General features: G+C 38.1%; 6 protein-coding genes across 10 annotated transcripts in view; 3 read left to right on the plus strand and 3 right to left on the minus strand.

Moving 5' to 3' along the window:
• LOC130719569 (protein FAR-RED IMPAIRED RESPONSE 1-like) overlaps positions 1 to 1,126 on the plus strand; it is a 5,793-nt gene extending 4,667 nt beyond the window's left edge. The window contains exons 4-6 of the mRNA XM_057570188.1: positions 6 to 343; positions 638 to 902; positions 1,115 to 1,126. Of these exons, the coding sequence (XP_057426171.1) occupies positions 6 to 343; positions 638 to 902; positions 1,115 to 1,126 (615 nt within the window). The remainder of the gene's footprint in view (positions 1 to 5; positions 344 to 637; positions 903 to 1,114) is intronic.
• A 28,253-nt stretch (positions 1,127 to 29,379) lies between these two features.
• On the plus strand, positions 29,380 to 32,619 carry LOC130721282 (polyadenylate-binding protein 1-like). Of its 2 annotated transcripts, none has more exons than XM_057572048.1 (6): positions 29,380 to 29,572; positions 29,666 to 29,768; positions 29,856 to 29,923; positions 31,049 to 31,240; positions 31,326 to 31,447; positions 32,237 to 32,619. In XM_057572048.1, exons 1-6 carry the CDS (start codon positions 29,447 to 29,449, stop codon positions 32,280 to 32,282), a joined length of 657 nt encoding a protein of 218 aa, XP_057428031.1. In that variant the 5' UTR covers positions 29,380 to 29,446; the 3' UTR covers positions 32,283 to 32,619. The 2 variants fall into 2 exon arrangements, with proteins under 2 accessions (XP_057428031.1, XP_057428032.1); XM_057572049.1 differs by having other exon boundaries at positions 32,240 to 32,619.
• A 1,227-nt stretch (positions 32,620 to 33,846) lies between these two features.
• On the minus strand, positions 33,847 to 41,983 carry LOC130721281 (carboxyl-terminal-processing peptidase 2, chloroplastic). Of its 2 annotated transcripts, XM_057572046.1 has the most exons (13): positions 41,840 to 41,983; positions 41,269 to 41,596; positions 40,958 to 41,107; positions 38,222 to 38,304; positions 37,894 to 38,102; positions 37,631 to 37,699; positions 37,222 to 37,340; positions 36,335 to 36,410; positions 36,217 to 36,258; positions 35,749 to 35,857; positions 34,473 to 34,570; positions 34,303 to 34,396; positions 33,847 to 34,230 (listed from the first exon to the last, which is right to left on the minus strand). In XM_057572046.1, exons 1-13 carry the CDS (start codon positions 41,924 to 41,926, stop codon positions 34,105 to 34,107), a joined length of 1,590 nt encoding a protein of 529 aa, XP_057428029.1. In that variant the 5' UTR covers positions 41,927 to 41,983; the 3' UTR covers positions 33,847 to 34,104. The 2 variants fall into 2 exon arrangements, with proteins under 2 accessions (XP_057428029.1, XP_057428030.1); XM_057572047.1 differs by lacking the exon at positions 41,840 to 41,983 and having other exon boundaries at positions 41,265 to 41,403.
• A 4,768-nt stretch (positions 41,984 to 46,751) lies between these two features.
• Positions 46,752 to 50,822, plus strand: LOC130718384 (haloacid dehalogenase-like hydrolase domain-containing protein At2g33255). 2 transcript variants are annotated; one of them, XM_057568969.1, is made up of 4 exons: positions 46,756 to 47,442; positions 47,509 to 47,612; positions 48,342 to 48,476; positions 50,201 to 50,822. In XM_057568969.1, exons 1-4 carry the CDS (start codon positions 47,100 to 47,102, stop codon positions 50,363 to 50,365), a joined length of 747 nt encoding a protein of 248 aa, XP_057424952.1. In that variant the 5' UTR covers positions 46,756 to 47,099; the 3' UTR covers positions 50,366 to 50,822. The 2 variants fall into 2 exon arrangements, with proteins under 2 accessions (XP_057424953.1, XP_057424952.1); XM_057568970.1 differs by lacking the exon at positions 48,342 to 48,476 and having other exon boundaries at positions 46,752 to 47,442.
• An 11,381-nt stretch (positions 50,823 to 62,203) lies between these two features.
• Positions 62,204 to 65,162, minus strand: LOC130721444 (pentatricopeptide repeat-containing protein At3g12770-like). The gene has a single exon (XM_057572241.1). It carries the CDS (start codon positions 65,069 to 65,071, stop codon positions 63,179 to 63,181), a length of 1,893 nt encoding a protein of 630 aa, XP_057428224.1. The 5' UTR covers positions 65,072 to 65,162; the 3' UTR covers positions 62,204 to 63,178.
• Positions 65,163 to 67,314: 2,152 nt separating this feature from the next.
• LOC130718447 (MYB-like transcription factor EOBI) lies at positions 67,315 to 69,040 on the minus strand. 2 transcript variants are annotated; one of them, XM_057569040.1, is made up of 3 exons: positions 68,819 to 69,040; positions 68,240 to 68,357; positions 67,315 to 67,997 (listed from the first exon to the last, which is right to left on the minus strand). In XM_057569040.1, the coding sequence occupies exons 1-3, from the start codon at positions 68,958 to 68,960 to the stop codon at positions 67,559 to 67,561; spliced, it is 699 nt and encodes a 232-aa protein (XP_057425023.1). In that variant the 5' UTR covers positions 68,961 to 69,040; the 3' UTR covers positions 67,315 to 67,558. The 2 variants fall into 2 exon arrangements, with proteins under 2 accessions (XP_057425023.1, XP_057425022.1); XM_057569039.1 differs by having other exon boundaries at positions 68,228 to 68,357.
• Positions 69,041 to 71,105: the final 2,065 nt, after the last annotated feature.

Raw genomic sequence — 71,105 nt, forward strand, 5'->3', positions numbered from 1 at the left:
TATAGGATCTTGAAATTGGAGAGTTTGAGGAAAGATGGATTCAAATGGTCACTGAACGTGGGTGTGAAGAAAATGAGTGGGTCATAGACTTGTATGAGCGGAAGGAAATGTGGGCTGCTGCACATATGCGGGGTCAATTTTTTGCGGGTTTTCGTACGACTTCAAGGGTTGAGGGGCTACATGCCCAAGTGGGGAAGTTTGTGAATTCATGGAACAACTTGTTAGATTTTATGCATAATTTCAATCGGTATCTCAGTTATCAGAGGCATAGGGAGCTTGAAGCTGATTTTGCATCTATGCATGGTGATCATGTTCCTCAAACACAACTTAAGAAGCTTGAATGGTCAGCCTCCAATCATTTCACAAATAACATTTTTAAACTAGTTTCTAAGGGTCTTCATAGGTCTTTGATGCTAATGGTTAATGTATACAAGCATACCTCAACTTGCATCATTTACTTTGTTTCGAGGTATTGTGTGTCCGGTAAGAAATGGATTGTCTCATTGTTTCCTTCAACCATGGTATTCAAATGATGTTGTATGAGAATGTAATCACACGACATTCCATGCGATCATATCCTTGCTGTTTGTGTTTTCCTAGACCTTGTTGAACTGTCGTCATCCCTACTGTTGGTTAGGTGGTCGAAATGTGCAAAAGACGAGATTGAATTACGTGGGGAAGATTCTGGTGCTTGGGACCCTCTAAGTCTTTGTAGACTTTCTGCTTTGAGGGAGAGTTGTAGGCGGTTGAGTAAAGTAGCTTGTAAAACCCCTGAATCATTTCGTGAGACAATTGACTTGGTGCTTGAACAAGCTCGGAAGTTAGAAAAACGTGATGTAGTGCAACAACCTGAAGTCAATATGAACACTTACAATACGGCTGAAAGATACATGCGCAACCCGGTTAGACCCCCCTGAAGAGGGCGCATGAGCAGCACATCACAAGGAAGGGGAGGTGGTCGGCTTACTTCCCACTGCAGTGTTTGCGGCGAATCAAGCCATAATCGTAAAACTTGTTTACGCCATACACAGTGAAGTAAGTCATTGAATTTTGTTATTATAGTACATTCTGTCAATCTTGTACTAAATAATTGTGTATTCAATTATTGTGACAGGTGCATAATTAACTTGGAATGGAAAAGTTAAATATGCTGGAAGCTGCTTCTTGTTGCACTCTTGGAAGGAAAAATGTATTATGCTGGAAGATGTCCGATGGAAGATGCTTGTTGGATTCCCTCTTTGTGTTTTATAGTTATTTGAGTCATGTTGGAGTCATGTGTTGTAATAATATTTGGAGTTTCTGTTGCTTGTTGTTCTTCAAGTAAAAAATTTAGTGATGTGCCTCCCGGATGTAAGGCCCTTGAATTCAACATCGTGGCATGTACTATGACACAAGGTCCTTAATGGTTAGATTATGCTATTAATTATTACATGGGTTCCAGATAAGTCTCTTCAATTCCAAATTCGTTTATATTATGGATGCATGATGGTTAGTTTAGAAAATCAAAATATACCACAAATTAATTTATATTATGGATGCATTCACTATGTGCAATTAGCTAAATGACTTTAATTAAGTAAAGTAACTGAAGTACAATATAATATATTCCATAATATATCTAATAAACTAGTGGAGAAGTAGTCTACTGAACTTTGATGACTTAGTGGTAAAATCATTCCTTGAACTGTCTCAGTACCCGGGCTCGAACCCTGCATGGGTACTTAATTTTTTATTTATAAAAAAATTGATTTTGGTTAAAATGAGGAAAATGAAAAAGCTAGCTTCAGCCAGTATTCGAACGCGGGACATCAAAGGTAGCAGTTAAGTTGCTTACCACTAGGCTGCATCATAATATTAGGTGGGGACTAGGGTGGGGAACAAGTTAAATTAAGTTTCGAGAGACCTAAAAGGAAGCGCTGAAGTGATTCTTTGGACGGAACAAGTGAACTTAAGTTCGGGGAGACCTAAAAGGAAGCGGTGAAGTGATTCTTGAAGGTATGAAAAACGATAGAAATGGGGGTTTGAATAGCGTTTTATAACTAAAAACTTAACCCACTTGAGATTTAAATAAATCTCTTCAATCACCAATGATAAAAGTGCAGAGATAAGAGATAAGGAAAGCACACAGATGATTTTATCCTGGTTCACTAGATAAATCCCTCAAGCTAATCCAGTCCACCCGTTAAGGTGATTTCTTCATTCTTAGAATGAAGGCAATCCACTAATCAGAGTTTTGTTACAACTGCACTTGCTACCTGCAAAGTGACTAACAATACACTGACTTAGCTATCACTAAGATTCACTCTCTTAGTCTTCTCTAGGATCCGATCAACCTTGATCTCCTAAAGGTAAAACAAACAACTGTTTGAAGGTTTTGGGTTTACAAATAAATGCTTCTTGGAAAGCTAATAGTAAACACACTTAGTTCTATTGAAGAAAGATTGCTAAGAAGATTTTTTAAATATTTCTTGCGCGTGAATAAGTTTCTTCGACGTCATCTTTCAATCTTCAGCCTCTTTATATACTCCAAGGATTAGGGTTTGAACGTTGCATGGAAATGCTACCGTTGGAGGGCAGATCTGGGATTTCCAGGTTCTGCTGTGGCTGAATCAGTTAGGTAGGGTCGTTAGGAATGGTACAATTGCTTTTGTACTTTGGATAGCGACACGACCTTTATCCTTGTTGACTTCTGATCAGAGTGACGCTTCATCTTGGAACTTGTGAAGTTTGATGATCAGAGTCAGAGGGAAGCTTGGATCCTCTGACCTTTGTACCTTCTGCTTCTGGACTCAGAGGAGAAGTACTTGGTCTTCAGAGCCAGCTTACTCTTGGACTTTAGAATCTTCACTACTCAGCTTCTGATCCTTCAGAGCTTCTAGTGAACTGAATCCATATCAGAGCTTTATGATCTTCAGATCTTCTGAAGCTTGATCTACTGTACAGATTGAACATAGTACGTGCGAAAGCGTTGCAGAGGTTACTCTTTGAACATTGTGCTTCTGAAATATGTGAAGTAGAACCAAAATCTTGGCCTGTCATTTGAACACTCAGAAAACAAAGTTAGAGTACCATAATTGTTCATACTTAATAGTTAACTTGTAATATCAAAACATAGAGTTGTACTACTAGATCAAAACTTGATCTTACAATCTCCCCCTTTTTGATGATGACAAAACCAAGTATTTTGATGAACAATTCTTAAACAATAAACTTAATTCACTCAGAGTTTAGAGCATAGAGATAAACTTATCCTGAGGTGAATGGTTTTATGTCGCTCATTCTGAATCCAAGTCACAACTTGATTCTGAGCTTAGCTCTCCCTGAATCTAGGACTTAATGAAAATATTAGTAATATCTAGATTCTGAGCTAAATAATACAAGAGTTCAGAGTAAGAATAACATAGATGAGATGAAATAATTAGAGCGCATAAGTATTCAGAGTCATGAGCAGAGTAAAGATATCAGAGTCAACTAATATCACTTCAGAGGAAGTGAAAATGTATTCCTTGTATTTGCCCAGTGACACATCTATGGTCATAAATGTGGAACTCTTAAATTCTCCAAAAGAAAAAGAAATCACATTAGCACAGCTTACACATCAAAAACAGGGTTATACTCCCCCATTTTGTCATAAGCAAAAAGCATGGGGCGTGAAAAACTTAGCTTGAAGTACAAGGTACTCCCCCTTAGAGAAGGTCTAAGTTTAAAAAGATGGAGAAAATAAAATTTAAAGAAAACGTATTTAATTAATGAATGCATATGCAGAAGATTAAATGAAGAGGTTGAACGTTTACCACCGGCCAAGGAGTTAAGGTAAACTTCTGTTACCAATAAATAATCCTCGAGAAACTGCTTCAACATTAACTTCTGTAGACTGAACTTAGCTGATAAATAGCTGTGAAACCATATCAGTCTTCACATCTCATTTTCACTTGAACTTAGAATTGCAATGGCATCCGTCATAGCATGCATCGAGCAGTTGAGGAAGAAAGCCTTTGATGAAGATCTCTTCATCAATGTACGCCATCCAGAGAAACCGAGCGTCTATACCCTGACAAACCGGCTATTAGGCAGGAGCCTAAGTCCAGAAATGGACAGCATCCTCAGACGCTTCCTCGGATTCATGGAAGAAATGCGGTTTTCAATCAAAAGTCCTGCCGGGCTGTAAGTCAGATCGATGGCTCTATACTGTTTAACAAAAGTCCTACCGGGCTGTAAGTCAGATCGATGGCTCTATACTGTTTAACAGCAAGAGGAAGAACAACATTTATAAGATCAGATTATCTGAGTTGGATTCTCAGAATGTGAAGTTCCTTCTTTCTGTTAATGAAGAGCAGTGGGTATGACATAGACGGTTAGGGCATGCCAGTATGAGAAAGATTTCTCAGCTGAGTAAGCTTAACCTTGTTAGGGGCTTACCCACTCTGAAGTTCTCTTCAGATGCTCTTTGTGAAGCATATCAGAACGGCAAATTCACAAAAGTCCCTTTCAAGGCAAAGAATGTTGTCTCAACCTCAAGGCCGTTGGAACTTCTACATATCGACCTGTTTGGACCAGTGAAAACTGAGTCTATAGGTGGCAAGAGATATGGGATAGTCATTGTTGACGACTATAGCCGCTGGACATGGGTAAAATTTCTAACCCGCAAGGATGAATCTCATTCTGTGTTCTCTACCTTCATAGCCCAAGTGCAAAACGAGAAGGCTTGTAGGATTGTGCGTGTCAGTAGTGACCATGGTGGAGAGTTTGAGAATGACAAGTTTGAGAGTCTGTTTGATTCCTATGGAATTGCATATGATTTCTCTTGTCCCAGAACTCCTCAACAAAATGGGGTTGTTGAGAGGAAGAACAGAACTCTTCAGGAGATGGCTAGAACCATGCTCCAAGAAACTGGCATAGCTAAGCACTTTTGGGTAGAGGCAGTAAACACAGCATGTTACATTCAGAACAGAATCTCTGTGAGACCAATTCTGAATAAGACTCCCTATGAATTGTGGAAGAATATAAAACCCAACATTTCTTATTTTCATCCCTTTGGTTGTGTTTGTTATGTTCTTAATACTAAGGATAGATTGCATAAATTTGATGTTAAGTCTTCTAAATGTCTATTACTTGGTTATTCTGATCGTTCTAAAGGTTTCAGATTTTATAATACTGATGCTAAAACAATTGAAGAATCTATTCATGTTAGATTTGACGATAAGCTTGACTCTGACCAGTCAAAGCTAGTTGAGAAATTTGCAGATTTAAGTATAAGTGTTTCTGACCAAGGCAAAGCTCCAGGGGAAGCTGAGCCAGAGGAAGATGAACCAGAAGAAGCTGGTCCCTCTGATTCACAAACTCTGAAGAAAAGCAGAATCACTGCAGCTCATCCTAAGGAATTGATTCTGGGAAACAAAGATGAACCAGTCAGAACCAGATCATCCTTCAGACCCTCTGAAGAGACCTTGCTCAGTCTGAAAGGATTGGTGTCTTTAATTGAACCCAAGTCAATTGATGAAGCTCTTCAGGACAAGGACTGGATTCTGGCTATGGAAGAAGAACTGAATCAATTTTCCAAGAATGATGTTTGGAGCTTAGTGAAGAAACCTCAAAGTGTCCATGTGATTGGAACCAAATGGGTGTTCAGAAACAAGTTGAATGAGAAAGGAGATGTAGTCAGAAACAAGGCAAGGCTAGTTGCTCAAGGTTACAGTCAGCAGGAAGGAATAGACTACACTGAAACATTTGCTCCAGTAGCAAGACTAGAAGCAATCAGACTGCTGATCTCTTTCTCAGTGAATCACAACATAATTCTTCATCAGATGGATGTTAAGAGTGCCTTCCTAAATTGTTACATCTCGGAGGAAGTCTATGTTCATCAACCCCCAGGCTTTGAAGACGAGAAGAATCCAGACCATGTTTTCAAATTGAAGAAATCTCTCTATGGTCTGAAGCAAGCTCCCAAAGCATGGTATGAGAGACTCAGCTCATTCCTTCTGGAAATCTCTCTATGGTCTGAAGCAAGCTCCCAAAGCATGGTATAAGAATCCAGACCATGTTTTCTGAGATGATGCAGGCTGAATTTGAAATGAGTATGATGGGAGAACTCAAATACTTTCTGGGAATACAAGTTGATCAAACACCAGAAGGAACATATATCCATCAGAGCAAATACACTAAAGAACTTCTGAAGAAGTTCAACATGCTGGAATCTACAGTTGCCAAAACTCCAATGCATCCTACATGCATCCTGGAAAAGGAAGATGCAAGTGGTAAAGTTTGTCAGAAGCTCTATCGTGGTATGATAGGATCACTTCTATACCTAACTGCATCTAGGCCAGATATCTTGTTTAGTGTTCATTTATGTGCTCGTTTCCAATCAGATCCGAGGGAAACCTGAAGGTATGAAAAACGGTAGAAAGGGGGGGGTTTGAATAACGTTTTTAAAATAAAACTTCCACCTTGAAGATTTTGACAAATCTTTCGAGAACTAAGTGCTTAAGATAAGAGATAGAAAAGCACACAAGGATTTTTATCCTGGTTCACTTGATAAATCCCTCAAGCTAATCCAGTCCACCCGTTAAGGTGATTTCTTCCTTCTTAGAATGAAGGCAATCCACTAATTAGGTAAGTGTTACAACTGCACTTGAAACCTACAAGTGACTAACAATTACACTGACTTAGCTCACACTAAGATTCACTCTCTTAGTCTTCTCTAGGATCCGATCAAACTTGATCTCCTAAAGGTAACTAAACAAACTGTTTAAGAAGAATGTTTACAAAGAATTTGCTTCTGAAAAGCTAATAGTAAACACAATGAATTCAGATGAAAGAATTCGTAGAAGGTTTGAATATAGCTTGCGCGTGTGTAATTCTTCCAACCGCATCTTTCAATCTTCAGCCTCTATTTATACTCCAAGGATTAGGGTTTGAACGCTGCATGGAAATGCTACCGTTGGAGGGCAGTTCTGGAAATTCCAGCTTCTGCTGTGGCTGAGAATGTTAGGTAGGTCGTCAGGATAGTACATTTGCTTTTGTACTTGGATAGTGACTTGACCTTTAAACCTAGTAGACTTCTGATCAGGGGAATGCTTCATGTTGGAACTTGTGAAGCCAGTTGATCAGAGTCAGAGGGAAAGCACAAATCCTATGACCGTTGTATCTTCTGATTCTGAACTCAGAGGGAAGTACATGGTCTTCAGAGTCATCTTGCTTCTGGACATCAGAGTTTCCACTATTCAGCTTCTGGATCTTCAGAGTCTTCTACACCATCAGAACATCTGAACCTTTAGAGTTTTTTGGTTGTCAGAACTTCTGGATCTTCAGAACTTCAAGTGACTGAGTCCATATCAGAGCTTGTATGACTTCAGATCTTCTGAAGCATTTCTACTATTCAGAGTGAACATAGATGTTGCGAAAGCGTTGCTTGGGTCACTCGTTATGCACAGTGCTTCTGATTTGTGTGAGATTGAATTGAGGTCAGAGCCTGTAAATAGCACACTCAGAAAAACACGTTAGAGTACCATAATTGTTCATACTAAAATGTTAACTTGTAATCATCAAAACATAGAGTTGTACTACTCGATCAAAACTTGATCTTACAATCTCCCCCTTTTTGATGATGACAAAACTAAGTATTTTGATGAACAATTCTTAAACAATAAACTGAATTCACTCAGAGTTTAGAGATAGAGAATAAAACTTATCCTGATGTGAATAGTTTATTTTACTCATTCTGAATCCAAGTCACAGCTTGATTCTGAGCATAGCTCCCCCTGAATCTAAGACTTAATGAAAACGTTAGAAATGTCTAGATTCTGAGCTAAATAATGTAAGAGTTCAGAGTGAAGGCGCATGACATAGATGAAATGAAATAATCAGAGCGCATAAGTATTCAGAGTCAACGATAAGTGGTATCAGAGTCAAATAGAATCACTTCAGAAGAAGTGAAATGTATTCCTTGTATTTGCCCAGTGACACATCTATGGTCATAAAAGTGGAACTCTTAAATTCTCCAAAATAAATCACACATCAAAAACTAGGTGTACTCCCCCTTTTTGTCATAAGCAAAAAGTATGGGGTGTGAAAAACTCAGCTTGAAGTATAAGGTACTCCCCCTCAGAGAAGGTCTGAGTGAAAAGATGGAGAAATAAACGTTGTAGGAATGAGAGTTACGCGAATTAAGGTAGGGAGTTAATGCAAAATAAGAATCGTTTACCACCGGCCACGGGAGTAAAGAGAAGCTTCAGTTACCAAGAACTTAACCTCGAGAAACTGTAGGAGCAATAACTTCCAAGGAGAGAATGAAGCTTATATAAAGCGATTTAGAAGAGGGTAAGCTTCACAAGTCGATCAATACATTAAAAGGAAATGGCATCATACATGGTTGCACTGGAAGAGCTCAGAAGGAAGGCCTTCGAGGAAGACATGTTCCTTAACATCCGGCACCCGGAGGGTACACGAACGATACACGAACTGACGCAGGCACTGCTTGATGAGGACCTTTGTCCAGAGCTGGAGAAGGATCTGAAGGAATTCCTTGCCTTTGTGGAGGAAATTCAGGAACTCAGCCAGCTTGAGCTGAGGTTGCTGGAAGAGAAAGAAGCTATGGAAAAGAGACTCAAGACGACAGAAGATAGTCTGGAGAGGGATGAGCTGAACGTCAACCTCAACAACATCCAGTATTCATTGGATCGTCTGGAGAAAGAGAGGGTAGAGCAGCGCCAAGAATGCAGAAGAATGAGGAAGGATCCTCCATTCTAGATTTTAGGGAAAAAGAAATGTATGATGTAAAAGCATAATTGATATGAATAAAGAAAAGAAAGTTTGCAATCACAAAGTTATGTATGTGCAATGATAAACGACAACTAACAAAGCATAGAAAATAATGCAAATTAAACAAAATAAAGTAGAATTAAAATTAAATTAAGTTAAGAAGGAAAACGAAAGAAATCCTAAGACTAAGGCTTGTCAGAGCGTCGCAGAAGTTCTTGAAGAATTTGCTTCATGTCCATCAGCAGAGTCTCATGAGAGTCGAGACGTTGTTCCATGATATCAAGTCTGGAAGAGCTTGACTGTGTAGAACTAGAAGGAACATTCTGAGCAGATTGATGAGCTAGAGTGGAATCAGAAGCAGCAGGAGTAAAGACCACTGGTGCAAGAGCTTGGAATCTAAGAGCTTCAGCTTCAGCTTCAAGTCTCTCAGCTTCTAATCTTGCATGTTCAGCTTGTGCAGCTGCTTGACATGCAGCTTCCTCTGCTTGCTCTTTCTTTCTTCTAGCCTCTTCAACAGCTTCAAGTAGCTTATTTCTTTGCTGTTGTTCATGCAGAGCCACTCTTCCTGTAAAACGTTGCCTAGCAGCCTCAATCCTCTGATCCCTTTCTGCAGTGAGATGACTCATCATAACAGGAACCTGAGCTACTAACCAAGTACTCAGACGATTCCATTCTTCAGCAACAGAGTCAGCATTCTCACTCAGGTCAGTGTGACCTTGTACATTGCGTAGCATCAATGAAGCTTCATGATTAAAAACACCGATGCACTCAGAGAGAGAGGTTGGCATGAGGTATGTGTAGGGAACAATGAAGAGGTTGGTTTCAGGAAAGGTTGGGTGATTGCTGCTGTTGGCCTCAGAGGCACCTTGGGGAGAGCCAATATCAAAAGTTTGGACATTTGGTTCAGAGGCTCCAAGGTTTGGTTCAGAGGTTTCAACCTGAGGATGTGGTGATCTAACCGAAGAGTGGTTAGACACAGAGTCTTCTGGCTCTGGTTGAATGGGCTCTTGATGAACTGGGTCAGGTTGGACTTGTTGGGCTAAAGGGTCCGCTTCATGCAAAGGGTCAGCCTGGATAGGATCATCTGGGTCAACTAGACGTTCTGGTCTAGGTCCAGGGTATCTCCTAGGGCTTGGTACTGTAAGGTAGTACTCTGGAATGGTTAGACACAGAGTCTTCTGGCTCTGGTTGAATGGGCTCTTGATGAACTGGGTCAGGTTGGACTTGTTGGGCTAAAGGGTCCGCTTCATGCAAAGGGTCAGCCTGGATAGGATCATCTGGGTCAACTAGACGTTCTGGTCTAGGTCCAGGGTATCTCCTAGGGCTTGGTACTGTAAGGTAGTACTCTGGAATGGCAGACACTTTTTCTTTCCTAACTTCCATAAATTTACGAAGTGATTCAGAGTTGTTGGAAGGTGAGGAATCAGCAACATTGATAGGGAATGATACAGGAATATAAGCAGTTGAGGAATCTGTATCAGTGGTTCTAACAACAGGACGTTCTGATGCTCTAGGGACAGAGTGATCAGACGTTCTGGGTTCAGGTTCAGAGGGTTCAAGAATAATGGGTTCTTGTTGAATGGTAATGGGTGAGGTTGGTTTAGAGAGACGTGGAGTCTGAAGCATATTCCACAGAGGGGCTTCTTCTTGGGAAGGTTGGAAAAATGAAGACCTTGGGGAATTAGGTGGAGATGTGGTTTGGGCAGCTGGTTGAGACTCTGGGATAGGGGCGAGTTGGATGGCTGTGCGGTTAAGAAGAGTAGAGATGGGGAGTGCATCAATTGAATTTAAATCATCATCAGATTCAATGACAGCAGACTTACTTGATGTACGCACGGCAGATCGAGTCACTCTGGAAGAAGTCTCCATTCTGATGACTGCAGCAGCAGGTTCCACACGTGTAGGCTTCTCCACAATTCTGACTTGTTTCTTCTTCTTCTTGGGAGGAGAAGGACCATCTTCATTATCACCATCATCACCATCATCAGGCTTGGTGGTTTCATCATGCTTCCTCTTAGGCTTGTCAGCCTTCTTCTTCTTCTTTAGAGGAACATCAGACTCCTCAGAAGATTCCTCCAAGACCATCTTTCTCTGAACTTTCCTCTTGAGAGGAGATTCAAACTCTGGAACTGGTGGCAATCATCTGAAGAACTCATCTACATCAATCTCAAACCCTTGTTGCTTTAGATCATCAAGGTAGCACAAAATAGCTTCTGGGTTGTCTGCTTGGGTCCACAGAGGGAAATCATTCAGAGGCACCCTTCTTTGTCTTACTTCATCAGAAGTATCTTCATGAGCAGGGGCTATCTTCTTCTTGATCAATCCCATCTTCTTCAGGGATGTGGATGTGAAGACATCACTAACAATTGTAGACAGATCCTCTGTGCATCCTGCCTTGATCAGATCTTCTACGAACTTACTCTCAATGAAGAGATCTGAAAGCAGTCTCCCAAAGGGGATGTACTTGATGATAGACTTGATGGAGGCAGTGGTTCTAGACTTCCTAATGCATTCTTTTAGGTAAAAGAACAAGAAGAAGGGAAGGCAGATCTTCCTCTTATCCTGAATAAAGAATAGCATTGCCTTCTGGCAGAAGTTAATGTAATCAGGAGAACTTCCCTTTGGCCTCTGGTTGATGCAGTGAAGCAGAATCTTGTGCCAGATCCTTAGCTTGGGATGAAGATCAACCACCTTGTAGTCGCTCTTGCCAGGTTTGTAGGTGGTGTAAAGAGCCTTGTTGGTTTCATCCTTGGTTCTGGGTTTCAACTTTGATTCTGTCAGTTGGAATCTATACCCAGTTCCAGTGTTTGCACCCAGCAGATTCACAATGGACTTCTCAGTGATGATTATCCTCCTTCCAGCAATGTAGGAGACCACTTGTGTATCATCACAGTCCGCGTGTTTCCAGAATTCCTTGACCAATTTGTCATAAATTGGACCTCTAAGCCTGTTGAAATACTCTTCCCATCCCTGAGCTTGAACTTCAGGACGCAGGTCATACCCATTTGCAGCTATATTATCCAGGTCGAATCACCATTCAGCAAGCACTTGGAGTTCTTCCGGAGCATAAACGCAGTGAACGGCACAGCCCCGTTCTGCAATTGGAATCATCTTCTCTGAAGCTTGACCTTGATTTGGATTTTCAGGACCCAATTGGCCTGTAGCTTGACCTACTACCATATGAGGAAACCTGGTTGCATCTGCAGCTTTGTTTCTGGTTTGTCTCACCATCGTGAAGTCGGTTAAAGGTTTTGGGTTGAAGGAGAAGGATGAATAGAGAGAGAGAGAGATCGTGGGTAGGAGGTTTTGAAAAACTGAAGAGAAAGAAGGTAAAACCGTAAGTGTAGGGGAACGTGTGTGTATAGTGGGTTTTGACAAATAACCGTTGTTGATTCAAAAAGCAATTTAAAATCAACGGTTAAAAATTAAAGATAAGATAGTAACAGTAAATACACCTATCACACGCAGGAGAGAAGCACATCAACATTCATTACAACAGACTGTCAGCACGGGCACAAGGAACTATGTATCAGAGATACTGACACACGTTTGCTGTCTCAGCTTCAGAGTCAGTACCAATGGGTACGTAAACTCTGATAGAGTTACCTTCTGGACTAGACATCTTCTGATGAAGAAGCATCATAGTCAGAGGTTCTGATCCATCTTCATGCTGGACAAAAGTCCATATTCAGATTTTTCAGAATGAAATTAAATCTATCCTCTGCTAAGGGCTTTGTAAAGATATCTGCCCATTGATGGTCAGTATCAACGAACTTCAGAAGAAGTACGCCCTTCTGTACATAATCTCTAATAAAGTGATACTTTACCTCAATGTGCTTTGCCCTTGAATGTAAGATAGGATTCTTACTCAATGAAATTGCAGCAGTGTTGTCACAATAGATTGGGATATTGCTCTCAAGGATTTGATAATCCTCCAGCTGATGTTTCATCCAGAGCATCTGAGTGCTGCATATTGCTGCTGAGATATATTCTGCCTCTGCAGTAGATAGTGCAATGGTTGATTGCCTCTTGCTTGCCTATGAGACTAAGTTGCTTCCCAGAAATTGACAATTTCCAGAAGTGCTTTTTCTCTCTATTCTATCTCCAGCATAATCAGCATCACAATAACCTGAAAGCTTATACTCTGATGTTTTCTTATACATCAAGCCAAGGTTAGTGGTACCTTCCAGATACCTTAGGATCCTCTTAACAGCGGTTAAGTGGGTTTCCCTTGGATCTGATTGGAATCGAGCACATAAATGAACACTAAACAATATATCTGGCCTAGATGCAGTTAAGTATAGAAGTGATCCTATCATACCACGATAGAGCTTCTGACAGACTTTACCACTTGCATCTTCTTTCTCTAGAATGCATGTAGGATGCATTGGAGTCTTGGCTACTGTAGAATCCAGCATATTGAACTTCTTCAGAAGTTCTTTAGTGTACTTGCTCTGATGGATATATGTTCCTTCTGGTGTTTGATTAACTTGTATTCCCAGAAAGTACTTGAGTTCTCCCATCATACTCATCTTAAATTCAGCCTGCATCATCTCAGAAAATTCTTTGCATAGAGATTGATTAGCAGAACCAAATATAATATCATCAACATAAATTTGCGCAATTAAGATATCATCTTTGTAAGTTTTGCAAAAGAGAGTCGTATCTACTTTACCCCTTACAAACTCATTCTCCAGAAGGAATGAGCTGAGTCTCTCATACCATGCTCTGGGAGCTTGCTTCAGACCATAGAGTGATTTCTTCAACTTGAAAACATGGTCTGGGTTCTTCTCATCCTCAAAACCTGGGGGTTGATGAACGTAGACTTCCTCTGATATGTATCCATTTAGGAAGGCACTCTTAACATCCATCTGATGTAGAATTATGTTGTGATTCACTGAGAAAGAGATCAACAGTCTGATTGCTTCTAGTCTTGCTACTGGAGCAAATGTTTCTGTGTAGTCTATTCCTTCCTGCTGGTTGTAGCCTTGAGCGACTAGCCTTGCCTTGTTTCTGACTACATCTCCTTTCTCATTCAACTTGTTTCTGAACACCCATTTTGTTCCAATTACATGGACACTTTGAGGCTTCTTCACTAGGCTCCAAACATCATTCTTGGAAAATTGATTCAATTCTTCTTCCATGGCCAGAATCCAGTCCTTGTCCTGAAGAGCTTCATCAATTGACTTGGGTTCAATTAAAGACACCAATCCTTTCAGACTAAGCAGAGTCTCTTCAGAGGGTCTGAAGGCTGATCTGGTTCTGACTGGTTCGTCTTTGTTGCCTAGAATCAATTCCTTAGGATGAGCTGCAGTGATTCTGCTCTTCTTCAGAGTTTGTGAATCAGAGGGACCAGCTTCTTCTGGTTCATCTTCCTCTGGCTCAGCTTCCTCTGGAGCTTTGCCTTTGTCAGAAACACTTATACTTAAATCTGCAAATTTCTCAACTAGCTTTGACTGGTCAGAGTCAAGCTTATCGTCAAATCTAACATGAATAGATTCTTCAATTGTTTTAGCATCAGTATTATAGAATCTAAAACCTTTAGATCTCTCAGAGTAACCAAGTAATAGACATTTAGAAGACTTAGCATCAAATTTATGCAATCTATCCTTAGTATTAAGAACATAACAAACACAACCAAAAGGATGAAAGTAAGAAATGTTGGGTTTTATGTTCTTCCACAATTCATAGGGAGTCTTATTCAGAATTGGTCTCACAGAGATTCTGTTCTGAATGTAACACGCTGTGTTTACTGCCTCTGCCCAAAAGTGCTTAGCCATGCCAGTTTCTTGGAGCATGGTTCTAGCCATCTCCTGAAGAGTTATGTTCTTCCTCTCAACAACACCATTTTGTTGAGGAGTTCTGGGACAAGAGAAATCATGTGCAATTCCATAGGAATCAAACAGACTCTCAAACTTGTCATTCTCAAACTCTCCACCATGGTCACTTCTGACACGCACAATCCTACAAGCCTTCTCGTTTTGCACTTGGGCTATGAAGGTAGAAAACACAGCATGAGACTCATCCTTGCGGGTTAGAAACTTTACCCATGTCCAGCGGCTATAGTCGTCAACAATGACCATCCCATATCTCTTGCCACCTATAGACTCAGTTTTCACTGGTCCAAATAGGTCGATATGCAGAAGTTCCAACGGCCTTGAGGTTGAGACAACACTTTTTGCCTTGAAAGGGACTTTTGTGAATTTGCCTTTCTGACATGCTTCACAAAGAGCGTCTGAAGCGAACTTCAGAGTAGGTAAGCCCCTGACAAGGTTTAGCTTGCTCAGCTGAGAAATCTTTCTCATACTGGCATGCCCTAACCGTCTATGCCATACCAATTACTCTTCATTAACAGACAGAAGACACTTCACATTCTGAGCCTCCAACTCAGATAATCTGATCTTCTAAATGTTGTTCTTCCTCTTGCTGTTAAATAGAACAGAGCCATCGATCTGACTTACAGCCCGGCAGGACTTTTGATTAAAGATAACATCATAACCCTTGTCAGCTAATTGACTTATAGACAATAAGTTATGAGTTAAGCCATCTACCAATAAAACATTGTCAATGCATGGACTACTATCTACACAAATAGTACCAGTACCAACAATTTTACCCTTTTCGTTGCCACCAAAGCCAACTTCACCTCCAGGCTTAAGTTTTAGCTCTTGGAACATACGCCCTTCTCCCGTCATGTGACGCGAGCATCCACTGTCCAGATACCATGACTGGTGTTTCAGTGGAGCTATCAAGGATATCTGCAACATAGATAATCTTATCCTTAGGTACCCACTTTCTGGGTCCTCTCTTGTTAGTTACCCCAGAGGTTCTGATCACCTTGGGTTTCTCAACATGGTAATGTAAGGGAATTTTTGCATGATATTTAGACATGGAGAAAGATCCCTTTTTAAGAGGGGTTTGGCAGCTTCAGCAGGTAAAGGATCAGGTAAAATGGTACCAGAGGGAACAAAGCATTCATACAAAGATTTAGCTTTAGGCATAGAAGGTTCATTTCTAATTGGTTTAGAATAGCCAATGCCATGCATTCCATTCCTGCTTACGCCATAGATCATTGAAGCCATTAAGCTTCTATCTACGCTTTTAGCCAGGAATCTTTGAAAAGATTTTTCATACTTAGATTCATGCTTACTATCAGAGGCATCACAGGCAATAACTTCTTCTAACTTAGCAATTTGATTTTTAAGCACATAGTTAGAATTTACTAAAGCATGGTTATCATTTTTCAAATCAGAAATGATTTTCTCATGTTCAGAAGGAGTCTTAGAAACAGCAGATAAGTTCTTTTTCAGCTTCTTATGCTTAGATAATAAAGAGTTATACTTATCCATGATATCAGACAAAGCATGTTTCAGTTCAGAGGTTGAGAAAGAAGCGAATACCTCATTTTCATCGTCTGAGTTAGGATCTCCTTCTGATTCTAAGTCAGGGTCAACAACATCCTTTGACTCTGCTCCTTTGTCTTTGACAATGGCCATGAGTCCTTGGACTTCACCATCAGAGTCAACATCCTCTGACTCTGATTCATCAAAAGTCACCATCAGACTTTTCTTAGTCTTGAAGTGCTTCTTTGGCCTCTTGTCCTTCTTCAATTTTGGACAGCCACTTTTGTAGTGCCCTGATTCTTTGCACTCAAAGCATGTGACTTCCTTAATTGAGGACTTCTTCTGACCTGAGGATTCAGACTTTCCTTTGGCCTTTCCAGAGCCTTTGTACTTGCTCTGTCTGTGCTTCCAGATACGGTTGAGTCTTTTTGAGATCAGAGTCAGCTCATCTTCATAAGAATCTTCTGATGCTTCTTCAGATTCTTCTGCTTCAGCTTGAAGAGCTTTTGACTTTTCTGCTTTAGCCTTCTCAGATTTGGATTTTAAGGCTATTGACTTCTTCCTCAGATCTTGCATCTCTGAGCGCTTCAGCTCATGACACTTCAGTATGCTGATGAGTTCTTCTAAACTCATACGCTCAACATCTCTCGTAAGCTCTATTGAAGTCACCAAGGGCATCCAACTTTCAGGAAGACTTCTGATGACCCTTATGACATGATCTTTTGTTGTGTAGCTCTTGTTGAGAGGTCGTATTCCAGCTACAAGCAACTGAAATCTGGAAAACATTTCTTCAATGGACTCGTTTGGCTCCATGATGAAGGATTCATACTTTTGGATCAAAGACAATGCCTTTGATTCTTTGACTTTCTTGTTTCCTTCATGAGACATCTTCAGGGATTCAAAGATGCCTTTTGCATACTCACGATCTGTAATCTTCTGGTACTCTTCATAAGAGATAGCACTTAGAAGAATTGCTCTAGCTTTGTGATGTTGTGAGTAAAGCTTCTTTTGATCTGCAGTCATCTCTGACCTTGGGATCTTCTTGCCTTCTTCATCAACTGGACGCTCATAGCCATCCACAATAATATCCCAGAGATCTGCATCAAAACCCAGAAAGAAACTTTCAAGTCTATCTTTCCAATATTCGAACCTTTGACCGTCGAACATGGGAGGCTTTGCATTGTAACCATCTCTTTGAGTTTCACTGGTGGTAGCCATTGTTTTTCACACCGGCCCGGATCACTGAACACTGTTAGGTGTGGTAATCAGAACTTGCGCTCTGATACCAATTGAAGGTATGAAAAACGGTAGAAAGGGGGGGTTTGAATAACGTTTTTAAAATAAAACTTCCACCTTAAAGATTTTGACAAATCTTTCGAGAACTAAGTGCTTAAGATAAGAGATAGAAAAACACACAAGGATTTTTGTCCTGGTTCACTTGATAAATCCCTCAAGCTAATCCAGTCTACCCGTTAAGGTGATTTCTTCCTTCTTAGAATGAAGGCAATCCACTAATCAGGTAAGTGTTACAACTGCACTTGAAACCTACAAGTGACTAACAATTACACTGACTTAGCTCACACTAAGATTCACTCTCTTAGTCTTCTCTAGGATCCGATCAAACTTGATCTCCTAAAGGTAACTAAACAAACTGTTTAAGAAGAATGTTTACAAAGAATTTGCTTCTGAAAAGCTAATAGTAAACACAATGAATTCAGATGAAAGAATGCTTAGAAGGTTTTGAATATAGCTTGCGCGTGTGTAATTCTTCCAACCGCATCTTTCAATCTTCAGCCTCTATTTATACTCCAAGGATTAGGGTTTGAACGCTGCATGGAAATGCTACCGTTGGAGGGCAGTTCTGGAAATTCCAGCTTCTGCTGTGGTTGAGAATGTTAGGTAGGTCGTCAGGATAGTACATTTGCTTTTGTACTTGGATAGTGACTTGACCTTTAAACCTAGTAGAATTTTGATCAGGGGAATGCTTCATGTTGGAACTTGTGAAGCCAGTTGATCAGAGTCAGAGGGAAAGCACAAATCCTCTGACCGTTGTATCTTCTGATTCTGAACTCAGAGGGAAGTACATGGTCTTCAGAGTCATCTTCCTTCTGGACATCAGAGTTTCCACTATTCAGCTTCTGGATCTTCAGAGTCTTCTACACCATCAGAACATCTGAACCTTCAGAGTTTCTTGGTTGTCAGAACTTCTAGATCTTCAGAACTTCAAGTGACTGAGTCCATATCAGAGCTTGTATGACTTCAGATCTTCTGAAGCATTTCTACTGTTCAGAGTGAACATAGATGTTGCGAAAGCGTTGCTTGGGTCACTCTTTATGCACAGTGCTTCTGATTAGTGTGAGATTGAATTGAGGTCAGAGCCTGTAAATAGCACACTCAGAAAAACACGTTAGAGTACCATAATTGTTCATACTAAAATGTTAACTTGTAATCATCAAAACATAGAGTTGTACTACTCGATCAAAACTTGATCTTACAATCTCCCCCTTTTTGATGATGACAAAACTAAGTATTTTGATGAACAATTCTTAAACATTAAACTGAATTCACTCAGAGTTTAGAGATATAGAATAAGACTTATCCTGATGTGAATAGTTTATCTTGCTCATTCTGAATTCAAGTCACTGCTTGATTCTGAGCTTAGCTCCCCCTGAATCTAATACTTGATGAAAACGTTAAGAGGATCCTGAGATATCTGAAAGGTACAACTAACCTTGGCTTGATGTATAAGAAAACATCAGAGTATAAGCTTTCAGGTTATTGTGATGCTGATTATGCTGGAGATACAACAGAGAGAAAAAGCACTTCTGGAAATTGTCAATTTCTGGGGAAGCAACTTAGTCTCATGGGCAAGCAAAAGGCAATCAACCATTGCACTATCCACTGTAGAGGCAGAATACATCTCAGCACCAATATGCAGTACTCAGATGCTCTGGATGAAACATCAGCTGGAGGATTATCAAATCCTTGAGAGCAATATTCCAATCTACTGTGATAACACTACTGCAATCTCACTAAGTAAGAATCCTATCTTACATTCTAGGGCAAAGCACATTGAGGTAAAGTATCACTTTATTAGAGATTATGTTCAAAAGGGCGTACTTCTTCTGAAGTTTGTTGATACTGACCATCAATGGGCAGATATCTTTACAAAGCCCTTAGCAGAGGATAGATTTAATTTCATTCTGAAAAATCTGAATATGGACTTTTGTCCAGCATGAAGATGGATCAGAACCTCTGACTATGATGTTTCTCTATCAGAAGATGTCTAGTTCAGAAGGTAACTCCATCAAAGTTTAAGTACCCATTGGTGCTCACTCTGAAGCTGAGATAGTAAACGTGTGCCAGTTGCTATGATACATCGTTCCTTGTGCCCGTGCTGACAGTCTGTCGTAGTGAGTGTTGATGTGCTTCTCTCCAACATGTGCTATTGGTATTAGCTGCTACTATGATAACTTTATTTTCTTAATCGTTGATTTTATTTTGCTTTTTAATCAACAACGGTTATTTTCAAAAACCCACTATACACACACGTTCTCCATCACTTCTGTTTTTACTCTCTCTCTCTCTTCGTTTGTAAAATCCTTATCCCCACGATCTCTCTCTTTCTTCATTCATCCTCTCTCTGCGACCCAAACCTTCAACCGATCAAAGATGGTGAAATCTACTAGAGGAGAAACCGTCGACGGAAGAAAATTTCTAGTTATGGAAGTAGGTCAAATCACCGGTCAGTCAACTTCTGCAAATCAGAGAAATCAACCTCAACCTCAACCTCAAGCTCAAGCCCAACCTCAAACTCAAGGGCAGATGATTCCTCTTGCTCAAAGAGGCTGCTCCGTGACTTGTGTCTACCCTCCCAGTGATTTCCAGGTTCTTGCTGAGTGGAGATTCGACCTGGACAATATTGCTGCAAATGGGTATGATCTTCGTCCTGACGTTCGTGTTCAAGGCTGGGAAGAATACTTCAACAGGCTTCGAGGCCCAGTTTATGTCAAGTTAGTCAAGGAATTCTGGAAACATGCCAAATGTGATGACACTCAAGTGGTTTCTTACATTGCTGGCAGAAGGATCATCATCACAGAGAAGTCAATTGTTGATCTTCTGGGTGCACACACTGGCACAGGTTATAGATTTCAACTGACGGAATCAAAGGTGAAACCCAGGACAAAGGACCAATAATGTTCACTAGGCAGTCGTAGCTGCAACAGCTGCATGAAGTGTGTTCCATAATACATTTGCCTTCTCATACAGGGTTCTTCGCAAATCATTGTGCTCCCCACATAGCAAGTCATTGTCAGTTTTCATCCTCACATAACCTTCATTCAGTTGCATCATATAAAATGTGGGATTCAATAAGGAACCACAATTTCACTGAAATCTAATAAAAAACAATGTTGTGTTATTTAGAGGGATGGGTTAATAGGTCTTACCATTCCAGACCTGTTGGGATTAAACCCAGACTGCATTCAAGCCAGCTAAGCAACCACACAGTTGAATCCTCACTACTTCTAGTGTTTGGTATACCCCTTGGTTCTTTTCAACTTCCATGAGTGGAAGTCCACAATTTTTATGAAAAAATCAATCTTATGTCTTTTCGATGTGGCCATCATCTCAACCAGTGTCTCACACTATTAAAGAAAAAATAATGACCAATAAGAAAGTAGTCACCACATACACATAATAACAATAGAAATTCATAGAACACACAAAGGGAAAGTAAAGTACCAAAGTCTTCATGGTTGCAGCACGGTGAGAGATGTCATCATGATTGAGGTGAGAGTCAAATTGGTACACAGAGAAATCCACTATTGATATGATCATAAGGAACCAATGGTCCAATTCAGTTTTGATTGACACGTATATCTAGACATACAACAACTATATTAGCAACATATATCTACACATACAACAACTATATTGATCACATATGAAATATAATATATTGTTTGCTTACGTTACATACGTATCTCAGTGTACTGAATGGATACATGAAAGGACTCAAGTATGCCCTACATAGCGACTCAACGTTTAGACCCTTGTAAACATCCTCCTGGTAATAAGTAAACATCCAACTAATCATACATTTGTCTGTGTCAGTTGTAAGAACCAATTTTAAAACCTGAAAAACAGAAATCATACCACAAACGCAGGCGGTAAGCACCATACAGTGTCAGGTATGTCATAACTTTGTTCTCTCATTATATTCACAGCAACCAGCTCTATAATCTACAATGGTCCACACATATTTTAAATCATGATATCATTATGTTACAAAAACAAGTGTACTTAACTAGATTCAATACACAATCATGTCTTCTACCTGATCACTTATCTGTCGCCTAGGAAATAAGCAGTCAAAGTCCATTCTCGTCGCTTTGTAACGACCGATGCTTAGAAAAATCTCACTGTACCATAATTGCAGCATATCAATAACTGTGCAAATAAAGTTTAACATGTTAAAAAAAATACAAACACCAAAATTTGCATACGAAGGATCTTGGTCCTCGTGAAATAGGTATGTAGCAGCCTGAGAATCACACATAAGCCACCCAATCCCCTCTGGGAGTTCAAACTTTAACTTGACACCCTAAAAGGATAATGCAGAGAAGTTAAATGAAACATCTATGCATACAGAAAAGACTAAAACAAATGAGAATCCATACAGCAGGAACCACAAGGTCAGGTGTAGGACGAATGTAGACCATAGGTACTGTCATTAGTGACTTCAACAAATTTCCCATGGAGGAGGAAGGGATTGAAGGACTTTGGTATGGAGTAGAAGCCTTGTTTGCTTTTGATGACGAAGGTGGGGTGGGAAACAACTTCTTCTTTGAATGTTCAACTTCATGCCTCACAAAGGCCCCAACAATCCCCTACATTATTGCAATCACATGAAAGTTTCAACAAAGGTACTTAACAACAATAACATTAAATAGCAATTTCAGCAAAGGAACTTAACAATAACAAAACACTGTGTGGAAAGGAAGTTATACCTCCAGTGATGTAACACTACGCAAGCTTTTCGTCAACCATTGTGTAACTGTGTAGTTGGAAGGATTCTTGCCAGAATAGGTAGGGGTATAAAGATTTGAGCCACTACCAACACCACTTGTGTTCTTCCCATCGTCAAGACCACCACCAAGATCAAAATCTATGTCCATGATATCATTTTGCAGGACTACTACACTTGCATTCTTCATTTTTTTCCTCTTGTTTTTAGTGGCAGCAGATACAGATCTAGTGACAACACGAGCTGCATGACCAGTTGGAGGAGTAATTTGAGGTCCCAAGTATGCCTCTGAATTTCCTTGCACTGTTTTGTTAAGAACCCTTTCCATTTTTGCATCTATAACAGTTTGGACATTCTGGAGTTGCTCATGTAGACTATCAACATGTTCAAACTTCAGCATGGCACCTTTCACAGATCCATCAAGGGTCATCAAAGCCATATTCATATGTTTAACCTCTTTACATAGTGTGATTGGGTCAAAGGCCTCCACAGTATGCTCCTCAGCTCCCAAATCAGTTAAGGTATCAACACTTTTATCACCAAAAAAAATGAAAAAGGAAGTCAAATATCAGGAATATATCAGTACCATAGCATTTTTGACAAAATAAAATTCGAACCACAATAACCAACCTTGCACCTTCTCCATCCAATGGAGTATTTAGACTTGGTTCATCCTCAGCCACCACCTTTCCACGCTTAGATCAAGCCATGCCTTCAACAGATGGTTTGGAACTCTCTCGTAACTTCTCAGAACGGGTTTGTGACTTTGTGAAGGGTTTGGAGTTCTACTCTTCGGATCTAGGTCAACACACACTTAATAATACATATTCACTTTATGCCAACCCACAATGTCAAGCTCGAGGACATATCACTTTCACATACCTTGGATACCCCTTGCCAACTTAACAATCACAACCTAGTTACAATATCACTTGGATTGTAACTAGGTAAGCCAGACCCCACAAATACTTGAAAAATAGTGTAATAGAAATAAAAAATTAAAATTTTAACAAAGAATTAAAAATAAAATAAACAACACAACAATAATAATAATTTGGAAATTGACATAGAACATGATAATGATGATAATAGTTAATTGGGGAATCCTTAGAATTACAAATTACATAAGTTCATAATAATATTCCATATTGCATAATACACCAAACAAATGATTCAGGATAGAACATAGAGTGTAAGGAAAATTCCCACGAAAATTCCAAACACAAATTAAGCAAGCTTGCTTTTTTTGGCTGCATCATTCGAGATATGGAGTTCAACATACATTTTGTCATTTTTTACAGTCTCCAAAGATGCGTCTTTGACAACTCCTTCACTGTAGGAGCCACTATGTTTGCAGATGCAGTATCAGAGCTAGATGGAGAAGAAGAGGGAGAGAGAATGGGACCAAATTTTACATCTCCCTCCCATCGCACATTTGGAATTCTGTTTGTTCCATAACAGGGAAACTTCTTCATAGATTCCTTCGCTAGAAATCGCATCCACTCACTACTAGCCCTCTCCCAAGTTTCGAACTTCTTACAGGTAGCCCCATGATATGCATAGACCTGGTGGTTGCATTCATCTCAGGTTCTGTATATATCTGGTTCTCTACCAACAAACACAACATATCTACCTGGACCATCACTTTCCCCACCACTACAACTACTACTTGGTCTTTGCATTATGTCAAAAACATGTTGTTTAGAATTAGAATTGGTCCCTATCGTTATGTTATATTATAGATTGAAAAATGCATTTAATTTGTCTACCCAACCTCATCTGAATAATAGTACCTTAATTGAATGCAAAATAAAATTGCTCAACTACACATTTCCCTTTAACTTAAGTCTCGTCAACTACCCATTTAGCTCACCCTAAGTCTGCCACTTGGTAGGCTTTTAACCTACTCTCTCACTTTGCAAGTTTTAACTTGTGCCCAACAGCTGCTGAAATTATAGAAAGAAAGGTGGTGCATGTGATAGCTGAACTGCACACGCAATAAATGCGTGACAAACAACTAAGATGAGTGAGATGACCGAGTACCAATAAGTGCTGCATATTAAAGTTTAGGTTATGTTATTATTTAAATATAAAATATAAAAATATTTATAATAAAATAATATATTTCATATATTTTTTTAATTTATTTATTTTTAAAATATATATATTATTTTTTAAATATTTAAATAATTTATATTTACAATAATATAAATATTTTTTATATAAAATAAAATATTTACATTATTTTTTTATTTGTATAACTAATTTTTTACAGGTCGACCGTATAAACGTTAACGGGCCGACCGTATTCTACCCACTAAAAAGCCCATTAACGGGCATTTTTAAAAAAACTTATAGTACAAATAAAAAAGTATGGTATGCCCACTTAAACAAAAGAAAAAAATTTAACATTAAGGGGTTGTTACCTATCCAGTCAAAACCCAATAGCCGCATGTCTAGTCAAAAAAACAAAAGTCCAATTGCAACACATGAAACCCCAACAAGTGACATTATTAGAATTCATGGACGAACACACGAACACATGAGAAAGATCAAAGAGATAATCATGCAAAACCCATTGTGCCAATGTTAATTTAGAAAAAAACATGCAATCAAATGGAACAATGCAAGAAAGAATTGAAGAATTCGAATAATATACAGAAAATGCATTTCATTAAAATTTTCAATTTTGTCAAAAACCCAGTAACGAACTGATTGCAAGATGGAATTCCACAAAATCCCTAACCCTAAATTTAAAGAAATACTGCACAATATATCTAAACCCCCTAATTTGAAGATACTCCCAAAACCCACAATTTTCATTAAAATGAAGCATTTCATGTACAATCCCCCTTATCCCAACCCCCCGATTTGATGTAAATCCCCACTTAGACAAAAATCCCCCAAAATCTCATTCAGAATATGTTATAAAGCAACCCGAAAATACCAAATTGTAACAAACAACTTACATGGCAACGAGATCCTCAACCATGTCTTCAGTGGAAATGAGATCCCTCGTCAGAGACGAGAATGGGTTCTAATCGACAAGGAATGTGAATGGGTAGATCTGGACAACGAACGTCATACACATGCAAAAGATCTGAGGTTTCAATCGTTTCAATGATAAAGATAATGAAAGGTCTGGAGGCTTTGAGTGAAAGGTTTCATTCATGATGAGATAGATTTTCGAGAGAAGACTCGGGTTGGGAAAAGATGAAAATGGTGATTTCTGAAAGAGAGTGAAGTCGGAATGGGAAAAGGTTGAAGAAGGTTTGATTCCGGGTTGAAAAGGTTTGAAGGTATAGATTTGTTGTTTTTACTAAGATTTATTTACCAAATCCGCTTAACTTAATTCATGTTATTTACTCACTAACTAATATCCTAATCATTCACTAATAATTATCTATTTTTGAATTAATTAAAAAATACCCTTTTACCTGGAAACCTCCTATCCCAAGTAAAAAGGTACTTGTGCAAATGTACACAAGTTTTTACTTGTGTATATTAAAGGCCTCCTCAATTGATTTGGATAATAATAGTACAAATGTGAAACTTGTATAAAATAATGGATATCATACAAAATTATTTGAGGAATATCCTCCTATTTGAAGAAAGAATTAAATGTTTACTTTTTTTCCACTTCAAAAAAAATACTTTTCCTATTTGTATATATAGGGGGAGTATGATATAAGAAAGCCTCCCTTATGTGAGAAGATAAGAATGATTTGTAGCCATTAGATTATTATAAACAGTTGAGATTAAAACATCTCATTATGTGGATCACGTATTCTCAAATCCTAGTTTTTTTCTTCATCAACTTCTCCTTGCGTACGTGAAAAACCCAGCTTCTGCAAATCCTAATTTTTCTTCATCAACATCTCCTTCCCTGTTTTGCACGTTCTGAAACAAAACTGCACTCATCTCTTAATTGTGCAATTGTTCATCCTGTACCGTGCCTTCGCCGTAATTGTTCAACGCTGCCCTCTCATCCCAGTCTCGTCATCGTTCAACGTCGTCTTTTCTCTTCCTTGTGATGTGTCGTCGCCATACTCGGTCAACGCCGCCCTCTCATGCCAATCTCGTCTGTCTTTTCTCTTCCTTGTGCTCTATGAATAGTTCAACTTCTCCTTCTCTATTAGGTTTCTTTTACAATTGTTGTTAATTCTGCTAATTTTCGAGCATATTATGATTGGTATACTGCTATTTGTAGCTATTGTTTTTATCTGATCGGTATTTAGATAATTCTGATTATTATAATGCTATTTGTATCTAATTATTAAGTATATTATAATTGTTAATTCCTTGTGATTGATATATTTAAAAACCAACAAGAGCTGCCCAAGCCTTCTTATTTGACAGTGAAATATATATTTCCATGGACGTGAGTGATGATGAAGCTGATTTAGCTACACCGTCAGAATGGCTCAGTGATACAATGAACACGTCAGAGGTGTTTGATTCTTTAGAAGGAGGAAAAAGCTTTTATAAAAAGGTACGCACTCACTGCTGGTTTTAGTGTTCGTAACTCATCTCAAGTAAAAGATAAATACAGATTGAAATGGAGGTATTTTGTTTGCTCAAAAGACGGCTTCAAAGCACAGAAAAAGGATGTTGTGATTGATTTTCTTATTGATGAAAAAAATTTCCTAAAAGTATAAGAAGTAAAATAACAAGGGAAGGATGTAGCGCAAAAGTTGCTTTCAAGAGGATAGAAGATGGAAAATATGAAGTTAAATGATTTGATGAAGCTCATACTCATGCATTACCGACGCCTAGAAAGAAACAACTCTTGAGATCTGCAAGGAGAGTAAACAGTGTTCACAAGAACTTGTTGTTTTGTTATAATAGAGCTAACGTAGGACCTTCAAAATCTTATCAATTACTAAAAGAGCACGTCGGTGGTTATGATAACCAGTGATGGATCCAGGAATTTTAAGTCGTGGGGGCAACATATACCTATAGATTTATAATATTAAAAATATATGACATTTTTTTAAAGTGAAAATATATGACATTACTATTCAGAGTTAGCATATACATTAAGAATGTTCTATATAATTTCACATTCATTTATTGATAATATTCTTAAAACAGGAAATAAATGTGAGTTTATAACTTATAAAAAAAAGGGAAAAGAAAGAAAATGACGCATTTTTGAGTTGAGAAATTTGTGATTATTTACAAACGTGAGGAGATGTTGGGAGAGGGAAATATCAAGTTTCTTTAGAAAACTGTTATTAACACTCACTTTTTAGTATTTTATCATTTATTAATTGAACTTTATATGAGATTCACTAAAAGTCTAAAACTGTGAGTCATGCTTTCAATTTAGTTGAACTTATATATATATATATATATATATATATATATATATATATATATAAATCTCAACAAATAAATAAGAGTGTTATAAAAAGAGGTGTTGATGTAAATGTAACTAAGACACCTCAATAATATAGTAAATCACCTATTATCCAATTTTCAGTGTGTAAATTGAATTAGTCATCCATACTCTAGTTAAAAACTATAATTGATGAGTGCACAGGAATGAGAGAAAGTAAAAGACAGTGGAAAAATTAAAGACTCTAATCTATACCGTGCGGGCATAATATTAATCTCATTCTATAATGGAGGCATAATATCAATCTTATACTAGTCTTATATACTACTTTAGTCATGTTTTGGTAAAATATGGTGGGGGCAAATGCCCCCCATAGCTCTAGACATGCATCCGTGCCTGATGATAACGTAGTGTGCACAAAAAGGGATCTCCAAAATTATTGTAGGGATTTGAAAGAATTGGTCAAAGACTCTGATGCACATATGTTTGTTGATAATTTTAGAAGAAAACATGATATGAACCATTCATTTTATTATGACTATGAGGTTGATGATGAAGGAAAGCTGAAATATGTGTTTTGGGAAGACGGTCTTTGTCGAAAAAATTATTCTTTGGTTGGGGATGTGGTTTCTTTTGATACAACTTACAATACCAATAAGTATTGCATGATTTTTGCACCATTCACCGGTGTAAATCACCATCGACACAACATAACATTTGAGGTTGCTCTATTCTTTGGTTGGGGATGTGGTTGTTTGAAACATTTTTGAAAGCAATGGGAGTGCATAAACCTGTTGTGATCATAACAGATCAAGACCCAGCTATGAAGTTTTCCATAGACAAGGTTAGTTGTTAGTAATGTTAGTAAATTAGTCCTCCTCAGGGTTCGAACCCTGGACCCTAGACCCTTCATCCCACCAACCCTTCTGCAATATAACAATCACAAGGAATTAACAATTATAATATACTTAATAATTAGATATACAAAGGCTAAGGAGCTTGGGGGGGTTGCGAGTGGATCTCTGTTAGTCGAGGACTCGGATGCATTGGAAGCTAATGAAGGAAATCAGCTGATGGTTTTACCACCGGAGTTTTCAGAGCTTTATGGTGTCATGACTAGGGCGAGGAGTGCACTTTCGATGGGTATATATTTGGGCATGATGTTTGATTGTTCAGAGGAGACCGCTTTGAACCAGATTGCAAATCAGATTCGTGCCTGCAGGTTGTCTTGATAGTGGTAGTTTCTCTTTTTTTTTGGTTGTTGATCCTGGTCCTCCCCGTAGTGTTTCTTCTTGGCTGCCCCTTTATCTTTTTTTGGTTTGTTTGTTTGTTTTAGGGCTTTGATGTTATGGGCGGCGTTGAACAATTACGGATGAGAGGGCGGCGTTGAACAATTACGGCGAAGGCACGACATAAGATGAATGATTGCACGATTGAGAGATGAGTGTAGTTTTGTTTCAGAACGTGCAGAACAAGGAAGAAGATGTTGATGAAGAAAAATTAGGATTTGCAAAAGCTGGGGTTTTCACTTACGCAAGGAGAAGTTGAAGAAGAAAAAACTAGAATCTGAGAACACATGATTCACTTAATGAGATGTTTTAATCTCAACCGTTTATAATAATCTAATGACTACAAATCATTCTTATCTTTTCCACATAAGGGAGACTTTCTCATATGGTCTCCCCTATATATACAAATGGAAAATGTATTTTTTTTGAAGGGAAAAAAAGTAAACATTTAAGATATTCCTCAAATAATTTGGTATCATATCCATTATTTTTATACAAGTTTCACATTTGTACTACTATTATCCAAATGAATTGAACTCAAATTTTCATTTGAGAATTATAAACATAAAATAAAATTATTACTAGTGTAAATGAATGAATATAAAACGATGTTGGAATTAATCACAGTTGAAATCCGAAAGAGGCAGAAGGAGGAGAAGGAAGAGAGCATAGCAGAGAGTAGAGAGTGATGGACCAGGAAGAGCACGAGGTCTACGGCGCCGACATTCCCGATGAGGAGGTGGAGATGGACGCCGACGCCGACGCCGACGCCGAACAACAAGACCACGATTTCGCCTCCAATCACCCAAACAAGGTTAGAATTAGGGTTAGGGTTAGGGTTTGGGGTTAGCTAGCTCCGGTAACTCTTGTTTCTCTCTCTCTAACGATGAATCAATCAATGTCACAGGACTTGGAGGACATGAAGAAGAGGTTGAAGGAGATCGAGGAAGAAGCTAGCGCGCTTCGCGAGATGCAAGCCAAGGTTGAGAAAGACATGGGTGCTGTTCAAGGTTTGGTTCATTGATTGACTACTCAGATCTGTTGATTCTGTGTGGATTGAATGTTTTTTTTGAAAATTTTGGTTTGAATTTTTGAAGATGCTGGCTCTTCTGCAACTCAAGCTGAAAAGGAGGAAGTGGATGGTCGATCAATCTATGTTGGCAATGTGCGGTTTGCATCACTTTACTTCATCTTTTATGCCTCAATTTTGATTTAGCTCTGTCTGTAGGTCTGTGATTTCCTATGAGCTATGGTGATGCTCACTGCTTTGTCGTTTTTCAGTGTTTGGATAACTTCTCTGAGTTTTATGTGTGTATTGAGTTGTTTTGATCTGGAGTGGTTGGATATTTACAGTCTAGGAAACCAATCTAACGAAATCTTGGTGTTGCGGGTAGCGATTTTAATTTTCAACTGTGTTGAGTGGCTGAGAGGGGAAAGATGTCTTCTGTCTTTAGGCCTAGATTTTTTTTTTTTGTCTCTATCTTATAAAAAAGACAGCATTTTGTGTGTGTGTGTGTGTAAGTTGTTTCAATTTGGAGTGGGTGGACATTTTTTTGTTAACAAAGGGAAACAAATGATTTGGCTTAGCCTGAATATCCATTTTAAATGGTTTGTCCTGTCCCTACCCCCTACCCCCTACCCCCTTTTTCTGATGCAAAAATGTAATTCATCAAAAGAAGAAAAAACAACAAAAAGAGGTAAGGGAGGTTTAAAAGAATATTGGAAATATATCAGTACAGTAAATGAGAGATTGAAGCTGGTAGCTGGTAGCTGTTAGAACCACGGGCTAACACCTACCAGTTTCTATCTATAAAAGCATTAAAACTAAAGCTGGTAGCTGTTATAACTTAGAACCACGGGCTAATTATCAGAATGAGGTCCTGGCAATATGTCTGCTTACCACCCAAATTCACAGTATCTATTGAAATACCTGTGTGAACTTCAAGAATTTTTTCTTGCTGCCTCTTAATACTGGAAGACTTATAATTTGCAAATCTCATGGAAAACTTAAAAAAATAGTTTGGACCCTAGTATCCTATGTCAGCCCCCATACTGCTTGCTAATGCCTATTTGCTTTTTGAGCTTTTCTTGTTCCTCTTGCTTCTTGCATTACTTAAGACCACATTAATATATATGATGACTTGATTATGACAAACTTTTATGCCTGCTACAGTCAGACGTCTAATGCATGTTCAGTCCATCTATAGGTGGTTTTTAATTTCAGTATGATCTTATTATGCTTCAACTGAGCTCTATAATTTATTAAAATGGTTTCCAAATAATTATTCAGGTTGACTATGCATGTACACCAGAAGAAGTCCAACAGCATTTTCAGTCATGTGGAACTGTGAACAGAGTGACAATATTGACAGACAAATTTGGTCAACCAAAAGGATTTGCTTATGTAGAGTTTGTTGAGGCTGAGGCTGTTCAGAATGCTGTCATGTTAAATGAATCAGAATTGCATGGTCGGCAACTGAAGGTCTTTATATTATGATAAAAACTTGAAATTCAATTAGTCACTTCTAGTTTTCTTTTGAAAATTTGAATTCTGGTTTCCCCTTCAGGTGTCTGCTAAGCGTACAAATGTTCCTGGAATGAAACAGTATTTTGGAAGAAGGCCAGCTGGCTTCAGATCTAGGAGGCCCTTCATGCCTTATGCACCATTCTATCCACCATATGCTTACGGGTAAGTAACGATTAGAACCTGAAGAAAATAATGAAATTACTCAGGATTCGTTGTTGCCTTCATCTGTCTTTGCTATGCATTGTTCTTTTCATCCGGCCTGTGGGATTTTAAAGTAACAGATATATTTGCTGGTGTGATAGTAATGCATCTGATGATAGGTCTGGCTGTGTATTTCTTTTCAACTGTAAAAGAATGTATTTAAAGCTAGAAAACCTCATGTCACCATGAACAACACATCATAAAGTTAGCTTTACTTTCTTTGCTTTTCTGCTTATGGATTGAGCACATGCAACTCTCAAACATAAACATAATACGAAAGTAATAAGGATTGATTATTTTTTGAAACATCAAGTACCCCCAGGTGTACTTATATGGGTAGTATAGATGTTGAATATAACCCACCTGTTTGTCTGCAACCTCTCAACGGCATTTGCCTAGTAACCCACATTTTATATGAAATGAATTTTTTCTATATGCTTGAATTGTCTGCAGAACTGCTGATAATCGTGGTCCATAGATTTAATATTCATCCATTGTTAGTATTCAAATTTTGTATGATCATTAATTTGACATTTCTATACTATTTAAATGGGATATATTGGTACCAATTACTATATGAAGAACCATATTTTTTGTAATGATGTGTTAGCACATGAATAGATGAGTGTAAAAAATTGACTGACATTGGATCAAAAATAACTTTTGATTGCTCTTTGCCATTCCTTCAGTGATATGATATTGTTATTATTTCTACCTGGCTCCCCTTTTATGTTTTCTTTTGGCATGCAGAAGATCTCCGAGGTATAGAAGACCCATGCGATACAGGCCATACTAGTGCTCCTTCTGTCATTCCCAATTCCATAGGTGATCACATGTTTACGATAAGACGAGGACAAGGCGTTATTAATTTGCCATGTAATAATATTCGTTGGTGGAGGAAGAACCTTAAGCTTTGTTTACACAGCCAATTAGATGTGTGATATGGACAAATGTAGACTCATCGTTTTGTTGCCGAACACGCACGGTCCTGGGCACTGAATACATCAATGTAGGCAACTATGCAGGGAAACTCAATAGTTTCTTAGTTTGAAATTTGACATTAAACTATTCAGTTCAATGTTATTTTTGTTTTTTAAAGAAAATGATATGAACTTAAGTGTTTGAATTGGTTATGTGCTGCTGAAGTCAGTTTGCAGCAGCTTTATTCTTGCGTGGCATATCCCAACAGGGAAATTTGGGTGAAAATGGTTCAAACAGATAGCAATAACCATGGATAAGGTCTCTGGGTTTTGGTAAAAATGGTGCAAACTCAAGAATGACGATGTGCAGGGTTTCGGTACCAGTATCTTATCCATCAAGATACGTGCATTTTTTGTTTAGATCACTACTAAAAAAGACAAGTACGTATGAGCTGCAAACATTTACATCATGATGATTGGATTAATTTTTTCAGCAGGTGTTCTTTCCATCCCAGGGAAAGGCATGTATCATCTGAATCAAACACATTCTGGTCAAGATAGACATATCGATGGGTTTTTTTTTTTTGCCGAAATGAAAATGTCTATTTATTTTATTTCCGACAAAAAAAGAAATAGATGTAGGCTTCATTTGTGCCTATTCTTGTATCTATATGATTGCTTTATTGACATGTAAGTAATTCCTATCACCCCTTGTCCGTTTCTTCCTCACCAGAATCTGATACTTGTTTCAAGTCCTATGTGCACCACCACCTCTCTTCATTACATGATGGTAAATTTGTGCCTGATGCTTCGTTCACAATATCATTGGTGCACTCCAATATCTGATTGGATGTATCATTTGAATTAAATAAATTGTTGCAGTTCATGCACAAACCCACTTGCCTTATAAATTTACCATATTGAGATTGGTGTTCAATTGACTTCCACATCAGTTTCACTAACCCACTTTTCCACTGTCGGATGAAACCTTTGACACTTATTCTACCATATTGGGAGAACGTATATTAGTCTCAAATTTCAGCTACCAAGTACAGTATCAGGCATTCTGACAAAGCCTCTCTTCATCCTAGTTCCAACGTTCCATAGTTTTCTGTTCAAGATACATGTCACAAATGGTTGCATGCTTTTGCACGTGCGCAAGGAAAAGCATCATTATGAGTTGACCAAGTCAAATATTTGTTTCATCAATTGTAACATATTTTGAATATTTTTAATTTTGTAATTCTATTGCACATATGCAGTACTCTGCACGTCTACAGACTGTAAAATCAAGTAATCGTGAATACATCTTCATTCTTCAAGCATTACTTGCAGGAAATTGAAGTGTTACATCTGAGAAACGCATTGATATTTAACTTTTATTCATAGTGATTTTAGAAAAAAAAAAAGAAAAGGAACTCGGCAGTAACCAACTAACCATTGACAACCACAGCTAAATATCGTATAGTGTATAATCCAGATTCATGTACATTAATTTGTTGTAGTTTTCTTTTCCCTTGTTTGGTTACTTTTCAGGAACAAAAGTCTCATGGAGTATTTGGTTTTCCTATGTACTCATTTAATTTGTGGCAACAACGTTGCTTTTCACAATTAATGGAAACCAAAACATCATGTTTGTTAAAGAATTGTAATTTTTTCAAAGAATTAACAAGCGCGCAGGCACCCACAGACAAAAGATTATCTTGGAAATAGCTGGACCCTATTAACATGGCAAGAAGATGCAGGATCCTGAAGGCAAGTGCAGAATGCATCCTCATCCTTAGGAAATGATGTTGGCAGAGGATGATCAGGAATGACACCAACCTACATGCAAATGCAAACGGTTAGAGGGGGAAGCCGGATAGGGTGGTTGAGAATCGAGAGTCGAGAGCTGACCTTGTCAATATCGGTGTGTGCCGGTGTCTCATAGCGAGCAACCGTAACAACTAGACCAGAGCCGTCTGAGAGCTCAAAAACTGATTGGATTTTCCTGCATAAAAATGTAGCTGATATTAGAAAAATAACACGTGGTATTCTTTGGATTGAACCAAATCAAAAGTAACTACCCTTTTCCAAATGTAGGCTCTCCGAACAATACAGCCCTTTTGTTATCCTTCAATGCACCAGCTAATATTTCGCTTGCACTAGCAGTTCCCTTGTTTACCTGATACGGGCTCTCCATATTTAATTACTGATTTTTACCATACGAATGACAAATTGGAAATTTGAAGGACAGAAATATTAACACTGAATTAAAACTAATTTGAGGCAAAAACAATTATGTAAATATACTAGTAGCATGTTAGGTCTCACATTGAAAAGAGAATAGAGATTTGGCCAAATTAGTCCATATATAGGGTAGAGCAATCCTCACTCCTGAGCTAGCTTTTGGGATAGATTTAAGATCAACCCAAATTCTAATATGGTATTAGAGTATATCCTAGATCCTTTTCTTGAAGATCATTCATATAAATGAGCATCCTGCAGACATTGTTGCGAATTTCACGCTCCAGATGTCCATGCCCTGTATAGCTAACTTTGGTATAGAGTTAGACCTATCCCAAATTTTAAGATAGCAGAACTCTCTATGTTTACTTCTTACTTGCCCTCTTCACAATTAAATTCAAGGACCTGGCGGCCAGCTGACATCTGGTAAACCATCACCCTTAAATATTTCTTAGACTTCAAAACAATTTCTAAATACTACCTTAGCTGACAAGTCATTCTAATATTTTTTCATGACTCTCAAATCGAGACTAACTCGCAACCTTAAACCCTAAAGTTCCCACATTAGTTCAATCTCATATTCATACCTAAATAGCAACAAGATCCTTAAACTAGTACATTCAATTCTGGCAAGATGATGTTTCATTGTTTTAAAACCACTTGTGATTTCATCTCAAGTCCCTAAACAATTATGAAACAAGCAGGAACCTTTTAGCATCTCAACTATTTAGGAATCAAACCTAATGCATGTTAATTTAGTGAGAAATGCAGATGCATACTGTTAATGATAGAGTTCTAGAAGTTGCATAGTACTGCAAAAAAAAATACAAATGATATGAGAAAATATTTTAAATTATGCTACCAAATTGGGATGACGGGATAAAAGTCAAGAGACTCCAGACTCACTACCCCAAAAGTCATTACCACCTCACAAGCTCCCTCTACTGACCAGTACAGGTACAGTACTTGCATGACATGAAAAACCTAATGTGGTGAAACTAGAAAAAAATAAGGATTTTTCCAATATAGAAAACAATAATAGAGAATTATAATAATTACCTACTAGACATTTGACCAAAAAATACTGATGCAATAAGAGCAGGAAACAAAAAATACCAGCACAGCTAGAGGTTCTGAAGTTGCTAGTGCACTACTTCCATCTGTATCAAGTATATCTCGAATGCCACGACTATCACAAATATACACAATCACGCCTTTGTCCAACCTGGTCCATAAATATCTTTCAGATTTAGAACTTGAAGCTGAAAATAAGATAATGATTAAGTAGAAGAAAATTTACAGATTGTACTATAAGAGCCGTTTTTTTTGTTATTGAAACAATTTCACAACCCAGATTCTCTAAGCAGTATAAATTAAAATGGTAAAAGGTGTTTCGGATTATATGGTTATATAACACTTGTGATTCATACAAGGTAAGATTGGAGTGGCCCTTATTGTAGACATGAAATGATTGCAATTTCAAAGATGGACAAACCATCGAGCTGAATTTCAAGCACCAACAGCAAAAAAATACACGCAATATAGAGGATACAAAAGTGCCAGTAGTTGATAATCATATCTCACCAAAATTTGGCAATCTCAATTCCTTCTGGGAAAAGACCACCGCTGCAAAAAAATATAAGCTTCAGAAAGCTTGTGGTTGTTGAAAGTACGTAATAGGAAATGTTGATTGCTAAATCACCTATTATCTCTAAGGTCCAAAATGAATGCATTAACATTTTCACTCCTTAATGTATTCATTGCTTCCTTGACTGCCCCTGCAAGGGTGGAAGATCCACCACGAAGAACGAAAAGGGACAAAAAAATACAGAAACATTTTTCACAATCATAGAGTAAAGACCAACTAAGGTAATGCATTAATATTTTCAGTAATCTAATCTTGAAATTTAAATGAAGAGTTAAGTAGAATATTTCATATTTGGCAGTTCCTCTGATTTATCAAATAAGTTGTGTAATACCAAGCATATAGGAAACTGGAATATGAAGAGTTGATTAAATGAATGTTATATTTTTAAGGAAACAATGTGTTCGAAATTTGAAAGATCAATTCTTGATCACGAGAGTAAAATTAAGAGAAACAAAAGAATAAGATGGGGAATAGGAATAGCACATAAGGGACAACAGAAAAAGATACGATTACAGAAGGTCGATGCATTGATAGAATGCACTAAGTTGGGTCTAAATAAGACTGTTTGTCGTCCACAGTATAATATGCTATTGTTAGCCATAGCCCATAGCTTTACCACACAAATTGGGATGTCTATTTTAGTATGGGAAATATTAGTTTATTGAAATTCAAGAGGCAAAAACCTTGTAAAATTCGCAATAACTGGTCAACCTCCACATCCATCTTAAGGAAGTGAAGGAGTACCAATGGTCCTCAAGGGACATTTTGTGACTCTTACCCAGTTCAAATAGCTGAGTATATTGAGGAAGAGCAATAGCATTACATAATAGGTAAAAACAAATCTCCGTGATTAAAGCATAATGGTAATATTATCCTTTTTCATAGTAGTATTGCATTAGAAGCAAGAAAAAATCGCACGTAGCCAATCAATTACAACTTACTAGATGCATTTTGGTTGAAAGATGTCAGTTTGATATAACCAACTCTTGGGGAATCATCTCCTGAAGAAGGTAACTTGCACAATCTTGAAGTCACTGGATTCGACGAAACTTTCTCTCGCCTAAAATGCAGAAAATCTTATTTTTAGTAGTTAGTTTGATTAGAATTAAGATAAAGTTTTGGTGATAGAACAAAGGCAATTAAGTCTAAGTAATGACGATGATAACTATGACAAAAACAACCAAATTTATGAGGGTTAACAATGGTATAGATGATTAGTTATAAGAATGTAACTAAATATAACGAAGCATTATCAAACTACAAGTTTTCTGGATTCATCCTAGGTAGCTAAACATACTCTCAAAGGTCAAAACTTCAAATTTACTTCCTTTTGGAATAAAACTAACTTACGTTAGAGTCAGGTGCTTTACATCCAAACCACTACGAATGGTCAACGCTACAGCGCTTCCTGCAGGTCCCCTGTAATTTGCCTTAAGAGGTCAGGCAATCAAATAGATAATTCAATGCAATAATAAGTACAAGAAAGTTCATTATTTCAAATGGATGTTTACATTAAGTTTCAAGTAACTTCAGTTGTTTTATTTTTTATTTTCCCCAAATGGAGGAAATATTGATTTGAAAGCACAAGCGGCAAGTAGGAGAAGAAAACCTACTGTAGGCGTTCAGCTGCATCATACAGCCCCATGTTTTCTGTGTTTGTATCATCAATTGCCACGATAACATCTCCAGACAAAACACCAGCTCTATATGCAGGGCCTCCTGGAGAAGCTGAAATGACAATAAGTCCACTAGTTGGCATGTCAGATTTGGTAGGGTAGCCTATTGATAACCCTACTCCAGTTAAAGCACCTCGAGTTCCAGACTGCCTTGAAAAAAATATTAGTTCTTGGGATTAAAGTATAGAGAAGCATGTATATTTTGCTAAAATTAAAAAAAATGGTATTATCCAATATGAAGCAAAAACTAGATGTGAAGCTGTACCCTCAAACTTCTGAACTTTTCAGGTTCCAAAAATCTTGTGAAGGGATCATCCAGTGTAGCAAGCATTTTTCTTATTGCCATATCTGAGTGCAAATGCAACAACATCAATTTGAAGTAAACTGCTAAAACTTTTGATCGCATGGGATGATTCTATCAATTTCCTAGTAAATCTCAGATGTGCCAAAATCAAGTAAGTGGCTTATTATGGAACACTATAGCACATTTATTTATAGAAGATAGCAACCGGCATTGGGATGATTAGAATTAAAAAAAAAATCTCAATTTATAGATCCGTCTGGAGTTCTGGACGAATTAGCCTGGTCACTAAGTTAGCAACTGCATCATTTTATTGCAGTCATTATTCACAGATAATTCAAGTTTAAAAGTATGAAATATAAGTTTCGTAACAGTAAAAGTAAACCCAGTTCTCTCTGATTTTTTGACATCCTTCACATAGATCAGATATAAAGTGGTTTATCGCAGTTCAGATCTAAGTGAATCAAATATGCAAGAAAATTTAAGCTAATGTTATTGCTTCCAATTACAATGTACAGACTCCAGAAAACCAATAACAAGAATCCATAGCCAAGCTTTTTAGCACTCATTCTTCTAAATTGTGGAGAGCTTGTATTTGTTGATGTTACAAACCTATTTTTGTGGTATCAAAGAATATAATTTGTGACATGGGAATTAAAAACTCAAGAGAAAACAGAGAAACACCTCATAGGTACATTTATTTTACTCTAAAAAAACCTAGTACTAGAGAAGAGAGAAGAAAAAATTATAGGATCAATCTACTCATAACCATGCTTAAAGTCACTGAATGGGGGGGGATCTCCCTTGATTACAGATCAGAACAGATGCACTCAGACTGCACGTAAACTTCGAGGGTCTACAAACCTCCCAATACCAAAGGCATTGCGCTCTCTCAGATGACTAGACATTATCTCTCACTCAACCTCCCCTTTTATTTATAAGCAACATGCCTTATCGATTAAACTAATCTGGCCCAATTAACCCAACTGACTAACTAACTAACTGACAAACAATTATTCTACTAACTATCATATACCAAGAGGCATAGCCAACACATCCTCCATCCCCTCTTAAAGAAAAATCAAAATTCAAAAGGGGGGAAAAAAAAGCAATCCAAGTCCCCAAAAAATCCTTGTCATGTGTACATGTTGTACCACTTCATAAATCACAAAGGCAACACTACCTAACAACAACTGCATTTGGCTTACCCAGCAACTCTATACTTAATGCTCATCACCAGAACTCAATTTAAGCCAGAAGTGTTATGACAAGAACCTCCAGCCCAACATAGCAGCTAATGTTAAGGACCCAATGGTGTAGCAGTCAACCCATGGGATTAGAATTTAGGAGGCCTTACTCTACCCCAAAAGCTAGCTCAAAAGGTGAGGATTGCCTTCCCATATATAAAAGCTATCTTGGTTATATCTCTAGTTAAAGTGGGACTTCTCAACACACACCCTCAAGCCCAGGGCTAGACATCTGAAGCGTGGAATATGCATGAACGAACATCTGCGGGTGACCATATACGGGTGGTATCCACTTAACGGATCAAGGATAGACTTTAATACCCTATTAGAATTAGGGAGGCCTAAATCTACCCGAAAAGCTATCTCAAGGGGTGAGTGATTGCCTTCTCATATATAAGGGCTATCTTGGTCATTCTCTAGTCAACGTGGGACTTCTCAACACATGGCCCGAAGATATGGAAAGTGCATTCTAGAAAAAGGGGAAAAAAGGTAATGTGGATGACAAATAGAGGGGGAGGCAGTTATACTAAGTGGTAATTGAGTGGAGTTGAGGAGGAGAGTGGAGAATGAAAGGTGGTTCTGAATGGGAGGGGAGGTGAATTTTGGAGATATTCTAGCATTTTGGAATCAAGGGAATAGGACTTGGGTCGGGGGAGGAAATCAGCATTCAGTAGCGACTTGCATATTTTCCTATTTTGTTTACATTCTACTTTTCATTTCACTGTAATTTTTTGTTTTTTTCACTTTCTGAGTATCATCAAACTTTATTACTTTCACTTAGCAGTCAAATACATGCATCCTCCTTAGTGTGATTTCATTTCTGGTTTCCACCAAATAATCATTGCAAGCAGAATTGTGATTAACTTATCAGATTTTTGGAGCATTATCTAACTCTAATGCAGCCATCTGAGAATTGGCATAATCTACAATAATTCAAACATCACACTGCACAACAATAAGGATAATTATCCCCTGAACATTTTATATCAAAATAAAAGCTAAAAGATTGCTTGTAAGCTGCAATTGTAAAAGGATAAAAATAGTAATATTCTAAATTTCTAATCAAATCAGATCTACTTATCTTCAAAACCTTGATTCTAGAACGAGATTATGATAACAATGCTTCTATTTGAACCCAACAAATCCAGAGCAATTTGAAAGGAGGTTAAATCATAAAACATAAAGAACCAGCATTGGGAATAATAATACCAGATAGTTCCGCATAAGTATAGTTTATTTTAACATATTTTGCCTTCAATTTTATATTATCTCCACTAAAACTTCGCCTAATTTCAAATAAACCATTTTCCTCCTCACCAAGTAGGCATGAAGCTAACCAATGCAAAAGTAATAATGTGATTCCATTCCTCAAACCTTAAAAGGTTATCACGGATGATTTGATCATAGAGAATAATGTTAAAAAAAGTAAATAGATAGAGAATGAAATCTATACATGTCTCTTCTCGATTGTTCATCGGTTCATTGCGCAGTGCATCTTCTCTATACCTAAACCAACTCTGTCCATTAAAACTCTTGTCAATATATGCTCGGTCAATTGTTCTCCACGCCTCCAGAAAGAGGAGATTCTCTTCGGACAAGGCCACTTGAATGGGAGGGAAAAATCACAACAACAACAACCAAAGCAGTTTAGCACTAGACATGATTGAAGACAAAATTAGATTACAAAAATTGCAACACAAATTAGTTATCTTGTTATATGTTGAAATTTGATAACGGGGTGTATAACAGATCAAACTCACTCACAGGCTGTCTTGCTTGAACTCAAAGAAACTGACATGACCAACATCACCCCAGCAACCAACCGCACAAACTGAACCGACGCATGCTGTCTTAAATTCCCCGAGCAATCCTTCAGTCTTATAAAACTTTTAGATTTCCTCCTTTTTCCAAGGAAACCCCACATAAACAAGCTACACTGAGGAACACAGATGTTGCTTACCCTTGACACCACCCCAACTGAAAATCCATTTCCACAACTCCTATTTGTAAAAACTACATCTTTCTTCCTCTTATGTGTCAATGAAAACCTGGATTCTATTACCCTTAAAGAAAAACACTTCCACTGTGACACCTGCAGATAGTACAAATTACAATACAACTGAGTGAATACTGAATACCCATTACTCAAATCAAAGATAATCATGCCTATCTCATTGACCACCTATCACTAAATTGGTTCATAGAAGTAAACAAATAAAGGGTATCGTTCAAAATCAAATCTTTTGCTCTGTAATCAACCAGAATGTGGAAATGAAACAGGAAAATGGAATAGATAAAGGGGTGAAACTATAAAGAACAGAAGTGAGAAATGAACCTGAGGATTGGAGATGGCTAGAATTGGGGTATGTTGACAGCAATGGAGGGGAAAAGAAGCATTCGCAGAGCTCGCAACGACCTCCATGGCAGAGCGCAGCTAGCTCCACCTTTGGCTCAATCCGTGATATTTTTTTATTTTACATTATCGCTCATTTTGAAAAATAAATTAAATAGATAAAATTAAAATCCATTGCATTCAACTTTACTTTCCTTCAGAAAAATAAACTTTTCCATCATTAGTTATGAAAAAAAAAAACGTAATAATTTTACTCATATAACTAATCCATAATTTACTTTCAAAAAAAAAACTAATCCATAATTTTTGTATTTTTTTTCAAATGTATCAAAAAAAATCTAGAATTTTTTTTTGTTACAAATTATTTAATATAGGGAAAGCACATCCACACTATCGGACATGATGTTAGTGACATATTGGGGAGGTCAGCCGAGGCTGACTCCTGAATAGGAGCGTCGGAAATCTCCCAGACCAGGGTTGCCCACCAAGGCACCAACTAGGATTTTATAGATCCTATGGGTATGGAAACCCCCAATTTATGGATGTGAGAGTTAGAGCAATGCTAGTCCGTATGAACCCTTCTTCAGCGAAACGCAAGAATGGTTTATGTGTCATGCTTCATGTTTGGATTAAAACTTGGAATTGCTAACTAGTACATTAATGGATTTAGAAAAATAAATCAGATAGTAGTAAGCTAGTCTGTGAATTTCGTTTCGTACTACCGTATCATTTTCCTGAGAGTTAAATCTGAAACTTGAAGTTAATTGTGTTAACCACCTATGTTGGTTGAAAATTTTAATTTGTGAGGGGAAATACTACTTAGATAGATTTATCGCATTAGAAAAAGAGAAAAAGTTTGATGCACCGACGGTGTAAAGTTTTTTTACACCGTCAACCAATCAGATTTCAAGGATGTGAGAAAATCTCTCTTTTCATTTAATTTCTTTAATTGACATGTCACATCCTTGAAATCTGATTGGTTGACGGTGTAAAAAAAATTTACACCGTCGGTGCATCAAAATTAAACTCTTAGAAAAATATATTGCTATTAAATACACCCTTTACATTATCCACATATGATAAATTGGTTACATTTCTTTCATTTTAATAAAAATAAAAATAAAAATCTAATGCAGCGAAAATGAATTGGATGCATGTGTAAAAAAATTTTACACCGACATACGATTGTGCATCACCCATTTTCTCATATTTATTTCTCAAGGTATTTCTACAGTGAACAAACATAAGATTAATTTCCTCAAGAATCGAATATCACATTAAGTTGGTATGCCTCTCACAACAAATCTTTTTTCATACGCAACGCTCAAGGATAATTTTTCCATTTTAAATTTTTTTTTTTCATTCTCAACATAATTAAATATTTCTATAGTAATTAAATCATGTGTAGTCACTGTCATGCGTGTCTGACTGGCTTTCCTCATGTATCATGCGTGTCTGACTGGCTTTCCTCATGTATCATGAAGAACACTGCAAGTTTAAGTTAATCTTTACATCTTTTGGTGGATTTAGCGTTGACAACATAATGTTATCTTTATGATTCCCTTGGTGATTGACATTGTGTTGCATCATATTTCCTCATCGATTAGAGATTTCAATGATTTTTTGGATAACTGTCTCATTGTTGCGCTAGATCAACTTGCTCATTTGGCTTGGACCTTCCTGTTGGGTTCTCATATAAAGCTTAATGTGGATGGTTGTTTTCATCCTAGTCGTGAGAAGATGGGATTGATGGTCATCTGAACCTCTGATATTGATGAAGGAAGACATGGAGACACTGATTCATGTGCACATAGGCCATTCAAGTTGTGCATGTCACCGATTTGGTCCTGAAACCTCCGATGGCAGTGGAAACCTTTGATCCTGAATCTCTGATTTTTGACTATTGAAGTTGTGCATGTCACTGATTTGGACATCTGAACCTCTGATTTTGCTACCTTTGGGTTGGGAACCTCCAATCTATGTTCAAATATGTGTTTAGAACCACCGATCTGGGTGAAATGAAGGTGAAAGCAAAGGATGTGAGTTTGTGAGATCGGGAACAGACGTGAGTCTCAGAAACCCTCTAATATGAGTGAAGAAGAACGTGGTTTGGGACGTGAGTCTGAGAAAGAGAGAACCTTCGATTGAGAGTGAGAGAGATAGGGAATGGACGTGATGAGTATGAGAAAGCTTCTGATATGAGTGAAGAAGACGAAGGAAGGTTGAAGGTGGGGAATGAATGGAGTTGACAGAAACAAAGGAGTGTGTGAATGAGTGGTGATGAGGGAGAGAATTAGATAAATGACTGGGTGAATATGAATGGTTGGGTGAACATGAATGGTGAGGATTGTTGTTCCTTTGTTATGGTTGTCTACATTTTATCTAATGTTTGAGTGTGCCAAGATGTCGGACAAGATGTTGTAACATCGTGCTATGACATTTGTCCATGAGTAACGTTTTGTAACTTGGCAGTTTTTTGAAGCTTTGTGTTGATTACTTTGTGATCAAGTTAGATTATTATTGGAAGCTTTTGTGCGCCGTCAAAGGAGATATTTTAGTGTTGTCGAACCCGGTTCACCAGAGTTTGATTTGGAGTTAATTGTGGAAGTTTGTAGCTGCACCTTAAATCACAGGTTGAAGATTCTGTGCAGATTTGTTACGTGTTTAATTCTGATGCAACTTCCTGATCGTGTGTGTGGACTCTGTGCTCTTTTAAGCCTAACGAAGACAAGGCCTGAAAGACTATTACTTATGAAGACCCAAGACCTAGTTTCTATGTACTGAGCGAGTATTTTGTATTAGGGTTTATTTAGTTCATACTGAGTGTTCTCTTAGCAGCTTTATGCAATTGTTCTAAGCTAAGAGTTGTGTGTTTATGTGTGATCTTGATATCTGTCTTTGTAACTCTTGTTAAGTAATAAGCCACAGTTACAGATAGGTAGAAAAGGTAGTTGAATTGAGACAGTTCTTGTGAGACCTTTTGTGTACAATTTCTCTATAATAGTGGATTATTTTTCTCGGGTGAAAATCCTCCAGACGTAGGTGATATTGCACCGAACTGGGTTAACAATCTCTTGTGTGATTTTAGTTTTTCTGTCATTTAACTTGCTGCACTGTTTGCTGTGTTTTGAGTAATGTTGTACAAGATGTCTTAGACATCTGGTAAAACATCTGTCTTACGGTTGCCAGAATTTCAAGGATGAGTGGTTATGTGGTTTTAGGTTTAATTTCAAGCTGATTTGTTACATTCGACGAAAAAAAGTTGAATTTGTTATACCATTAAGCATGATTTAAAATCAAGTTAATTGAAAAATCAAATACTATAATTGAAATATTATATTATTATAAATATTTAAATTTAAATCATGCTTAGGTGGAAAAAAAATATAAGTATATAAGTAGGACCTAACTAAAAGTAAAATAAGCAACTTTAAGTGGAACGAAATTTACAAGTTGCTTATAAGAGCAACTCCAACGCTGGTTTCTTAACCCAGCTGGAGTTGCTAAGAAATGTTTCTTATTTTGTGGCTGCATTGGAGTTTGCTTACTTGGCACTTTTGGTTTCTTAGCAACAGTGCAGAGTTCCTTGTGTAAGGAACTCTGCTTTTTGGTTTCTTAGATTAAAAAAATGATATTTTCTCTCACTTTGCTTCAACGGATTTCAGAGGGAAAGAAACAGAATGAACATCAACACACACAACATGAACATAAACCACAATTCCAGAAATTTTATTCAACAACAAAATAAGAAAATAATTACAAAGCTAATGAAATGTTCAGAAGATGAATTTTTTACATAGAAAAAAGAAAAACCAAAAAACACAGAAGCTAAAAGGGTGTGATTTCATCTGTGTGGAAGAACAGGAGCTCCGATCCGGTCGTTTTTTGCTCCGATCTGGAAGGGAAATGAGAGAAGTTCAATAGAAGAGTACAGGAACTGACGAAAATCAACAAAATCAACATAAACTTACCTCAAATTGGCTTGCATGTGTGAAAAGAAAGCTCTTTTGCGAGATATCAGGCCTTGAGCGCATGAAAGAGGGGCGGTAGAGGCTGCATCGTGGGCGGAGCGTGGCATGGCAGAAGGAGACAGTGAGTGGGTGAGCGAGAGAGGAGGAAGAGAGCGATCAGAAGAGGGATGGAACGCAGGTAGAGAGGAAGGAGAAGAAGACGAGAATGGAGAGTGTGAGAGTAGAGAGGAAGGAAGAGGGCTGTAACCGGTTTGAAAATGGAGATTCAGAGGCTAGAGAGGAAGGAGAAGAAGACGAGAATGGAGACGCAGGTGGTAGAGAGGAAGGAGGCGGCTAGGGTTGAAAATGGAGAGGGAGAGAGAAAAAGTTGGAATTTATAGGTGGTGACCGGCTCTGCCCGTTATTGACCGGTCCAGACCGGGTTTGACCGGCTGGAACCGGTTTTTTGCCCGTTTGGGCTTGGTTTGACCGGCCTGGCCGGTTTTTTTCCTCTTTGGACTCTTTTTTTTTTGAAATCAGCTTTGGACTACTTTGATCAGCCCAAATTTTTTTTTTGAACTTAATATTTAATTAATTAAGGAAATTAAAAGGAAATAATTAAATTTAATTATAGTATTGATTTAATATTAAATTTTAAATCTAAATTGGGTGAGAATAAATATTATAAATTAATGTTGTATGGTGGGACACGGGTGGGACCCTTGAAATAGTAATTTAAGAAACCATAGGTTGGAGCAAAATCTGCTTGAGTTCCTTAGGAGTTCTTAAGTCTGATGTGGCAGTACGGGCCCACAGGAATAGTGCTGAATAGTGTGTTAAGAAACCAAATAAGAAATTTGGCATTGGAGTTGGTCTAAGTTACTTGAATCTTGTGTAGTTGAATAGTGTTTAAATATTAAACTTATTTAAGTATTTTATTGGTCCAGAAAAGGCAATCGTTATTGCACCGGAGGGGTAGGTGGCCCAATAACTTGTCTCTTCCCTGACTCCTACCGTCACCGAATTCAGATGTGGTGGTGGACTGGTGGCGATCACCGATCACTTGGGGACCGACACTGTTACACTCACTTACACTCCCCGTCCGAGGAGGATGAATATGGAAGGAAGAACCAGTAGTAGTAGCTAGTAGCTAGTACCATGAAAAATGTCATCATCGGAGTACCACAAACCACAAACACAATCCTCAGTACCCACAACCACACAAACTGTTCATTATCATTATCATTGATTGCTGCCTGTTATTAATCCAAACTCACTCATTCATTCACTCAATGCTGTCCACAACCATTACAAGGGCTTTCCTCTCCCTCTCCTCCACACTCCCACGACACGCCGCCGCCACGCGCACTATGTCCACCACCACCACCAAAACGCCTCTCAGAGGCGTCGTTTTCGACATGGACGGCACCCTCACCATCCCCGTCATCGATTTCCCCGCCATGTACCGTGCCGTCCTCGGCGACGATGAGTACCGCCGCATCAAAGCCCAGAGCCCCTCCGGTATCGACATCTTGTCGCATATCGACCGATGGCCTCAACACCAACAGCAACAGGCCTATGACACCATCGCTGATTTCGAGCGCCAAGCTCTTCTTCACCTCCAAATCATGCCTGGTAATCATCATCATCATCTTCTCTTTTGTTCTTCATGCGGTGCTCATTTTGATTCTCGTACTGCAGGTGCTGCTGACCTTTGTCGCCTTCTGGATTCAAAGCAAATAAGGAGGGGATTGATAACACGCAATGTGAAATCTGCAGTTGATATATTTCATGAGCGCTTTGGGGTTAGTAGTTTATCATGGTTTCTGCAAATGTACCTTCTTTCATAAACATGCTTTCTGTTGTTGTGCTCATGCAGTTATGACATGTAGTTTGTGTTATAGGATGTAGTTTGATTATTGTCACAATTTGGCAGTGAGTGTGGCATAACAGCTTATGTTGTCAAGTTTCGTTGTTGACTGTTCCATTTCATTTTATTTAGGGTGTGTTTGGGTAAACAACTTGATTAAACGCTTATGACTACACGCTTAATCATAAGCTAATTTGAGATACTAATCGAATTAAGCGAAAAATAGGTTACAGGTATGCATAAGCTCTTTCTCTTTCATAAGTTATTCCAAACAACTTATGAAAATAAGCTCAAAACAGCTTATAGGTAGACCATAAACTATTTGCAAGATAAGCTCAAATAAGCTCTTCCAAAGATGACCTTAATCCTATCCTATCTTCAACTGAAGTGAGTAAATAAATGGAGAAAACAAATTTGCAAAGTGGTTGAAACTGTGGTATCTATGTGGACATTCTACCATTTGGATGCAGACCAAAGAGCACTTTTTGGAACTTATTTAGTGCATTTTCTAGTAGGTAAGCTCCAATAATCCCGCATCCAATGGGGTTAATTATTCTAAATGGTTCATCTTTTCTAATTCTAATAGAAGCATAATAAACTGAACATACACACTCCTCTTTCTCTATCCCCCTGTTCTTTTTCACATTCAATACCATTGCTGCAGATTACATTTGCTCCAGCGTTAAGCAGGGAATTTCGTCCTTACAAACCTGATCCAGCTCCACTGCTGCATATTTGTTCTCTTTGGGAAGTTCAGCCAAATGAAGTGATAATGATCGGGGATAGCCTTAAAGATGACGTGAGTGATTCTTTTCCTGATAATGTGATTGATTCTGTGCATTTTCATGGTTTATGACTACTGGGACACTATTAGCGTTGTAACTTTGCCATTTCAAGTGCATCAGTTCTTACTATTATCTTTATATGGAAATAATGCTTGTGGTTCTTCTAGTATCTCTTTTCACCTCTGTTTACAAACTCAAGGTTCAAGACTAGACAAAACTTTTAAAATTTGTTACCTACTAAACCATTGTACTCAATGCGGGTGGCGGCAAGCAAAAAATCTGCCATAGAAATATGGCAGATAACGTGGATTATGACAAGCCAGTGAGCATAAAAAAACCTGGATAGTACAGTAAAAAAAAGAACTAGTAACTTAATATCATGAACGAAAATCTGAGCCGAGAGAAAACCATCAAATATTACAGAAATCATATATAGAACACCATAAGTTTCATAAATTCAATAGAAAGTAAAAACCATCAAGTTCAAGTTTCAACTAACATTATAACAACAAAATATAGAAAACAAGAAAAACACAAAGAAGAAATCTATATGTCTCCTCTTCCACCCTGGCATAGTCAACTTCTTTGCCATCAATGGGGCATATCCCTCTTCCTCTGTCTTTCCTAGTCCTCAAAATTACTTCTTCCGATTCCTCAGAATTGTCTTCAAAATCTGGTTCTTCATCATCTTCAACAACTTTCTCCTTCCGTTTGGCAGTTGAAGATGCACCTGGACCTTTCTTAGAAACCACTCAAGGACTGTTTTCTTTTCATAGTTTACCGCCTAGTATATGTTCTAGTCTCTCCAATTGTTTGTCATCTCCTGTTCTATTTGTCCTGTCCTTTAGGGTGCATCAAATGCAACCATAATCTACACTGCAACTTTTAGGTAAGTTTACACAAACCCTCTATGGTTTGATCCATTCTCATTTTTTCATACATAACTCTGAAACATAACCCCCAAAACTATGGTAAAAAGTGTAACCTTGTATTTTCTCTCAGTGGCAATTTGCACAAGAAGCAGAATAGTAATGATTTTATTTTTGAGAAGCATGTTAAATTAAGTATCATGGTTTTTAATTTGCAGACTTTCACGGTTAAATTTGACTTAAGTACATGATTATTTCTTTTTACCACTATTTAGGGGGAGATATTTTTCTTTGGTACAGGTTAGGGGGAGATGTATTAGAATACAAAGTTTGTGAATGAAAAAGGAATTTAGTTAAACCACACGGGTGATTCATAATTTGTCCTAACTTTTATGTATGCTATATTTCTCCTCATTGAACAATGCACTGGTTACTAGAAGCCATCAACAAATTATTCCTATATAACCAATAACAAGTGAAAACAACGACAATCAAAAGCTTTTCTTACTGGTGGATAAGTTGGTCTCATATGTGCCTAGATTTTGGACATTTTACACCATCTTTATTCCTACTTGTAACATAGTTATTCTGTATTTATCTATATAGCTTTCATAGTATGTGAGAATCCTTTTTTGAAATTTTGGCGATTAAGTTATCAATACATAGTTGTATAAATTTCAATGTCTTATTGGAGGATGATGTACTTGTAACTGTGCAAATAGCAGATTTTTTAAAGTGGTACCTAATTTCACGCTTAGCTTAAAGCAATTCCTTTCCATTTCATGCACACATATCCTAATAAATTTATGGTACTCAAATGCATTTGAAAATGGACGGTATTGATGCCTGCTTATTCGATCTTTTTACAGGTGGTTTGTGGAAGGCAAGCAGGAGCATTTACATGCTTGCTTGATCAAACAGGAAGATACGATTCTTTCCATTATGCAAATGTTGGTTTCAAACCAGATTTTAAGGTGACTTCCCTGGCTGAAGTTTACTCAATTCTGGAGGCAAATTTTGACTTGTCACTATGATGTCAAGTGTCTTTTCACGTGGACCATTTATCAAATCGTGTGGCTGATGCTAGAAGATTTGGAGGTGGCTTATATCTTGGGGTAGTTTTATTCCTTGCCCCTTGTCAGGTCATGAAACAAATAATTCTTGAAAATTTGTGGGTCGGAGGATTTTACAGGTGCCCCTTTCTATAGAATAACGTTGGAACTTGGATAGAGGTTAAGTTTTACTGTCTTATTGGGGCAAGTGCTAGGAAATAACTGTTATAAGCATTAATGTCTGTTGTACTGTAGATGTTTTCACCTCGGTTTCTTGGTCTTGTAGGTTCTGTTTTAGATGTTACCTCTCTTTATTTGGACTCGTTTTGGCCGATATGCCTGATTTTGTGAGACTTCCAAGACAGTCATCTCCAAAGAATTGTTAATTGTGGTAAAGATTTTATATACAACAAATCATCATATGAGTAAATGGCAGAAACCATATGATATAATGTATTAGCAGAATCTGCATATTTTACCAAGGATGCTCCTGAACATGATAGTAACTTCTGCAACATGTATATTTCTAAAGGAAACTTATTGTTGTAAATCATATTTAAATTTGCAAACTTAGGCTATGTTTGGCATGTTTAGCTGATAAGCTAGCTGAAAGCTGAAAAGCTAGCTGAAAGCTTATAAGCTAGCTGATAGCTGAAAGCTGATAAGCTAGCTGAAAGCTGAAAGCTGATAGCTGAAAGCTGAAAAGCTACGTGATTGAAACAAAAGTGTTTGGTAAAACTAGTTGTTAAACAAGCTGAAATTGTAAAATGACATAAAAGGACATACTTGTATAATTATTTTTATATTTAACATTACTTTATTTTCACATAAATACCAATATGATATTAATATTAAAATTATTATCACTTTAAATATTTTTATTAGCTCAAGTTATTTATCATCTTAAAAATATAATATTTATTTTTATTAATATAATATTTATAATACTTGTGGTGCGCAGCGGTGTGGCGGGAATGGTGGCAGAAACTGCATTCGTAAGTGTGAGGGGAAAATAAGTTTAGTGTTTTTATAAATATATAAGGGTAATGGTAGAATTTTAATAAAATAATAAGGATAAAAATGAGAATAAATTTAATAAGCTATAAGCTTTAAGCTATAAGCTACCTGAGATAGCTTATAGCTTAAAGCTTTAAGCTACTAAAATAAGCTCTTTCACCAAACACTTTTGAAGAGCTTTTAAGCTAGTCAAATAAGCTTTAAGCTAGTCAAATAAGCTATAAGCTAGCTGAAATGGCATGCCAAACATAGCCTTAGTGCATGTTTGAGTAATTTCAATTCAGCATAAAATCGATTCTCATTAAGCTATTCTGAGTAACTTTTAGCTAAATTACAAGACGACGAGTGCTAGCAATACTACTTTAAAACTCTTTTCAGCACTCAATTCTTAATTGAAATTTATGTGGTTCCCACTAAATTCATATTTCAAATTTAGTGAGATTCACAAGAGTTTTAACCAGTAAAATAAGAGATGAATAAAAAGTGTTAAATGAGTATTGATAGCATTCTTCTGCAAGCCATCTGCTACTAACATCAAATGTATTTTGTGATTTATTACTAACGTCAATTTATGTATTAGAAACTCGTTTATTCTATAGGGCGATCTTTTATGGAAGCAGTACTTTCTCTTCATTGCTTTTTCCAAAAAGAAAATATTCTTCTTCGAAGGCTCATGATTAATAGCTTATCTCAAGTCCATGATGATAAATTGACATAAATATGAAAGTAAAAATAACTAGAGGGGCGCCTCATTTAAAATAGAAAAGCACAAATCATTCATTTGAGACATTTTGCATCGTTTTACATTGTTGTCTACGATCCAAAGCATTATTGGTCTTCACAATTTTCACCGCGGAATTGAATTACGCTCCCATCAAACATGGCATGTGTTCCAACTTTGGTGAAAGTCCACATATCTGGCTTGAGATCCAAGATTCAAGATTTGACTCAACCCACCAAACGAGTCCATGACACATCCACCAATGAACCTCCCGCCCAAAGGTCACATGTCATGGTATGAGATCCTAAATCCAACCCAACCCACCAAACTAGTCCAAGACACATTGATGGAGGAATCTCCCGCCCAAACATTTATATGACAAAAACCACTACTCGAGGGAGGCCAAGATGAGTTTGAAGAAGAAATCCCACCAACAAGATAATAGGGGTGTTTCGGTATGGAACCGCAGACTACGGCTAACTAATATCGAGAGCGAGCGAGAGTAAACAAAGTGAGTAAAATGCGTGAAAAATGATAGGATCCCTGCCGCTTGGGCGGTCCTTCTTTATTTATAGTTGAGTTTTGATCCGGCTGGATCATGGGTTACCCGGCCCATTTAATACATGATTCGGTCAGCCTAAGTAATATACATATTGATCAGCCCATACCAGACCACAAGCCCTCAAGACACTAAGGCTTAGTATAAGGCGAAAGTGTCTTTGATAAGCCCTCAGCAATTTACATCACATAAAATGTCAATAAAGGCGTGTAAATTCAAATATTTATAAATCTTAACTAACACATAATGAATATCATCTTTGCACGCTGAACCAACCTTGTCACATCTACTCAGCTGTCACTTCACATGCCCTTACCGTGGCAGATTTCGAAATCATTATTACTTTACCTGCTTTAAGTTCATCAAGTAGATCTCCTGCATATTTTTGGGAACTTGATACTACAATACTATCATATATATTGAAATTCCACTAACACAATCATCAAAGCTGCAATAAATGTAATAAAGTGTTATAAATTTAAACGAAAAATTATACCTCCTCCTGAAACGCACCTAGTCTCGAAACGTCACGCCCTTAGACTATAATACCCCTCACCACTTCTCCCTTAACAAATCACATCCCTTCAAATTCAAAAAATTTCAGACCAACGTATCCCTTTGGTCCAAACGTCAGAACTTTTGCCTCGAACACAGCCCACACGCGAGGACACGCGTCCCTTTACTCACCATTCAATTCACCTTTTCATCTCCCCTCCCCCTTTCTATATAAGATCCGAAATTCTTACCCTTCTCTCACACTCTCATTTTCACTTTTCTTACCCTTATCATCCTCTCCGATCATCCACAACGGTAAGAATTTTTCTATTTTCTCCACCAAGTTTGCCTAACGTTCGACGACCCCACTGCACTCATCACCAAAATCCCAGAAATCGCTCAAACTTCTCTCCTTCGCAGGTAAACCTCATCCTCTTCTGCTTTCTAATTTCTACATTTCTTTTTTGTTTTTAAAACTTTAGCCTCACATGCACAAACTTACTCTACTAAACCCAGAAACTCAACACAATGTTCTACCTTTCTACCCAGAAAATCAAAGTTTGACATTTCCACCCAGAAATTCAAACTACTTTTTCTCTTCTTCTCACACTTTGAAACTCTTCATTTCAGGAATCCTTTGAAAATGACTACCAAACGTACTCGTAAGGAAGCTTCTGACTCCACCATTCCATCTCCTGCTGATTCTCTATGGGTTTCTAGTAAAATTAAAAAACAATTTTCAAAGATTTGCACCCCAAAAGCTGTCATCGACTTAGTCACTAAATATAATTTTAGGAAAGATGGCCTAGATGCCCACCTAGACATAATTCCCTGCGCCCCTGATGAACCATGTTGTTTCGGGAAAACAGATGGTCAAGGGCGAAACTTTACCTACTTATTCGAAAGTCTGTTCTCCGATCTAAAGTATGATTTGCCATTCTCTGACTTTACTTGCTCGGTTCTAACCCTTTTGAACGTTGCCCCCACTCAACTCCATGGTAATGCCTGGGCCTACTTAAAAGCTTTTGAAGTCCTGTGTCAAACCTTACACATCATACCTACCAGCAATAAATTTTTTTACTTCTTTGAAACATGCGGACGAAATGTGTAGGGCGAATATGTCTCACTCGCCACCGCTAGGGGTCTAGGATTGTTCACCCTGTATAAAAGCCATTACAAACACTTCAAAGGTAATTTTTTCAAACTTCGCGAATCTGATGCTTGCAAAGACATATTTTACTTTGCCGATGGAAGCCCAAAATTTCCTTTCTATTGGACGAACCAATACGAGAGCATCATCAAAATTCCCGATGATGCTCTTACCCCCGAGGAATTAGTAGACTGCAAATTTCTATCTGGCCTAGGCTTAAACCTTACAGATTTTATGGTTGCTCTCTCTAAAAATGCAGTTGAAAAATATGTTGGTAAGGCATTCTAACCTGTTTCGCCCCTTCCTTAAATTACATAAGAAGACTTTACCAAGTTCTAACTCTTGCTCACTCTTTTGCAGGATCAATGGCTCGCCTAACTGAAGAAGACATCCTTCGATTTCGCCGCGAACAACAGGCTGCTCGCGAAAAAAGGAACCCCGCGAAGTCGGTGGACGAACATGCCACCAGCCACTCTGGTACTGAATCAGGCCGCCCCGCAAAAAAGAAAAAGAAGAATGAAGATCCTACCTCTATCAAAAATAAAGCCTCGAACCAAACCTCACTGGAGAAGTTCATGGGCAAAGGCGAATCTGCGTTGGCGAACAAAGACTGTTCATCAAGCACCCCACCCGTTTGTTGGAAAAACTTGCTGAAAGAGTTTGAGGAATTATCCTCGGATGATGTAACTTCAATTTGGGACTCCAAAATTGATTTCAACTCCCTGGTGGAAACAAATCTGGTGTTCGAGGCGGACCGTGATAAGATGAGGAAACTAGGTTTGAAGGAAGCTTGTCAAGCCATGATGACAAAGGGCTTGGAGATTGCTGCTATCTCCAAGATGATTGACCTTGAATCAGCCGGATTCGATGGTCTCGCTTCAGCCAAACTTGTTGAAGAGAAGGAAAAAGAAATTGGAAAAATGAAAGCTACACTCAAGTTGCTGGACAAGTCGAACAAGGCGAATGAAAAGAAAGCCGCGGATTTGGCTTTAGAGTTGGAAAAAATGAAGAAAACCTCTGATGAAAACAATGCTACCCTCCAAACCTTGAATGAGGAAAATGAAAAAATCAAGGCTGACTGCGCTCAATTGACTACTGTGCATAATCAAATGCTTGAAGAAAATTCCCAGATGAAAACCGAAATCGCTGACTTGAAAATTTCCGTTCTGGATCAGTTTGAAGCTGGATTTTCTAAAGCACTTACTCAAGTCACTTTCCTTAATCCTGACCTGACGATCAACTTGACGGGAACAGACCCTTACGCCCGCATTGTTAATGGCAAATTGATCGGCCCGGATAACGCGGATGAGGAAAGAGTTGATGAAGAAGAAGAAAAAGAGGAAGAAGAAAACCAAGAAGATGATGAAGGAAATGTCAACGACAAAGAAGGAGGTGGCGAAACTATCTGAATGATCTAGGCTCTGAGTTTGTTAGCCCCTTCTCTTTCAACCGACAATGTAAAAGGCTACAGGCCTCTTCTGCTTTAAATTACTCAACGTTCCTTACCTTATGTAACAATTTCCTTTATCATAATGAAATTTTCTTCAGTATCCACATGAGTGCCCTCTATCTAATCGTTTCGCCCAATCAACTGTAATAACTTCTGAAATTGTCATAACTTCTATAATAACACTATCCCTTACTCACCCGAACAACTATCACAATAACTAATTCTATAACTAAGCATATCCTTATTTAGTCACCTGGATTATCATATGACTCAAAAAATATAAGCATAACTTTACCTAGTTATTCAAGTTATCATATAACTTCAAAATATAACTTAACATAAATAACGTTTACTAACCTTTCACCCGAATCGGTCCGCCTTCGTCATTTAATTGAACTCGTTACTCTCACATTTTACTGTACATAGTAAAATACTCTGGAATAGATCTCTTTAAATGTTATAAAATTTAAACTTAATCAACTACTTTGGAATCATAAGGCCTTTGTGTATATAACTTAGTCAAATTTTCATTTTTGACATAGTTATTATTCATGGAAATCAAAGTCAACATATTTGATTTCATTGGTATGCTCGCGTGGAGACTTGTGCTTAGTTTGGACAAGCTTAAATCCAATTTAAGACTGTGCTTATGAATTCGTGGCCGGATGCTCTTGTTTTAAGAGACTTACTTTTTTCTCAATTGTCTGACGTCGCCCAATTGATAGACCTTAGTTGATAAGTTTCCGCTATGGGTAAAAGAGATAAGTAAAATGATACGCCCTTGATCATTTTTTTTTTAAAAGGTTATGCCTCGTTAAAAACTCTCCCGCCTGGGGTAGAGAAAAGAGTGCATACCTGTTATTCATTAATAATTGATGCCTCGTTAAAAACTCTCCCGCCTGGGGTAGAGAAAAGAGTGCATCGAATTTAGTCTTACACAACAAACACAGTCTTAAACAATACAACCAACAGACGTAGACTTCAACACACACAAACTGAAACAACGAAACATAGTCTTGGACAAACATACACTGAAACAAACTGTACAAAATCAAACAAACCGAACGAACCACCCTGCACTTCAACTGTAATAATAACGGAGATGCTGTGCATTCCAAGCCCTTGGGACCCTTCGCCCCGATAACTCCTCCAAATGATACGCCCCTTGACCAAGCTCACGCAGAATCCTGTAAGGTCCTTCCCAATTAGGTGATAACTTCGAATCATCAGGCCCCTTTGCCTTCCTGCGCAGAACCAAATCACCAACTCTCATTTGCCTCGGAACCACTCTAGAATTATATCGCCTTTCCGACCTCTGTTTTACCATTGCCTGCCTCAAACGAACCTCTGCTTGCGTTTCCTCTGCTAAATTGAGATCAACCACTCTATTCATGTCGTTCTGCTCTTCATTATAAGTTGCTACCCTGAAAGTTACATCTTGTAATTCTGCTGGTATCATCGCATCTACCCCGTAAGTCAACTTAAAAGGTGATTCGCCAGTAGTTGATTGAGGAGTAGTATTGTACGCCCAAATGACCGTGATTAACTCTTCAGCCCATAATCCCTTAGCTTCGCCTAGACGCTTTCTAATTCCATTGAGAATGACTTTATTCGCTGACTCCACTTGTCCATTTGTCTGAGGGTGCTCAACTGAGGCGAAACGCATCTCAATTCCCATTCCTGCACAAAAATCCTCCACACTCCTGCTTGTAAACTGTGTTCCATTGTCTGAGACGATAGTTGCTGGAACGCCAAATCTGCAAACCAATTTTCTCCAATAAAACTTTTTGACTTTTTCTGCTGTTATTTTCGCCATTGATTCCGCCTCAATCCACTTAGTAAAATAGTCCACCGCCACCAAAATAAATCTGATTTGAGAACCTGCTGGAGTGAACGGTCCCAGAATATCTACTCCCCACATTGCAAATGGCCACGATGAACTCATTGAGCTAAGAGTCTCAGGCGGCGCCTTATGTAAATCTGCATAAATTTGACATTTACCACACTTCTTCACATATTCCATACAATCCCCTCGTAAAGTTGGCCAATAGAACCCTGCCCTGAGCACTTTCGCCGCCAAAGATCTTCCCCCTACATGACTTGCACACACACCTTCGTGAACTTCAAACATGATTCTTTCCGCCTCATCCTTAGAGACACATCTCAATAAAGGAACTCCAATCCCTCTTCTGTACAATTGATCGCCCAACAATGTGTAACGACTCGCCTCACGAATTTGATCCTTAGAGAATGTCAACACATTAGAGCCTTCTGCCTCCAAACACTGTTTAATACGCCCCATCCAATCTGAATTCGCTAAATTTAACACCATCATTGTCTCATCTTCTTCGATACTTGGGCTACTTAAAACTTCCTGGATAACTGACTTATTGTTTCCCGGCTTCTTGGTGCTTGCTAACTTTGATAGAATATCCGCCCTTGTATTCTCCTCCCGCGGAACATAATTGACCTGCACTGTGCCTATCTGCTTTATCAATCCCTGAGCTTTCAATAAATACTTAGCCAGCTGTGCGTCCCTCGCCTGATATTCACCCTGAATTTGCCTGGAAACTATCTGAGAATCTGTTTTAATCATTATGCTCTTAACCCCCATCTCGATCGCCAACTTCAAACCTGCAATTATAGCTTCATACTCTGCCTGATTATTGCTTGCTTTAAAGTCAAACTTGAGTGACTGCTCAACTGTCACACCACCTGGCCCTTCTAAGATTATTCCAGCTCCACTTCCCTTGACATTAGACGAACCATCTACAGACAAACTCCATTCGCCAACTTCCATATTTTTCTCACTGGAAGACATTTCATTAACAAAATCCACCAATACCTGTGCTTTAACTAGACCTTTCCTGTCAAAAGTGATTTCAAATTCTGACAATTCAACAGCCCAGGAAACCATTCGTCCAGCCAGATCAGGCTTTTGCAAAACTTGGCGAAGTGGCAAATATGTTTTTACCACAATTGGAAAGCCTTGGAAATAAGGTCTTAATTTCCTGGCGGATATGATTAGAGCTAATGCAGCCTTTTCAATTTTTTGGTATCTAATTTCAGCTCCTTGAAGAGCATGACTCACAAAATATATGATCCTCATATCATCCTTATTTTCTTGCAACAAAACTGAACTAACTGCATTATCAGAGATGGAAATAAACAGTGATAATGAAATACCTGGAACTGGTTTGGCTAAAATTGGTGGCTTGGATAAATGATCCTTCAAACTTTGGAACGCCCTCTCACATTCTTCAGTCCACTGAAAAGTTTTGTTCTTCCTTAAGCATTGAAAAAATGGTGCTGATTTTTCCCCAGAACACGGAAGAAACCTGGATAAAGCTGCTATTCTTCCTATTAACTTCTGCACATCTTTAACTGAGGTTGGACTCTGCATATCGAGTATCGCCTTACACTTATCAGGGTTCGCCTCAATTCCTCTCCTCGTGATCATGAAACCCAAAAACTTTCCGCTTTGAATTCCAAACGAACACTTTTCCGGATTAAGTCTCATGTTATGCTTTCTTAGTTCGCCAAAAGCTTCTTCGAGATCAGAACAATGCGCCACCATTTCCTTTGACTTGACCACCATGTCGTCTACATAAATCTCCATGTTCCGCCCCACCTGCTTGTCAAACACCTTATCCATCAACCTTTGGTATGTTGCTCCCGCATTCTTCAGCCCAAACGACATAGTCTGATAGCAATAGTTCGCCTGATTTGTCATGAAAGCTGTTTTCTCCTCGTCAGGCTGATACATTCTTATTTGATGATATCCTGAGTATGCATCCATGAGGCTAAGCATTCCGAATCCAGATGCCCTATCCACAAGCTTATCAATATTCGGTAAAGGATAAGAATCCTTAGGACAGTGCTTGTTCAAATCTGTATAATCTGTGCACATTCGCCACTTGCCATTAGCCTTCTTCACCATAACAACATTCGCCAACCAAGTTGGATACTTTACTTCCCTAATGAATCCAGCCTCCAGTAACTTATTTGTTTCCACCTTTACAGCCTCTGCCTTTTCTTCGCCCATCTTTCTTTTAAACTGAACAATAGGTTTCACCCCGGGATTTAAAGCCAATTTGTGACATATAAATTCCGGATCGATTCCTGGTAAATCTCTTGCACTCCATGCAAACAAATCCATATTCTCAGATAATAATTTTACCAACCTGTTTTCCTGACTTGTAGTTAAATTGACACCAACTTTCAAGTTTCGCTCACCAATTTGGATCGCCTTAGTTTCCTCTTCTGATTTCATCTTGTACTCACTGAATCCTTCTCGAGGATCCAAAATAATTTCTGACTGTTCTAAATCCACCTCATAGACTCGATGCCCCTCTTTCACTGCTTTCTTACCCATGTGCCCATGCTGCTTAAAACTTTCTGAATAACACTTTCGAGCAACCATTTGATCAGCCTTTAAAATTCCAACTCCTCCTTTGCTCAATGGATACTTCGCCGTTAAATGTCTTGTAGAAATGATCGCCCCCAATCTGTTTAGTGATGGCCTCCCAATGAGTACATTGTACGGTGAAGTACATTTTACTACAAAAAACTTAATAGCAAATGCCTCCGCATTCTTCCCTTCTCCAAAGACAGTTTTCAATTCCACATATCCTCGAACAAATACTTTTTCTCCAGAAAAACCCACTAAAGAACCATCATAAGGCAACAAATCAGATTCATTTAGCCCCAACTTTTCAAAAGCGTCACCATAAATCAAATCCGCCGAGCTTCCTTGATCCAGAAGTACCCTCTCAATTTCATAATCAGCAATCCTCAGCATTACAACAATTGGATCGTCTTCGTGAGGCTGTACTCCCTCAAAATCTCGCACAGTAAACGTTATATCGGGTTGATTGGTTGCCCAACTTCCCCAATCGTTAGAGTAAACAACATTAATGGAGTGAACGTACCTCTTACGAGCTGAATTAGTCATTCCTCCGCCACGAAATCCACCAAAAATAGAATGAATTCGCCCCTTTGCTTTTCCATCCGATTGCCTATCTTGACCACCACCCTCAATCTCTTTTCCATCTTCGGTTCGTCTTGTTGAAGTTCCTGCTTCATCTGAATTGCTTCGCCCCTCAAGCTGCTTCATATACCCAGCCTTTATCAATTTATCAATCTCCTTCTTCAAAGTAAAACAGTCATCAGTATTATGCCCTGAAATCCTATGATACTCGCACCACTTCTTCTTGTCCACGTAACCCGTTGACGGCTTTGGCTGCCGTGGAAAACGAATAACATTCGCCTCCAAACACGTGTGCAAAGCTTCAGTCAAATTAACCGCCAAAGGTACTGCACGGTCATTTTGGTTCCGAGTCCACGTCATCGAATGTCCTGGCCCACGCACTCCATACGGCTGAGCACGATTTTTGAAATTAGAACGGTTATCAAATCGGCCGTCATAACGGTTACGATTATTATACCCTGCGTTGCCACGTTCGGTCCATCCCTTCGAATATTGATCTGTAACCGCCCCTTTTCTCGCCTCGAACTGCTGTTTCTGCCCAGTTACCACCGCATTCGGGCGGTTATTCTTGATCTGATCACTTTGCTCCTCCCTAATGTATCCTTGAACCCTTTCGCGTAGGTGCACCATTGTTTCCACCGGTTTCCTGCTTAAATTACTGTTTAGACCGCCCGGCCTCAAACCCAATTCAAAGGCTGCAATGCAAATTTCTGGCATCTTATCCTCCAAATGAACAGATAGTTGATTGAAACGCCCCATATAAGATTGCAAAGTCTCATTTACTCCCTGCCGAATGTTGAATAATGTCGCCGGAGTCACTTTTTGTGCACGACTGGTAGAAAACTGAGACAAGAATTTTGTAGATAATTCTGTAAAATTGATGATTGACCTTGACGGTAGAGTTGTAAACCAAATCATCGCCGATTTCTTAAAAGTTGACGGTAACATTTTGCACTTCAACGCATCTGATGCGCCTACAATGACCATTTTCGTGTTGAAATACACTAAATGGTCCTTTGGATCTGAATCGCCATAGTAAGAATCAAGCTTCAACGTCTTCAAATTGTCTGGGACGGCAGTGTTCGCTATTTCCTCTGTGAAAGGTTGAAAGTCCACCACCGTCTCAGCCATTCTTCGATCGCCCTCTCGTAAACCCTGAGTCTGATTAAGATCAGTAAGTTGATTTTGCAACTGCTGATTATGTTGACGAAGTTCATTGAGATCGTCCATGATCCGCTGAAGAACATCGGGAGGAACATCATTTTGTTGAACATGATTGCTCTCTCCGTTCGCCCCGGATCGAGTCACCATCGCGATGAGAAACGAAGCCTAGGAAAGTATCCAAGGCCCCACGGTGGGCGCCAATGTTCCGGTATGGAACCGCAGACTACGGCTAACCAATATCGAGAGCGAGCGAGAGTAAACAAAGTGAGTAAAATGCGTGAAAAATGATAGGATCCCTGCCGCTTGGGCGGTCCTTCTTTATTTATAGTTGGGTTTTGATCCGGCTGGATCATGGGTTACCCGGCCCATTTAATACATGATTCGGTCAGCCTAAGTAATATACATATTGATCAGCCCATACCAGACCAAGGGGGATTGAACAAGTTCATCCTCTGTTGACTGTTGTACCTGAGAACTCAAATGACATTGACTCGTCGAGAGTTTGTCCTCCTCTCTCCTTATAAAGATGAGGCCTATAATTACACAAGTTCATACAATTGACACTATCAATACTCTACAAAGATAATTCTGATTTGGGCGTCAGAATGTCATTGCATAGAACCTACATATTGGAGATGATGAAGATCACTGGCGAAGGAGAATTCCGGACTCGGGCCATCAGTTTGAGAGAAGATCGGGTCTTGTTCGATCCTTCATCCAACATTTACTCGAAAATAATTATTCATCTTGATATGAGGCAAACTATCGAAGAGAGGATTTAAGCTAACAACCAAAATTTCATCAAAGAAAATTGAAACTGATAGTATGACAAATTTTTTCTCTCTCTGCGGCACGAACAGTTGAATCAACATCTGCTAACACATTCTGCCAACTTCCTGTTACTGCTACTACATTTCTAATGAAGACCCCTGGTATCAGGTTGTTAATCAGGACGTGAATTCCACCAAGATCCCTATTCTGGTATATGGTTCCCTATGGTTTCCTATCTTTAAGGGTTTTTTCCTCCCCTTTTCTTATTCCAGATGGTTAGAGTACATGCAGAATTTGTTGCTCTCAGTATCTCAGGGGGGGACTGATTGCAGTCACCATGCTTGATAAGTTGGGGCTTTTCTGCCGTTTTTCACCCTCAAGTAATGAAATAGCATATGCATATCTGATATTGAGTATTGAGATTTGAGTGATTGCTAAACAAACAGTTCCAGAGTTGGCTGAGCTACATGGCTGAGGTTTAAGCAAGAATATCCATATCAGCACAACCATCTGTCATTATTGCTACAAGGTCATCAAGCATATCATAGATTAAACTAGAAGAAGGATGTGCTTTGTCACCAACAGCAAAAGAATGAGTATTACCACTAATAGTTATCCAACTGATACCTGGAACTTTCTTTAAACCTCTTTCTTTCATCATTGTTCTCACCTCAGTTACCACATCCCATCTTTTATAAGAAGCATATGTATTTGAAAGCGAGATATAATTGGAAGGGTTTTCAGGTTCTAGCTCTAAGAGACACCTATAAGCAAGGTCTCTTGTCATTGAATTCCCATGCATTACAGAGGCAGTTAAAAGAGATCCCCAAACACTTGGACCAGGATCTAAAGGCATTCCTTTGATGAACTCTAAGGCTTGATCAAGCTGGCCTGATCGACCTAACATATCTACAACACAAGCACAAATTTCAACTGTTGGTTTCATTTGATACCTTGTAATCAGTGAGTTATATATACCCATCCCTTCATCTACCAACCCTGACTTGCTGCAAGCAGAAAGAACACTGACCACTGTTATCATGTCTGGTTTGATCCCTAGCTGAAGCATTTTCTGATATGTTACAACAGCTTCCTCTCCTCTCCCATGTAATCCATATGCAGAGATCATTGAACTCCAAGTGATAGCATCTCTGAAGTAAGAAACATTGTCAAAGACTCGGCTTGCATAATCCAAACTCCCACATTTGGAATACATATCAATTAAAGCATTAAATAGGGAAGTATCGCCATTTAACTCCACTTTAGTAGAAAACGCATGTATCTGTTTCCCTACGATTAATCCACCAAGCAAAGCACAAGCTGGAAGCACACTAATAAGTGATACTTTATTGGGTCGCATCCCATCCTTCATTTGCATCTCACGGAGAAGAATCAATGCATCCTCAGGTGCTCCATTCTGCACATAACCGTTGATCATAGCCGTCCATACATATAGATTTCTGCTTTTCATCTGGTCAAACACTCTCCTGCTAAGAACAAGTTTCTTGCTTCTCGAATACATATCTATCAAAGAAGACCCCAAATGAACATCAGAACCCATCTTCAAATCCAATCCATTCTTCACAAGATAACAGTGAAGTTCCCTCCCATAATCCCACTTCCCAGTTTTACCACAACACACAGGCAGCAGACTCGCAATCGTGAAAGCATCAGCATTATACCCTTCACATTGCATCCTTCGAAAAAAGCACCACAAATCACCTCCCGAAGTCGAAGCAAAATTCCCCAACGATGCCCACCCCGAAATCATAACATTAAATGACCCCACATTCCTCTGAGGCATTTCATCAAACACCTTCATCGCATCACCAAACTCCCCACACCTACTATACATTGCCATCACCGAATTCGCAACAACAACATCAGACACAAACCCAACCCTCACACTCTTCCCATGAATCAATTTCCCGTAAACCAAGTCCTGAAGCTCACCGGAAACCTTGGAAATCGTCGCAAGCGTGTAATCATCCGGCAACACACAATCACCACCATGACTGCGACCCATTTCGCGGAACAACACAAGGGCATGGCCAAATTCACGATTCTTGACATACCCATTAATCAGCGAGTTCCAGAGGTAAACGTTCTTGGCCTCAATGGAGTGAAAAACGAGGCGTGACATGTTTAAGTCTCCAGAAGTGGCGTATGCAGAGACGAGCCTGGTGGTGAGGAAAGGGTTTTGTGCGAACCCGTTTGTGAGGATTTGAGCGTGACATTGCTGGGTGAGTCTGTGAGCACGGTGGTCGACGGTGAGCTGAAGAAGTTCAAGGAGATTATGCGGTGTGATGAAGGCAGTGGCAGAAGTGTGATAACGAGAGGTTGTGAGGGTAAAGGTTTTCCTCAGAACCATAAGAGCGTTGAGTTTTGGCGGGTGCAGTGCAGAGAATGAAGAGGTCTTCAAATGGGAAGAAAGCAATACGAGCAATTTTACAAGGGGTATGCAAAAAGGTTATACATGTAAATTTATTTCTCATGTTAAATTCTCAATTTCTTGTGTTTTTTTTCTAACAATTTTTTTGTATCATTTTTTACTATTTACATTTTTTAATGTTATTTTTCTTTAACTTCGTTTTGATTTGTAAAGAGAAAAAAAAATGAGGGAAGAAATTTATTCGGAGCTATTAAAAAATGTTAATCCCTCGTGAGAAATCTAATAATTTTATTAAGAAACCTCAATCCCATATAACAATTCGTGCATTAAGTATATAATTCCATAAGATTGTATCAGTTGACGACTCTCATCACCGGTTAATGTCGAACTCCTCAAGTCAACCAAGTCAATATCAATATGGTCAACACACTCTAATGTCAAATTAAGGTTTGGTCACTTTTCTTTTTCTTTAAATTTGTTTAGATTTGTAGGGAGAGACCAAAAATGAGATGAGCGATTTACTCAAAGTTATTCAACAGCCCTCTAACAATTAAACCCTAATCCTTTATGTGAAAATTAAAACAATCATGTATTAAGATATATAATTAAGACCATACATATCAATAAAGGACTCTCATTCGTATGATCATACTTGTTAATGTCATATTTTGTGATTCCTAGTCAACCAAACCAATATCCCTATGTTCAACATACTCTAAGGTGAAATTAAGGTTTGTTCAATATCCCTATGTTAAAGAAGATAAGTGGAAGCCGTGACTAGCACTGTCTTGCTTCACTTATATTAGACCATCAACCCCTCAGAGTTGTTAGGGAAATAACGTGAGCCCAAAGTTGGAGAACATGCATTAATGAACAAACAAAAAAGACCATCAAGAAAATCAAATATCATATATTTATCCAAAATCTTAAGGCGTTGGGTATATGAGTCACATTTCTTATATAATTATCAACTAGCTCCTTCTTAAACAATGTGAGATTTCAAACTCACTTGAAAATCCAATTATCTCCCCCCTCGAGTGTTATGTGAGTCACCACCAAGCTCTCCCCCTCAAATTGAAATTTCCCGAGTATAAACAAGCAACAAAATTACTACACATAGCCAAAGATAAAGGCTTCACAAACATGGGACAACACCGAACAAAGAGGCAAACATTATGATTCACATCCAAAGCACATAAACTAACCACCGTTTCCATAGGTAGAACTCGTAAATTGAACAATCGGCTTTAACACTAGAGTTGAGGAGAAAATGTAGTGTTCAAAAAAGGAGAACAACACCAATAAACCAATAACGAAGACCTTCATGAGAACCAAACATCACATCTTTACTCCAATTTTTAAGGTGTTAGGACTGAAAACTCAAGCTTGAAAAGCCAATGAGCTATACAAATATAAATGAAATCTTCTTCTTCATTGCATTTCCGTTAGTATCTCATTCACTACCATATTCACATTCACTTTCTCTTACATTTCATTTTCACCCACTTTTTATTTATATCTTTATACTTTTCATATCACATCCATCATTATATCTTTCACTTCTCCCTATTATTTATTTTTCTTTGGGTAAAAGAAATTGGGGTGCAAAAAGATTGTTTTCCTTATCACTGACTCCTTGATTCGAGATTCTCAAACTGTCAAATGAGAGTACTGATACTGAAATAATATCAGAATCTCTGTAAATCAACATACATGTTTAGGGTACAGTCCACATGTAAATAGATGATTTGTGAATAAAAATGGTATGTGTGATTTTAAGAATCCCATTCTATCTTAGTTTAAGTTCAATCTCAATTCCCAAATCGAATCATTTGAAATAAATGAAAAGTAAAAGAGCATTTGTATTATGTGTTACATAAATAGGTAGGAAGAATATGATGACAAAGATGTCATGAAGAATTCTTTGTTGTAATAAGGATCTCATAATCAATTCTTAAAAAGGGATTTCTTTTTGCAATAATGGCATGCTTTGCTTTAATAGAATGACTTCCCATCCAAATGATCAAAGGATATTTAACTAGTTCCTTTAATCGAATTTCAGTTTTATTTTCAAGCTTCTACTTCCACTTTGGTTTCAAGCAATTGCGGAAGGAAAAAACAAACAGCTGCTAGAAACATTGTTATGATTATTAAGAATAAGTTCAGTTTATCATTTTCCTGTTTCTTCCACTTCCTTATTATTCACCTAGAAGCCAGAAAGCTGTCAAGAAAAAAGAGCAAAGTGGAGAAACTTCATTGAAGGTTTACACAATACTAGCCTTCAGATCACTTACTACCCTGAGTCCACCTTTATGGTACAATATATCTCAACTCTCAAGTTCCTAGATTTTGGAGCCTTATCAAGCAGTGTCTCAAATTAGTAGCACTATTCCTAACAGAATTTGTGACTAAACAAGAAGTTTAACAGAAGGGAGCTACTAATTAAATGCTACAAACTGAAGACTCTTATAGCACTAGCTGCATTGAATTGCCAAGAACATCATCCAAGTTCCATAGCCCATCCCACAAAATTTCTTCATCTGAGGACTCTTGTGCAGAGAAATTACCATTCAGCATAGAGTCTAAATAGCCACGCTGTTCTGGTGTGCTTGGGTACATGTTGACCATCTCTTGTGTCTCTTGAGGTATATAAGGGTCATTTTTTTCAAGCAAGTTTATGATCCCTTTCATGTCCAAGTTGAATTGAAGTTGTTGTTGCTGCTGAACTTGCTGTTGCTTCAAGTTCTGTCGTTGCAGTCGATATTGCTGCCTCATCAAGGGACGAGTTTTTGCCTTTTCCGCAGCATTAGAGGGATTTTTCGGCCTTTTCTTGAAATGGGTCCTCCAATAATTCTTGATCTCATTGTCAGTTCTTCCTGGCAAGTTTCTTGCAATTGTTGACCACCTGAGGGGTTTTTAATTCCGCAATCAAATCAAGGCCTTAACATAAAACTCTTAAGTTCTCCAAATAAAGAAACAGATAATACCATGTTTGGATCCGCTAGAATCAATTCTGACACCCAAAAACTACTCACAGAAGTTTCTCCCTAAAATAGATTTTTGTTTCAGAATTAATCGTAGAAGGATTTCCACACATGCACTCTGAGTTCAAGAACTTGGGCATTCAAATTTTACCTGTTTCCCCACCTGGCATGCAGCTCTAGAATGACGCTTTCTTCCTGTGGTGTTATGTGACCCTTCTTGAGGTCTGGTCTCAGGTAATTCACCCATCTTAACCTGCAGCTCTTCCCATTCCTTTTCAGTCCTGTCAAAAGAATAAAAATTATCAAACATTCGGAAAAAAAAAGTGGCTGAAGGGTGATAATCAAGAGTCAAGAATCATGAAAAACATGATATGAAAGAGGCCAAATGAAGAACTTAAGCCACATGGGAAGCCAATTTACTGAGCATAATAGATCATATTCTCTTTTTCCCATAATCATTTCTAAAACTCGGAAGCTACTCTCATAAATTTCTTCCCAGAATTGGTTCTACCTTCATAATCATTTTTAAAAGGATTTTCAAACATGCACTAAGTTTGGAAACAATTTTACATGTTATGTTGCTAAAAGTCACTTATAGCATGTTTGGATCAACTTGTTATTCATCAAAATCAATTCTGAAATCCAGAAAGCTTCTCCCTATAATTGAAATGGACTAATGTGTAAACTATATTAGAAATTAAGAAGCAAAACAGAGTTTATATGCAAAGATTGGTTTTGGCACCTGTAAGCCTAGCAACAGAGTTCCATCTGCCTTCACCATGCAGTGTGACATATTCAATGAGTAATCTGTCCTCCTCAGCAGTCCAAGGTCCCTTCCTCCATCCATCATCTTCTGTAACACCACAAACCATGTTTCTTGCCATAACTTACCAAAATATATGTAAATAAAGGGTTCTAAGTTGGTTCTTAAGGTAAAGCTTGATTCCAAATTCTATGGTGCTGTTTGCCATTGATGTTCAGTGTTTGCTGCATATTTATACCTGCAGCTGTGCCTCAACTTGACTCTTTCAGTCAACCAATCGTCATTTTCATGTAATCCCTATCTGTTTCACTGTTTCAGGTAAGTGTGAAACTGTGACGTTGTGTGACAAAAATAAATTAAAATTTATGTGTTTTAAATATTTTCAGGGTTAAAGAAATTTGATGGTTTTAGGACTTTTATTTTTTAAATTACTTTCCAAATTTTGTTTTGAAGTCTAAAATATTAAATTGAAAATTCGCTTAGAGTAGTATTAGATGTGAAACACACACATCTACATCCTTGTTTGTTGGGAGGCTAATGGCGGATGAGCTTGCTAATATGGTGCTTGCTAATATGGTGCATGATCTAGGGTTAGGTATTCATATTTTGGAGCGGCCTCCCCCGAGGTGTTCAAATTTTCTTCTTTTCGATGTTTCGGGAGTGTCGTTCCCGCGTCCTACTCACTTGTAGTTCTTGCTTTTTGGTGTAAACCCTACTTACAACAAAAAAAATACATACGCATAATCTATATATTTTACATCAGGTATTTCAATATGAGTGTTTTAGTTCTGGATCCAACTGATGAACAGACTTATATGATATGAGAGACATATGGTTGCTTGATTGCAGTTTTTGAAAATAGTATTTAAAAACTATTTTTCAAGAAAACATTGTGAGGATAAAATGTTTTCCAACGTTAAAAAATTTGTAATTTGAAAACAAATAACTGAAATAGGAAACATATTTTTAGTTGTTCTAGTTTTTTTGCTTTAAAAGCTAAAATTGAGAACTGTTTTCAAATTTTTCAGTTTAAAAAACTAGAAAATAATTTCAAAAACGGTAATCAAACAAGTCCACAAAAAGATTGAGAAATCACAAAGGACATTCTGAAAAGGTAAAAGGAAGTGGTGTGCGACAACTCTAATTTTTAGGGTTTTTGAAAGTTAAATATTTGAATCTAGTCGGCTAGGTCAGTAATCGGCAAATATATTTTCATAAACTCTTGTTCAACCTTAACAACTCATCTTTAATTATTTTATACCCTAACATTTCGTCGCAACCCATCCGCATAACTTAATTTGATTATGGGTTTTTGGGTTGATATGAGTCACATGTATATGCACAATCAAGCAAAGATCCATTCAGAAGGTCTTGGGGGCAAGTGCCCCCACAATATTTTTTTAGGTTAATGAAAAAAATATCTATAAAATGTGCTAATCTTCTAAGTGAAAAAAGAAATTATGAAAAAAGTGAAAATAAAGAAAAAGAGAAAATAAACGATATAATGAGTGATATAATAAAGAAAGAAAGAAAAAAAAAGCGAGCGAAAAACATAAAAATCAAAACCCTTTGATGTCACGAGTCTTTAATTAGTACGTTTGATGAGCTCCACCTTGAAGCAAATCTAGTTCCTGACTGACAGAATCTTGAGCCAATGAAGGAGCTGGAGGATTACAATTAGTGAATCATGGAATGACGACACAATGGCATATTAGAAAATTCAATAAGGTGCTAAGTCATTGGGTGACATGTTTAACTAAGGGTGAAATTGATCAAAGCAAAGATTGTGTATATTTAATTTATTTGATGCCAAATTGGGACAAGAAAAAAGTTAAGAGAAACCTCTTGTTGTATCGACACGTATGTACTAGGCTCATGTATCCGGACAACAAATTACATGCTAAGAAACATAATCTAAGGTATGGTAAATAAAATATTGAGGGTGGTGATCTTTTTCCAAAACTGAAAAGTGAAAACTACAACATCCCCAATGGGAGTTTCCCAGGTGTTGTATTAGCTTACTTCTTTAGAGGAGCAATCATACAAAGTCTTGTGAGATTTCATTAGGGCTGGATGCCATTTTGGGTATTGGGCTAATACAATATTATGATTATGATATGTTAGGGACAGGTGGCGCCTCGAAGTTTTATTTATGGAAAGATGGTGCTATGTCATACATGAAAACTTTCAATTCTATTTTCCTCTTTGGTAGAAAATCTATCATTCTTAATAAACAATGAATGTTATAAAAATAAAATAAAGGCTA

The sequence above is a fragment of the Lotus japonicus genome, chromosome 5 (genome assembly GCF_012489685.1).
Source record: "Lotus japonicus ecotype B-129 chromosome 5, LjGifu_v1.2".
In the NCBI taxonomy this organism is placed as follows: domain Eukaryota; kingdom Viridiplantae; phylum Streptophyta; class Magnoliopsida; order Fabales; family Fabaceae; genus Lotus; species Lotus japonicus.

Coding starts and splice junctions, on each gene's coding strand:
- LOC130721282 (XM_057572048.1), top strand. CDS start 29,447: ATGGACCAGGAAGAGCACGAGGTCTACGGCGCCGACATTCCCGATGAG. Junction 29,573..29,665: donor CCTCCAATCACCCAAACAAG/GTTAGAATTAGG, acceptor TCAATGTCACAG/GACTTGGAGGACATGAAGAA. Junction 31,448..32,236: donor TATCCACCATATGCTTACGG/GTAAGTAACGAT, acceptor TTTGGCATGCAG/AAGATCTCCGAGGTATAGAA.
- LOC130721444 (XM_057572241.1), bottom strand. CDS start 65,071: ATGGTTCTGAGGAAAACCTTTACCCTCACAACCTCTCGTTATCACACT.
- LOC130718447 (XM_057569039.1), bottom strand. CDS start 68,960: ATGGCAAGAAACATGGTTTGTGGTGTTACAGAAGATGATGGATGGAGG. Junction 68,358..68,818: donor CTCTGTTGCTAGGCTTACAG/GTGCCAAAACCA, acceptor TTCTTTTGACAG/GACTGAAAAGGAATGGGAAG. Junction 67,998..68,227: donor CATGCCAGGTGGGGAAACAG/GTAAAATTTGAA, acceptor AAAACCCCTCAG/GTGGTCAACAATTGCAAGAA.
- LOC130718384 (XM_057568969.1), top strand. CDS start 47,100: ATGCTGTCCACAACCATTACAAGGGCTTTCCTCTCCCTCTCCTCCACA. Junction 47,443..47,508: donor TCACCTCCAAATCATGCCTG/GTAATCATCATC, acceptor CTCGTACTGCAG/GTGCTGCTGACCTTTGTCGC. Junction 48,477..50,200: donor GGGATAGCCTTAAAGATGAC/GTGAGTGATTCT, acceptor ATCTTTTTACAG/GTGGTTTGTGGAAGGCAAGC.
- LOC130721281 (XM_057572046.1), bottom strand. CDS start 41,926: ATGGAGGTCGTTGCGAGCTCTGCGAATGCTTCTTTTCCCCTCCATTGC. Junction 41,597..41,839: donor TAGCCATCTCCAATCCTCAG/GTTCATTTCTCA, acceptor TACTATCTGCAG/GTGTCACAGTGGAAGTGTTT. Junction 36,411..37,221: donor TTTCAACCAAAATGCATCTA/GTAAGTTGTAAT, acceptor CCACCCTTGCAG/GGGCAGTCAAGGAAGCAATG.